The sequence below is a fragment of the Cervus canadensis genome, chromosome 11 (assembly GCF_019320065.1).
Source record: "Cervus canadensis isolate Bull #8, Minnesota chromosome 11, ASM1932006v1, whole genome shotgun sequence".
NCBI classification, from domain to species: domain Eukaryota; kingdom Metazoa; phylum Chordata; class Mammalia; order Artiodactyla; family Cervidae; genus Cervus; species Cervus canadensis.
In genome coordinates, this window is record NC_057396.1 from 45,299,394 (window position 1) to 45,371,482 (window position 72,089).

At 37.4% G+C, this 72,089-nt stretch overlaps 4 protein-coding genes and 3 pseudogenes across 4 annotated transcripts; 1 reads left to right on the forward strand and 6 right to left on the reverse strand.

The window, feature by feature from the left end:
• Window positions 1-2,339: 2,339 nt before the first annotated feature.
• Window positions 2,340-3,284, reverse strand: LOC122449685 (olfactory receptor 52E1-like). The gene has a single exon (XM_043481587.1). The coding sequence runs from the start codon at window positions 3,282-3,284 to the stop codon at window positions 2,340-2,342; it is 945 nt and encodes a 314-aa protein (XP_043337522.1).
• Window positions 3,285-18,978: 15,694 nt separating this feature from the next.
• On the forward strand, window positions 18,979-19,935 carry LOC122449684 (olfactory receptor 52E2-like). Its single transcript, XM_043481586.1, has one exon. It carries the CDS (start codon window positions 18,979-18,981, stop codon window positions 19,933-19,935), a length of 957 nt encoding a protein of 318 aa, XP_043337521.1.
• Window positions 19,936-26,040: 6,105 nt separating this feature from the next.
• On the reverse strand, window positions 26,041-27,205 carry LOC122449686 (annotated as a pseudogene).
• A 7,991-nt stretch (window positions 27,206-35,196) lies between these two features.
• LOC122449303 lies at window positions 35,197-39,676 on the reverse strand (annotated as a pseudogene).
• Window positions 39,677-45,630: 5,954 nt separating this feature from the next.
• LOC122450066 (olfactory receptor 52J3) lies at window positions 45,631-46,566 on the reverse strand. The gene has a single exon (XM_043482211.1). The coding sequence runs from the start codon at window positions 46,564-46,566 to the stop codon at window positions 45,631-45,633; it is 936 nt and encodes a 311-aa protein (XP_043338146.1).
• Window positions 46,567-47,454: 888 nt separating this feature from the next.
• LOC122449304 lies at window positions 47,455-56,340 on the reverse strand (annotated as a pseudogene).
• Window positions 56,341-60,541: 4,201 nt separating this feature from the next.
• Window positions 60,542-61,471, reverse strand: LOC122449305 (olfactory receptor 52J3-like). The gene has a single exon (XM_043480832.1). It carries the CDS (start codon window positions 61,469-61,471, stop codon window positions 60,542-60,544), a length of 930 nt encoding a protein of 309 aa, XP_043336767.1.
• Between the last annotated feature and the right edge of the window lie 10,618 nt (window positions 61,472-72,089).

A 72,089-nucleotide genomic window follows, 5' to 3' on the forward strand; every position in this document is an offset into this window, starting at 1 on the left:
TTACTCCTTGGAAGGAAAGTGATGACCAACCTAGATAGCATATTACAAAGTGGAGACATTACTTTGCCAACAAAGGTCCATCTAGTCAAGGCTATGGTTTTTCCAGTGGTCATGTATGGATGTGAGAGTTGGACTGTGAAGAAAGCTGAGTGCCAAAAAATTGATGCTTTTGAACTGTGTTGTTGGAGAAGACTCTTGAGAGTCCCTTGGACTGCAAGGAGATCCAACCAGTCCATCCTAAGGGAGATCAGTCCTGGGTGTTCATTGGAAGGCCTGATGCTGAAGCTGAAACTCCAATACTTTGGCCACCTCATGAGAAGAGTTGACTCATTGTAAAAGACTCTGATGGTGGGAGGGATTGGAGGCAGGAGGAGAAAGGGACGACAGAGGATGAGATGGCTGGATGGCATCACTGACTCTATGGACGTGAGTTTGGTAAACTCCGGGAGTTGGTGATGGACAGGGAGGCCTGGCATGCTGGGATTCATGGGGTCGCAAAGAGTCAGACATGACTGAGCACCTGAACTGAACTGAACTGATGGAGTTTAGAAAGTCAGAAAAGTATTCCAGAAGGATAGAACATCAGAAACATTAGGTAGATAATTAAAGTTCAGTGTGGTTTAGGTCAAGTCAGTTGTGTGTGTGTGTTTATGTGTGTGCACACACATGCACTTGTGCATTGGATAAAGGGAAGTGTCCAGTTTTGAGTTAGCCAATTCTACATTCAAGCATCTCACTTCCTAAAGATTATCTGATTTTTCCCCCCTCTGGCAATGAACCATTTTTATTAATAATCAAATTTCAACTTTCCAGAATAATAGTTCTCAAGATTAAGAAGGCTTGAAGTGTCTTAAGAATACAGATTGCTCACACCTACTCTAAAGCTATTAAGATTCAGAACTTCTGTTGCATGTCTCATAAATAAAATCCTATTTTCTTTTGATAGATTGTACTGAGTACTTACGATTCAATGGTCCAAGCTTTGAGAAATACTGTTAGAGGAGACTGTGGACACATAAAGGTCCTTCCACTTAGATGATATAACATGATTTAAAATTCCTACCAGGAGTTATAGCTTTTCATTAGAATATAGAAACTTAGAAGATGTGTCTCTAAAAACTTAAAAAAATTGCTTAATAACAAAATCCATACTTTTCTTGAAAATGTCAGATGACTGAAATTAGAGAGCAACTAACCAACACAAAACCTCAGAGAAGATAGGCAGAGCCAATGATATGTGGAACACAGTTCCATGCTTACCAGGCAAGATGCCATATGCCATACAAGTCTCTAAAAAAGAATTGGTTAAAATTTTCAAGCAAATTCCTCACAACAAAGTGTAGACCTACTGAGAATATAGAATGGCTGAGGGCCGTCTGTGTATGACAGAAATGAGAATTCATACCCACTCAGGTTTTTCTCCCTAGACCTCAGCCTGGTACTCTTGGAAAGCCTACTCTTGGAAAGTAGGACTAGAGGCCTTAGAAGACTTTCATCATGGAACAGACTTGGTAGATGGGAATGGCATCCACTGTAGGATGGGGACTATATCTCACCCAATTCCTATCCCCTAAGTGTCAAATGAAGATCATTGCCCGTGAGGTCAAGGAGTAGAAACAGACTCTATAATCCCAGGCTGAAGCAGGTTCATCAGAAGTCTCCTGCAGTACTAGGGGAGGGTCAGAATCACAGAGAAATCTGCACTTTCAATATCCAGGAACACTGCACCTGCCTAAGACAGGCTGAAACAGAACAATCAGAAGACAACACCATCCTCCAGCTACATGTTTACAAAGATTGCCAACTTTCCTCAGTTTTGCTCATGGAAAATTCTCATCTTCACACATAGCATATACACAGTGTCAATTTCATATCTTCTAACATTAACATGGCAAAGTCAAGAGCAGCATTCTTTTTAACAGGGATTCCAGGCATATGGGAAGTGCTCCAGCATCTATTATTTTAGAGCTAGTGATTATCATCGTAACTCATTTATTTTTGCTTAAATCAGGATATAAAGACCTTTTCTGTTTGCTTGTGTGTTTTTTTTTTTTGCCATGGGGGCAGCATGGTTTAGTCTCAAACTGATGGTGACTATGGAATGTGATGTGTTTTGTTCAGTCATAGTAGAAGCAAAACAAAATGTTGGTTTTCTTCCATGTGAAGAGGCTGAATTATTTTCAAACAATGGAAATTATAAAACACCTTTATTAATGCATTTGACATGATTCTAACTTTCTAATTTTGGGTTTGTGAAGGAAGCTGACAGGCCTCCTCTAAGTTAGGCCTCTATTGCTTCCAAATATTTCCTTTTCATTAGATTTGATTCTTTACCGGAGTTATGTTTTTTTCCTGGAAAATACTTTCAGCACATGCTCTCTAATCTGTTTAGTCCTGACACCATAGATTACAGGGTTGAGAGCAGGTGGAATGACTACATAGAAATTGGCCAGAAGTATGTGGGTGTAGCGTGGTATATTCCGGCCAAACCTGTGGATCATGAATGAAAAAAATGCAGGGGTGTAGAAAGCCAACATGACACACACATGGGAACCACAGGTGCTGAGAGCTTTGAGCCGGGCATCATGGGAAGAAAGTCGAAATACAGCACGGAGGATCTGTACATAGGAGACGACAATGGCTACAATGTCAATCACCAAGATAGAGATAGCACATAAGCCATAGATGATATTGACCCTGATGCTGGCACAGGATAGGCGGGCAATACCCATGTGCTCACAGTAAGTGTGAGGTATGATTTGGTGCCCACAAAATGGTAACCTTAGAATGAGCAGAACAAAGGGGATGACAAAAGTCAGAGGCCTCAGGAGGATTACCAACGCGATGATGGTTACCGCCTTGTTTGTCAGCACCAGTGTGTAGTGAAGAGGGTTACAGATGGCCACATAGCGATCATAGGCCATGGCCACGAGCACAGCCGACTCCATGCCAGTGCATAGGTGGATGAAGAACATCTGGACAAGGCAGCCCTCAAAGGAGATTTCTCTTAGCTTGAACCAGAAGATGCCAAGCATCTTGGGGATGGTGGATGTGGACAGGCCCAGGTCAACAGATGACAGAATGGCTAGGAAGAAGAACATGGGCTGATGGAGACTACTTTCAGTCTGAATCACAGAAAGGATGCTAGTGTTCCCAAGTACAGCTGTCAGATACACAACAAAGAAAGGAAAACCAATCCATATATGCATATGTTCCAGTCCAGGTATCCCCAGAAGAAGGAAGGAGGAAGGATGAAACAGTGTGGCATTGAGTGAGGCCATCATTTGGGGATCTTTTTGTAGTGAAATATATCAGAGATCAAGATCTTCTCAGTCAGAGAACATGTCTCATCCTACAGAGAAAATGAAGAAATCAGTGAAACTTCTACTATAACTGCTGGTTTTGTTGCATCATAGAGGCCTGAAAGTCTATGGAATTTAATGGTAAAACGTGGCCACAAGATTTTAATGTACTTCATCAAATCCATTCAGTTGAATTTTATATTTTAGTTCAATAAACATTGACTGTGTATCTACCATATATGCACTGAGTTCTATGCTAAGACTGAATGCAAAAGATGAGTTAAACAAGGTATCTTTCCTGGTGGAACTTAAATTGTTAATGGTTGAAAGAGTCATAAAATAGGCCATTCAAATTAATAAAATAATTTTAAGATAGAGTTGTTCCTTTGCTACTTGGGTACACAAAATATTTCCTGAAAGCTTTTTGTTATTATTTTATAGGAAAACTGGTTGATTAATGACTATATATTTTATATACAAAGTAGGAATACATCTTAACTATAATGAAAAATGTATGGTATGTGAATATATCTCAAAAAAAGCTATCTTTTAAAAAATGATGACGACCATTATTATTCTGAATATACCACATTTCTGACTTGAACATACACAATACCTTATTAAAAGGAACTATAAATGTAACAAGAACTTCATAAGGCAGTTTTGGATCTGTGCTGGCCTTTCACTATTTAAGCGACCCAAAACCATTCCTTATGTCGTGGTCATCTTCTGGTCTCTCCTTTCTTGTTAGTTCTAACATCAAAGAATAACCTTTCATTGAAGTTTTATCAGTGAAGTCACAGAAAACTTCATCTCTGGATGATCTTCTTAAACTGGGTCTGCTTAGTATGGAATGTATATTTCTCTCTTCATTTCTCTTCTGACTGTAGGCAAATGGAGCCTGCTATTTGTGTCTTTGTGTCAAGACAGAAACACTGATATATATACATACACACAAATGTTAATGTTCAGGTTTATAAAAGATCAAAAAATGGTCAAGTAAAATGAGTTAATTTATACACATCACTCTATGAAACCAAATCTACCATTAATTTTACTATACAAAGTTGTCACTATGATATATCACCTTAATAAGTCTGAGCACACTGTATTTGAGTTGTTTCTTTTTCACACTCACATACTCTATCTCTCAATAGAGAGAGAGAGATGGATAGACATATACATAAAAAAGGGCCATATGCCTATGTAAAACAAGGAGACACTGCATTAGACAGGTAAACTGTATAGAACAATGTTTCTAGGCATGAAAGTGTGTATGTGTGTGTGTTGAAAGGGCACATTGCTGCTTCAGCCTTGGACACATTGCATGAGAAATTCTACAAAGGAGACTTTGATCCCAGATACAGGAAGGAGATAAAACTGTGAATTAACATAATTAGTCAAAAGCAAGCAAATTATAAGATTGAGAAAAAAGAAAAGGAATATGAAGAAAGAAATAAGAACTATGTAGGAAAAATACATAATTTCCAGAAGGATGATGTTATAAGGAGTCATATTCATTTATTTATTGAATTTTAAAAATTTTATCTTATATTGGAGTATAGCTGATTAACAATGTTGTATTAAGGAATGGTATTTAAATTGAGGGGATTTGGGAAAGAAATAAGGTAGAATCCTATCTTCAAATATCCGTTTCTGTGACTTGAGTTCAGCTAACTTAGAGCTTAGTGTTTGGGAAACAGCATATTATTTAGGCATAGATATTAGGAATTGAAGCCAAATGCTATTGCTCATTGCCATGTAAATTTAATTAAGTAATTACTCTTCTTTTAGTCTGAAATTCCTTCCCTATGAAATGAGGTTAAAATGTTGACATCACTGGTTGTTGCAAGGTTTACATGGGTCATAATGTGATCTTCAAAAAAGTAGCTACAGTTACTGATTAACCTATTGATGAGAACGTGATAAATAGAGAGCTATACTGAACTTGGTTCTGTATATCTCTACTTGTCAGGTAATTCTTACATCAGGGCAGACTTTAAATCCTGATACTCAGTTCACTTGCATATAAATTTTTTGATAGAGTTCATTTTATTTATAATGAAGTACATCGGATTACCCTTATCATTAGACATTTTCACAGATATTTGCATTACATACTTGGAGATTGTCCCATCTGAAATGATTAGGACTGTGTTCTAGTTGGAGGAAACTAGACAGCTGTTTGGTTGTGTTTTACTAGGATGTAACTGGTGAGGAATCATTTCTGAATAGTTTAAGTTAAGTTCAATTATAGTTCTCCCTCTGTGTTGAATATAATCTCAGGATGGGGGCATTTCGCCAACATTTATATTGGTTTGGAAAGGGTTGATGGTGAGAAAGAAAACACAAAGAGAATTTTGATAGATAAGTAAATAGACTAAGAGTCAGGTTAGCAAAGAGCTCTAGTGCACAGAAAAAAATGTCACAAGTATCAAAAAATACATGAGCTGCACACAGAGAATGTTTAATATTGTATTAGAGAAATGAGGGCAGTAGCTGCTCAAGTGTACATAAAGGATTATACCAACACATTCTTATAGTCAGTTCCCTTATCCCCTCTCCTCAGTCAGAAAGCTTTGTTTGCTTCCCCCTATCCTACCACCTACCATTCTTTTTCTTGTGCTCAGCTGACCACAGAAAAAGATCTTTGCTTCTAAAAACTAACTTACCTGAAGAGATTTCTAGAGAAGTTTGCATCTTTTTGAACTCCCTTTGCTTAGGTGAGAGGTTTTATGGTTTGCTGGTCACAGCCTCGAGAGTGACAATTTGGTTGTATTGGGAACACTCTAAGGTTGGGAGAGAGAAAAACAATGAAATTCTGAGATCTGAAATAACTCCTTTTTCAGTGAAATAGAACATCACCAGACATAAGTAGCCCACATCCTGATCCTGGACCCAGACTTTCAAATTTAGTATTGTTTATTTTCAAAGGAAAATTATTATTATTATTATTATTTATCTTCTAAAATTATTTAAAAACTTTTCACAACAGGGTTCTTAGGATTGGTTCTAAGCTCTTAATCCTAACTCCTTGAGATGGCTGGGACTGATCCAGGCCACATGATGTATAAAGCAATAGCTGCATTAAATTTGGATCTCTCTTCTTAGTATTGTATAGCTACCATTTTGGTTCAATATTGGCCAATGCAAGAAACACAGAAGATGGGGCTTCAGTCCCTGGGTCAGGAAGGTCCCCTGGAGGAGGAATGGCAACCTTCTCCAGTATTCGTGCCTAAAAAATCTCATGGACAGAGGAGCCTGGCAGGCTACAGTTTTCAGTTCAGTTCAGTCATGTCCGACTCTTTGCAACCCCATGGACTGCAGCACGCCAGTCTTCCCTGTCCATCACCAACTTCCAGAGCTTGCTCAAACTCACGTCCATTGAGTCAATGATGCCATCCAACCATCTCATCCTCTGTCGTCCCCTTCTCCTCCTGTCTTCAATCTTTCCCAGCATCAGGGTCTTTTGCAATGAGTCAGTTCTTTGCATCAGGTGGCCGAAGTATTGGAATTTCAGCTTTAATATCAGTCCTTCCAATGACTATTCAGGACTGATTTCCTTTAGGATGGACTGGTTTGATCTCCTTGGAGTCCAAGGGACTCTCAAGAGTCTTCTCCAAAACCACAGTTCAAAAGCATCAATTCTATGGCGCTAAGTTTTCTTTATGGTCCAGCTCTCACATCCATACATGACTACTGGAAAAACCATAGCTTTGACTAGACAGACCTTTGTTGATAAAGTAATGTCTCTGCTTTTTAATATGCTGTCTAGGTTGATCATAGCTTTTCTTCTTTTTGAATTTCATGGCTGCAGTCACCATCTGCAGTGATTTTGGAACCCAAGAAAATTAAGTCTGTCATGGGCTACAGTCTATGAGTTTGCAAAGAGTCAGACACGACTGAGTGACTGAGCACACATGCATGCACCTGGAGATAGCATCAGATCACACAGGTCAGAATCCATTTCTACAGGATTTTCCCCTGCCCTACTTCCAATACCAGTCACAAGCCCAGTTATCATCCATGCTTCTGATGGACCAGCATACAGACCAGACTGTAGGTTGATTGTAAGCTCTAAACTCACGCTTTTGACCTCAGTGGCAAGTTGCAAGTTAAAGTTGTTACTTGTAAGTTTGACTGACTGGTTGTAAATCAGAGATCGCCATGCCCTCCTCCTTGTGTGCTTGTGTGCTTGTGTGCTGAGTCACTCCAGTTGTGTGCAGCTCTTTGCAACCTCACAAGCTGTAGCCCGCCAAGCTCCTCTGTCCATGGAATTTTTCAAGCAAGAATACCGGGATGGATTGCCATGACCTCCTCCTTGGGTTCAATTAATTTGCTAGAGCAGCTTACAGAATTCAGAGAAAAATTTTACTTAAGAGAACACTGCTTTAGTTCCTATTTCTAGCACAGAGTTCCTAAAACCCTTGGAATTTAATGCCCTCTTTAGGCATACTACTCTCATCAAATTTCCACATTTTCACAAATCCAGAAGTTCTCCAAATCCCATCATTTGTGTTTTTATGGGAGCTTTATTACACAGATAATGTTTGATTAAATCATTGACCATTGGGGATTGAACTCAATCTCTAGCTCCCAGAGTCTCCCCTCCCAGAGGGTGAAGGTGGAAATTTACAATCCTCTTAATTTCAGGATTGTCTCTGCTAACAAACATCTCCCCCACCCAAACCCCCATTTTAGGTGAGGGCCTAAAAGTCACTCCATTAACATAAAAAAGACACTTTTGTGGCTCTTATCATTTAGGAAATTCCGAGTTTTAAGTGCTTTGTGCCAGAAACAAGGACTAAAGCTGAATACTTCTTATTATAAATTGTGATATCACAATCCATGCACAAATTGCCTTATCCACACAATCTCAATTAATTTCTATTGAGATATAATTGACCTAAAACATTGTGTTGGTTTAAGGTGTAGAACTTTATTCAATACACTTACATGCTGTAATATGATTATTACACTAGTATTGGTAATACTCTGTCACATCATACAGTTATCTCTTTTTTGTGGTGAGAACATTTAAAAACTAATCTGTTAGAGATTTTAAAGTATGTATGCATGCATTCTAAGTTGCTTTAGTAGTGTGCAAACCTATGAACTGTAGCCTTCCTGGCTTCTCTGTCCCTGGGGATTCTCCAGGCAAGAACCTGTGGGGTGGGTTGCCATGCCCTCCTCCAGGGGATCCTCCCAACCCAGAGACTGAACCCACTTCTCTTATGTCTCCCGTATTGGCAGGTGGGTTCTTTACCACTAACACCACCTGAGAAGCCCATTTTAAAGTACATAATACAGTATTTTTATAATACAGTAGTCACTGTACAGTGCATTAGGTCCCCAGAATTTATTCATCTAAATACAGGTTTGTAACTTTGACCAACATCTCCTCAGTTCTCCCATCCTTAGTCCCTGATAACCACTGTTCTACTTTCTGTTTCTATGAATCCAGCTCTTTTAGATTCCCCCATATAAGTGATATCATATTGTATTTGTCTTTCTCTGTCTGACTTATCTCTCACGTAATGTCCTGACGGTACATCCACGTTGTCAAAATTTATAGGATTTTCTCCTTTATTTTGGCTGAATAATATTTCATTGTGTATATACACTACATCTTCTTTATCCATCCTCAGTTGGCAAACAGGGTTTTGTGTGTTTTTTTTTTATTTTCTTCATATCTCAACTCTTGTGAATATTGCTGCAAGAAACATGGGGAAGCAGCTATCTTTTTCGGTATCATGTTTTAATTTATTTTGGATATATACACCAACAAGATTCAAATGAAAGAATGGTCAACAGTTTCATATGTTGATGAGAGTTGTGTTATGATGAGGGCAGAGGCATTTGCTTCGGTTTGGTGACGAGGTCATTTATCAACTTGACTAAGGCTGTTTCAGCTTTAGCAGGATGTTAGGTAGGATAACAGATTACAGAGAATAGGGACGAGCTGAGAAAAATCAGATTATAAACTTTATTGTGCTGGTATAATCTTTTTCACATGTATTTAGATAATTCCAGATGATCTACAATCCTCAAAGGGTGATATTATTCATTCACTTGTTTTCCAGTTCTATAACCAGACATTTGTACACTTTCCCACTTGTAAGTTCTAAGATTTCAACTCTCACTTAGGAATTTCCACCTGTTTCACAGTGTTATAAGGTTCTGAACTAAGTATCTAGTATGGGAACTTTCTGCTCTTCTCTTTGACTTCGTTGTGGCTCAATTCCTTTTAGCAGTAATACCTCATTCTGCCAACACAATTGGATAGCTACCATAAAGTTAGAACTCTGTCCCTCTGAGTTGAAGTATCAAAATACAGCTAGATCTCTGTCTTCCTTCTTAATGCTTTCTGGGTTCCAACAACTGACTTAGGTAGTGCTCTGGCTGCAAATATTCTCACAGCTCTCCTCATTACTTCCCTTTATGCTTAGCAAAAGATTTTTCTTCCAAATAATTACCTCGTCTTCCCCTCTTTCTTCTAGGTTTTTGTTAGTGTGTTTATTTTGTGAAATACAAAAGTGGGGAGACAGTATGCATTCATGTGTATTCAGGTAAAACTCAGAGGAGTTTAAAGGAGAGAACAAGTGTATTCCTCAGAAGAATCTGGAAAATGTTGTTTAGAAAAAATAGTTTAAGAGGAAAAAGGGGACCATTTATAAATTATGTTCATCACTCTAATTCCTAGTTGTGATGGAAAGTCATCATAGCAAATAGTTGAGGCTAGACTCTGCACATAGAATTAAAATGCTTCAGTGGAAGATGTAGAAGCCATATAAACAAAGGCTCGGATTCTAATCATAACTGTTCTACAGTTTGCTCAATTGCATTTTTAAACCAGATAAGGGCAAAATCAAGGGCCAAGCTGATTCAGCTTTCTGTGAGAGGTCTCTTCCTGGCTTACAGATATCTGCCTCCTTGCTGTCCACATATGGCTATTCCTCTTCTTGAAAGTGAAAGTCCCTCAGCCATTTCTGACTCTTTGTGACCCCATGGACAATGCAGTCCATGGAATTGTCCAGACCAGAATACCAGAGTAGGTAGCCATTCCCTTCTTCAGGGGATCTTCCCAACCTGGGAATCAAACCTAGCTCTCCCGCATTGCAGGCAGATTCTTTACCAGCTGAACCACCAGGGAAGCCCAAGAATACTGGAGTGGGTAGCCTATCCCTTCTCCAGAAGATCTTTCCAACCCAGGGATTGAACCTGGGTCTCCTGCACTGCATGCAAATTCTTTACTATCTGAGCTACCAGGGAAGCTCTTCTTATGAGGCAAATAATCCCATCATGAGAGCCCCACCCTCATGACCTGCTCCAGCCCTAATTACCTTCCAAAATCCCCATCTGAAAATACTATCACATTGGGGGTTAGAGTTTCAACACATCAAGTGTCTATAAACTTTCAGTCCATAACAGTGCCCTGAACTTGCAGGATATTATATGTGATCCTCAGTCTTAACCACTGCTGGCTGCAGAATTTGAGAAGCCCAGTGAAAAGTGAAGTTCCTGGGGTTGTTACGAAGTTAGAATAGGGAAGAGGAGTCCAGAATGGAGGTGGCTAAAAGACAAAGAAGGGAAAAGCCCACGAAAATAGAAAGGGAGGTCCAAGGACCTAAGTGAGGCCCTCAAGTAAAACAAACAGCCCTCCTGGCTAGCCCAATTTACATAGGGCAGGCCCATGGGGAGGAGGAAAAGACATCTAATAAGAGGAATCAAAATTGAGGAGGAGGGGCTTCTCTTCTCTTCTCTTCTCTTTTGGATCAACCTGCCCTCACACCTCGAAAATGTGTTTTCCTTTGCTTTCTAAATAAAACTGAGCTGTAACACTGCTCCATCTATCGCTTCAAATTTTTGCTGCCATGAGACAAAACTGAGGAAATTACACACTCCTCTGACAGGGTCCTTGTTGAAAATGCAGGAGGGAAATAAAGAGCTTTGTTTTTCTTTGATAGTGTCGACTAAAAGAAAAAAAAAAAGACATGTGACCTAAAAGTAGAGAGTTCTTTTATTTGGTGGGAATGTTTAGGACTCTGAGCCTAGGAGTCAGCATCCTAGTAACTCAGAAAACTGCTTCAAGGAGGCAGGAGGGGAAGTCAGGCTCTATGCTACTTTGCAACAGAAGGAGCAGGCAGTCTGAACATCAGATTGGTATTTAGCATTCTTTGTATGGGAAGATGCAAGCCTCTGGGCTCACTGAATTTATTCCTTTCATATGCACCTCAGCTATCTGGAGCCAGTCCTGTTTCCCTGTTCACCTTTTGAAGTGGCAGATGGCTTTCTCTTGCATTCCCCCAGCTCCTTCACAGTCATCTTGGGGTGGTGGCGGCAGAATCTGCTGGATCACAGTTTGGGGATCCCTCATTCACATTTGGAGGCCAGAAATTGCTGATGGTGGTGACGTTTCGTACTTATTGGTAATGGCAGGAGATATTTTCATTTCATAACAATCTCTCTCTTTCAAGCATTTATGGTGTTTTTTATCTTCTGTTGTTCTTTCTTTGGGGTGTGAGGATAACTGTCAGATAAGAGAAAACTTGCACAGGAACACAGGGCCCCTGTCTTATGAAGTGGAGTACTGGTTACCAGTGTGGATAACTTCAGAATTTGAAGCAGGCCAAGGGCAAGAGAGAGCAGCAGCAGTCTCTGGGCCAGGGTAGGGTAACAAGTGGCAAAATATCATTCTTGGAAGATAGGAGGAGTACAGCAGGTATGAATGTATGTGAGTCTGATACAATGGGTATAGCAGGTATGAAGGTATATGTCTGATTTCAAACCCTATCATCTGCCTCATTTTCACATAAGATTTCAATTACAGAATATAAATTCAAAGATTGCTGTTGTTCAGTCCCTCAGTCAGTGTCCAACTTTTTGGGATCCCATGGCCCATGATCTGTAGCACTCCAGGCCTCCCTGTCCTTCACTATGTTCTAAGGGAGCTTGCTCAAACTCATGTCCATTGAGTCAGTGATGCCATCCAACCATCTCATCCTCCATCACCCCCTTTACCTCCTGATCTCAATCTTTCCCAGCATCAGAGTCTTTTCCAGTGAGTCGACTCTTTGCATCCAGTGGCCAAAGTATGGGAGATTTAGCTTCAGCATCGGTCCTTCCAATGAATTTTCAGGATTGATTTCCTTTAGGATTGACTGGTTTGAACTCTACTGTCCAAGGGACTCTCCAGAGTCTTCTCCAGCACCAGAGTTCTAAGGCATCAATTTTTCGGCTCTCAGTGTTCTTTATGGTTCAACTCTCACATCTGTACATCACTACTGGAAAAACCACAGCTTTGACTAGATGGATCTTTATTGGCAAAGTGATGTCTCTGCTTTTTAATATGCTGTCTAGGTTTGTCATAGCTTTTCTTCCAAGGAGTTTATTGTGGCAGTCACTGTCTACAATGGAGCCCTAGAAAATAAAGTCTGTCACTATTTCCAAATTCAAAAATAAAAGTGTTTAAAAAACCCAAGCACAGCAAATTATTAACCCCCACACATTGGACCCTCTTTTAAAACAAGATGTTGAGTACTGTGGGTATTGGTCAAATACCCACAAAAAGTTTATTGGCATTACCTAGCCTCTGCAAGTCCAATGATTGTGATATATTGGTTAGTTGCTATTTCTGGGAAAAAATAAGGCAAGAGGACTTGTGTAAGTCAATAAATGCACTAATAAAGTTTTTATTTTTTATATAATAATTAGACTTAGTTGAAACATCTAAAACACATTATGAACATCTGCTTAAAATTATTGATACATTTGAAAAATTCATTAAAATTTTATTAATTCTGCCTATTGAATATAACTCAAAATTTGATTGCAGTGTTAAAGTCAATAAGACCAAGAGTCTCACTCAGGTGGTGCTAGTTATAAAGAACCTGCCTGCCAAGGCAGGAGATGCAAGAGATGCAGGTTCAGTCCCTGGGTCAGGAAGATCCCCTGTAGAAGGAAATGGCAACCCACTCCAGTATTCTTGCCTGGAGAATTCCATGGACAGAGGAGCCTGGAGGGATTCAGTCCAAGGAGTCGCAAAGTCGGACATGACTAGCAAGCAAGCAAGCAAAGTCAATAAAAAGAATTTGAGTAAATTATTAGGTTTGAGATTAATTATGAATGAAAAGTGAGTTGCTATAGTAAAACATAAAGAACAATCGAAAAAGAAGTAAAATAAAATGAGGAGGTTAAACAGTAGATCCAATATCACTTTTGATTGGTAAACATATAAATAGATAAATAGTAGAACAGAAGTGTTTTGATGTGAGTCGTTGTTTTTGAACACAAAATCATACTGTCTCCTTAAATGAAGATCTGAGATGGTAAGAGAATGAGCTGCATTTATTATTGTATGATGTAAGATGGAGCAGGATAATGAAAGGTTAATGGAGATTCACAAGGTAATCAAGAAACCTCACTTTTTTCTGTCTTCTTTTTCTTAGTAATCATGGCTTTCTAATCATGACTCAGGGCCAGATTAGAAACTAGAATCCTCAGAGACCTTATGTCCTTTACAAAACTGGCTCTGGGAGATTTTCTCATGAAAATCTCCTCATAAAGACTGAGCAGACTGAGCAGACTGAGACAAAACAGACAGGATTTGATCCTGGTGTTCAGTCTGGTAGGTTTGTTTGTTTTAACTTTTTGTTTTATATTGAAGTATAGCTGATTAACAATGTTGTGATAGTTTTAGTTAGTGAGTCTTCTCTGTCCCCCAACTCAGACTGCATCTATAGGACACAGTGATGGGTGAAAGGAAAGAAGAATGGAAAAGAAAGAAAAAGAGATATGGGATAAGTTTTGAGGAAAGGAGACAAAATGATGGAGTTTAGGGAAAGAATATTATCACATTTAGGAAGGACCATATAATCCTAGGCATCTATTTGGATTTCAGCCTAAATCTATTCAGCATACATTTCAGAAAAAAAAAAAAAAATGTCTGCCTGATATCTAAAGACAGGTGGGTAGCAAGTATCTTTGGAATACAGTTCAAAGTGTTTTGAAAGAATTACATGTTCTAAATAGAGATTAATTTTAAGGGTTTATTTACACTTCTTATTTCTATTTTCTACATGAAGAAATTGAGGTACAGAGATGTTAAAGTTCTTGTGCAGACCCACACAACTAATAAGAAATAATTTTTACTTTCTCTCAACTCTAGAGTGAATACATCACGAAGCTGGCTTTTAACACAATTAGTCTGAATGTAGAGCTCATGCTCTTATGCACGGAAAGGACTGTGCTATAAAAATTATTGATGGTTTAAACCATCCCAGTTAAGATGGAGACAAGGGTATTATATTTAATGACATTTTTAGAAATAGAATCAAGTGTTGATCTTTTTTCCATAGGTGAAGAAGGGAAAAGAGCGATGCTCATATTTCTGGATTGGCCAAATCACTGAATAGTAATACCATTTATTGAGACTGATAACAGCACAATTAAGATGAAGTTAGAGTTGGAGTTCTGTAGAAGTGGGATTGGGGATTCAATTTTAGAAATATTTTATTTGTAATATTTTTGCATATGAAAATGTGAAGGTAGTTACTCAGGAATTTGGTTATATGAATCTGAATTTGTCACAGCCCTGAGGACTAGTGACATTTATTTAGTAATCTTTATTATAAAGAAAGTTTTTAAAGCAATAGATGTGGATAAGACTATTTAGAAATATTAAATGAGAAAGAGCAGGAGTGAAAGCTGATGGTTAAGAATCACCAGTATTTACTAATCAGAAGAACAGATGTCTTTAAAGGAAAATATGAAATTGAAAATAGAAATAAAATATGAAATGTTCAATATCACAGGACTTATCTTTCTAGAGCTTACAAAAATACATTTATAGAATTGCCTCACACAATGATGACAATTACAGGGAAGCATTTGATCTTGCTACTGAGAGGTGCTATGTATGTATGATTAGGGATGTCTTATAATTTTGAGAAACTCTATTCCATTTTATTTTAATACCCTATGATCTGTCCTTGGAATTCACCATGCAAGAATACTGTACTGGTTGCCATTCCCTTCTCCAGAGATCTTCCTGGTCCAGGGGTCAAACCTGGGTCTCCTGAATTGCAGGCAGATTCTTTACCATCTGAGTTACCAGGGAAGCCCTTTAAGAGTAGATTACATGATTGAATTCACATATTGATGTAGAACTTGTTCCCCTATTTGTGGAATAGCTTTATTAATTTTTAGAAATTTATTTCCTTTGAATATCCTTGTTTTTCAGTACTGCATCAGATTATATACAGTTGATCTTTGAATTTTGTGAGTCTAATTGTAAGTTTTTTTTTTCAATGATAAATACTATAGTACTACATAATCCAAGGTTAGTTAAATCAGAGAACGTGAAATTGCAGAAATGGAAAGGTAACAATAAAGTTACATGTTATTTTTTATTGCAAGGATAGTTGGTGCCACAGCCCTCAAATTGTTCAAGGATCAACTGCATAACATTTTATTCATGATTGCACAAACCTCAAATTTGAAATGTTTCAGAAAAGTTTCCAACACAGAACGCATCCAATAATGTGTATTTAATGAATAATACATACATGCATGAAACTATTAACATGATTAGAGAGCAAATTATATCTAGCCTAGGATATCTTTATGACCATTAATCATTTTAATATTGATTTCTTACTATGCAATAGGCTGTACTAAGTGATGTCAGGGATACGAAAATAAATGACATATATTCTTTCAGCATTAAAGAATTCATATTTTGAAAGTATTTTATTGAACTTTCATATCCATAAACAAGGAACACATCATAAAAGCATGGCTCAATTTTTTACAAAGTGATTACATTTGTATAACCAGTATATAAGTAAATAAACAGACATTATCAACACCCTGGGAGTCCCACTCATGCTGACTACCAGTATTCCACAAAGTAACAATTATCCTGACTTCTTAGACTCTAGAATAGTTTTTACTATTTTAAACTTTTATATAAATAGCCAATTTCTTTCTCTCATCATCATTTGGTAATATACATACATGTTAGGACATGAAGTTGTGTATTATTCATATGTACAATATTTCACTATATATACTATTAGCCTGTACTGTTTAAGAACACAGAACAAAAGGATATTTAGTCTGTATGAGGTCATTCACCATTACCCTAAGTATATATCTCAATTATGTCTTGAAGGGTGTTTTTTAAAATTTGATTGATGGAACCTTCCATTATTGTTTATGTGCTTTTGTCCATTAGAGACTTGGACATAACACTGATATTTTTACCAATTTAAATACAAGGGAGTCAAGGAGAAAATATCAGGGTGTTCTCATGGTAACATCAAATGGATAGAATACCTCTGGGCAGGAATGAAAGTTTAAGATGGTTTAAACACAAGATTGTAGATGTCCTCAATTTCAGTGACAAGAACCAAGATCACTAACAACCCTTCCTTCAACACATCCAGGTCACTGTAAACTGTTGTCCCATCTAAACTGTTGTAATTCCTGAAGGCTTGTCAACAGGTAAAGGCTACCTTTACTATCCCCTCCCACTTTCACATGCCCATAGATGTTACACGTTGTTCTTGGGGTTTTACAAAATTTGCTCTTTAACAATCAGCTCAGCAAAACTTTTGAATGTCCACAAGAGCATTAAAGTTTATGTATCTGAGGAACTGACTCATTTGAAAAGACCCTGATTCTGAGAAAGATTGAAGGCGGGAGGAGAAGGGGACAACAGAGGATGAGATGGTTGGATGGCATCACCGACTCAATGGACGTGAGTTTGAGTAAACTCTGGGAGTTGGTGAAGGACAGGGAGGCCTGGCGCGCTGCAGTCCATGGGGTTGCAAAGAGTTGGACATGATTGAGCAACTGAACTGACTGACTGAAGCAACACTATTTAATGTCCACAAGAACATTAAAGTTTATATAGCTGAGAAGTCAGATCTTACTCCTTTCTGTATATTCCTTGTTTCTACTCTAATATGTTTGTGTGTGTGTGTGTGTGTGTGTTCCTTATTTATATTTGTCTTCCACTTGGTTTAATCATACCACTTTCTGGCTACTTCCCTGATATTTACCTTCTGCACCACCATAGGTTATGATCATATATGTCCAGGGAGATATAATTTTCACTTAAATTATTATCAATCAAATAATATAGTATTATTCCTTCCTTCTTAGAAAAGCCAGAGAAGTAGCTTATTTTTACCCTTTAGCAATCAAATCTACCCTTTAGTACTCAAAGTAAACTTTCATTAGCTTTTAAACTGTTGCATATTTGTATACTGGAAAAGAAAGGAAAATGTTTTTTATTTTTTGCTTGTATTCACCCATGGGATTCACAGAACAACTTGCCTCCATAAATGAGTTCTGCTTTCACTCCTCCTGTCATTCATTGCCATATCCTTTGAAAGTATTTATAGTTCTGTTGCAATGACATAACCCTAGGGAAATAGACTTTATTTCTGTCACAACTGCCACAGAGTGCCTCCTTCTCCTAACTTTGCTTCTCTTCAGGTTTACCATTCATACTCAACTGCTTCCTCCACATCATGTTTATTACACTCTTTTTTTCCCTTTTTATATCAGGACCTAGATGATATCCTGACTTACTTACTGAAAATGTGGTCGTGATTAGTATTGCTGCCATGGAATCTTCAAATAATCAGAAGAGAGACTTTTCAATACAAAATAATTAAACACATGAATGCATAGATGCTTTGGAAATCTCCTATCAAATGTTATAAGCAAACTACATGAAAATGTAAAGAAAGATATAGGGAACCTTGAAAATGATTGAATTGTCATGTGCCTGATTTAACAATGTTCCTAATTTTTTAGGAACTTCTAATGTTCCTAATTTTCTCTCATTTTTGATTGCCATTTTGACATCTAGTTTAAACTCCTAAAATTGTAACTCACTCAGCTGTAAATGAGAAATACTAACATATTTTATTCAGGTAGATGTTGTGAGTTTTAAAAATGTTTGTGTATTTGTATAATATGTGTGGAGTATTATGTGTTTGTGTACAGTAGAACAAAGATAAGGCATAGCTTTTATTTCTATTTTTCTTCCATTTTCATTCACTACTTTTCTCTCTAGCTTAATCTCCCAGATATTCCTTTGGAAACATTTTAAACTTCTGATAAATCTTTTAAACACATTGATTTTTAGACAATTTATATGTAAAATGTACTCTTCTTAAAAGGTGTTTTTTTAAATATTAGGAGTAATTTTTGCAAAAAGTCTTACAAATAGTAGGAGCACCTCAATAATTGGTAGTTGATGTTGCTGTTTTCACTATTATCCCTACCTTATTTTATAATATTCATGACTAAATACTAATGAATGAATCCATTTTAATTTTTAAAGTAATTTTTAACATTTTGTTATAAATTTTGATTAATCTCCATGCTTTTTGAAATGTTATTATCCATCATGTGTGTTAAGCCTTGCGTTGCCATTCCATCAAGTGGAATTCATGTCCATAACTGTATTTAGAGATTGCAGAATTTTAAAATGGTCAAAATGAGGGTTGTCTGTTGGTGATGACTGTGATCATGAGAGAAGGAAGCTAATGAAGTATTCTTATACTATCTTTAGGTCTTCAGAGCTACAGAAAACTATCTGGTGTCCTATAGACTGTGTGAGTCTACAGTTCTGAAGACATATGCATTGCCCAGCAGGATGTCCCTTCCCAATGATACCCAGTTTCACCCCTCCTTCTTCTTGTTGCTGGGAATCCCAGGACTGGAAACTCTCCATATCTGGATTGGCTTCCCCTTCTGTGCTGTGTACCTCACTGCACTCATAGGGAACTTCACTATCCTGTTTGTGATCCAGGCTGAGAGCAGTCTGCACCAGCCTATGTTCTACTTCCTGGCCATGCTGGCTACCATTGACTTGGGTCTCTCCACAGCTACCATCCCTAAGATGCTTGGGATCTTCTGGTTTGGTCTCAAGGAGATCCTCTTTGAAGCATGCCTCTCCCAGATGTTTTTCATTCATAGCTTCACACTTATGGAGTCAGCAGTCCTCTTGGCAATGGCTTATGACCGCTATGTAGCCATCTGCAACCCCCTCCAATATAGCACCATCCTCACCGACAGGGTTGTTTCTGAGATTGGTCTTGCTGTGTTAGGGAGGGCATTTATTTTTGTGATTCCATTTGTATTTCTCATTTTACGATTGCCATTCTGTGGGAGTTATGTCATCCCTCATACATATTGTGAACACATGGGTCTTGCTCGCCTATCTTGTGCTAGTATCAAGATCAATATTATTTATGGCTTATGTGCAATTTGTAATCTAGTGTTTGATATCATAGTCATTGCCCTTTCTTACGTTCAGATACTCTGTGCCGTTTTTCGTCTTCCTTCCCATGAAGCCAGACTCAAGTCCCTTAGCACCTGTGGTTCTCACGTTTTTGTGATTCTTGCTTTCTATACACCAGCCCTCTTTTCCTTCATGACACATCGCTTTGGACAAAATGTTCCCCGCTATATCCATATACTCCTGGCCAATCTTTATGTCATAGTACCGCCAGTGCTCAACCCTGTCATATATGGAGTCAGAACTAAGCAGATCTATGACCATGTAAAGAAAATGTTAAAACTGAAACAAAGAAAAGAGAATGAAATCTAACTCATATGAGGCTAAATATGCAATTTCCAGAAATGTAGAAAAATATTTTTTTCATAAAATTTATGCTAAATATGCATCTATATTGGGTCTCTTTTGTAAATATTTAACTGCCATCAAATTAAAAGATGCTTGCTCCTTGGAAGAAAAGCTTTGACCAACCTAGACAGCATACTAAAAAGCAGACACATTACTTTGTCGATAAAGGTCCGTCTAGTCAAAGCTATGGTTTTTCCAATAGTCATGTACAGATGTGAGAGTTGGACCATAAAGAAAGCTGAGCACAGAAGAACTGATGCTTTTGAACTGTGTTGTTGGAGAAGACTCTTGAGAGTCCCTTATACAGGGAGGAGAGCCAACCAGTCCATCCTAAAGGAAATCAGTCCTGAATATTCATTGGAAGGACTGATGTTGAAGCTGAAACTCCAGTACTTTGGCCACCTGATGTGAAGAACTGACTCTTTGGAAAAGACCCTGATGCTAAAAAAGATTGAAGGTGGGAGGAGAAGGGGACGATAGAGGATGAGATGGCTGGATGACATCACTGACTCGATGAACATGCGTTTGAGTAAGCTCCAGGAGTTGGTGATGGACAGGGAAGCCTGGCGTGTCGCAGTCCATGGGGTCGCAAAGAGTTGGACATGACTGAATGACTGAACTAAACTGAACTGAACTGCATTTAATTTCCATCAGCTCTTCAGACCACTTCTCAGCATTCAGTGCTGCATGTTCTTTTTCCCTTGTAGTTGCGTCAAGTAGATTATATCATTTTTCTTTATTTTTCTCAATATCTGGTTGATATGTTTATGTCAGAAGTTTTTAATGTATCCACTGTTGGTGGGTCATTTGGTGTTTTACCGAGCTTCTTTCTTCTCTCAATACAATTATAATCACTTTGCATGTCTATTTTCATAACTACCAGGAATAAAATGGTGACTATGTCACTTTTTATGACAGTGGAACTTGCAGAGTTTAAATTTAGTCATAAAAACTCATTTATTCATCCTTTTTCTTTCAACCTTTTAATATCCTGATAATTGTTTCATTTTTCAAGTATGAAACAATTTATATTTAAACCCATCTGACCATTTTAGTATCTTAAGTATGCTACTATTTCAAGCACCTTTGACATAATTACAGCTATTTGTTTTGTTAAATTATTATCTTATGTTTGCCATTATTACTTCAACCTGAACTATAGATCTTTTACAACAAAGCTTTTGCTCTCTGAATTGTGTTTATTACTATTGTAAGTCTCATTTGCATTTATTTTATAAATAACTTTACAATTACTTTAGCCATTACCCTAAAAATGCCCAAACAACTTATCAAATCTTAATATAAATGAACTGTCTTATCACTTTCTGTTTAGTAAATGATCTTAGAAAAAATTTAGTCCATGTATCTGCTTTCTGACATATACTATTGTTGGTTTAAGTTACTTCTTATAAAATTTAAAATTCATAGACATATAAGTATGTAGGACAGTAAATATCCATTTAAATGTTCCCAATATCTACTATTTCTATTGGTATGTGTTTCTTCTTACATAAACTTAAGTCTTATTTCCTTGATGCAGTTCTGTTGGTGGTGAGTTTTTGTTTTTCTTTGCTAAAAAATAATTTTACTCCACTTTATTTTTAAGGTTATCTGGAGGATATAGAATTCTAAATTAACTCAGGCTATCCAGCTTTATGAAAGTATGCTTGACAAATAAAAATTGTCTATATTTAGCTCATACAATGTTATTTTTAAATGTATGCATGTGATGATATTATATATGTACACATTGTGAATGATTACCAAAGTCAAGTTAATTAGCACATTCATCAATTTACATTGTTGTTGTTCAGTCACTCAGTCATGTCCGTCTCTTTGTGACCCCATGGACTGCAGCACAACAGGTTTCCCTGCCCTTCACTGTCTCCTGGAGTTTGCTCAAACTCATGTCCATTAAGTCTCTAATGCCATCCAACCACTTCATCCTCTGTTGCCCCTTCTCCTCCTTCCCTCAATATTTCCCAGCATCAGGGTCTTTTCTAATGAGTCAACTCTTCGCATCAGGTAGCCAAAGCATTGGAGCTTCAGTTTCAACATCGGTCCTTCCAATGTATATTCAGGGATTATGTCCTTTAAGATTGACTGGTTTGATATTCTTGAAATCCAAGGGACTCTCAGGAGTCTTCACTAGCACCACAGTCTGAAACATCAATTCTTTGGCGCTCAGCCTTCTTATTTATGTCCAGCTCTCACATCTGTACATCATTGTTGGAACAACCATAGCTTTGATTATACGGACCTCTGTCAGCAAAGTAATGTCTCTGCTTTTTAATACGCTATCTAGATTTATCAGAGCTTTTCTTCCAAGGAGCAAGCGTCTTTTAATTGCATGGTTGCAGTCACTATCCACAATGATTTTGGAGCCCAAGAAAATAAAGTCTCTCGCTGTTTCCATTGTTTCCCCTTCTATTTGCCAAGAAGTAATGGGACTGGGTGCCATGATCTTCATTTTTCTGAATGTTGAGTTTTAAGCCAACTTTAAGCCTCTTTCACCTTCATCAAGAGGCTCTGCTCTTACTCTTTCACTTTCTGCCATTAGGGTGGCGTTGATATCTGAGGTTGTTGATACTTCTCCCAGCAATCTTGATTCCAGCTTGAGCTTCATCCAGCCTGGCATTTCACATGATGTACTCTGCATGTAAGTTAAATAAGCAGGATGACAATAGACAGCTTTGATGTACTCCTTCACCAATTTTAAACTAGTTCATTGTTTCTAACTTTTATTTCTTGACCTGCACACAGGTTTCTCTGGAGGCAGGTAAGGTGGTCTGGTATTCCCATCTCTTTAAGAATTTGCCAGTTTGTTGTGATCCATGTAATCAAAGACTTTAGTGTAGTCAATGAAACAGAAGTAGATGTTTTTCTGGAATTCATTTGCTTTTTCTGTGATCCAGCAAATGTTGGCAATTTGATCTCTGATTCTTCTGCCTTTTTAAAATCAAGTTTCAACATCTGCAAGTTCTCAGTTCAGGTACTGTTGAAGCCCGACTTGGAGAATTTTGAGCATTACTTTGCTAGAATGTGAAATGAGATAAACTGTATAAGAAATATTTTAATGAGATGGCTATGTATTTAATTTTAAACACACAGAATTTTTAGTATTTATAGGAGTGAATTTTTCATTTACTTGAATGTTTTCCTTTACTTATACTTCCTGTGTCTAATTACTCTACTAACCCAATTAGTCAACTACTCAATACAACCAATAAGAAAAAAGTTGTTTGTACTTTGAGTGTAAATGAAAGGGAGAATTAAATTAGGTTAGGAAGAGGTGGGTAAGGCAGGGAGAGAGAGCTATAGTAAGACATATTGAAACAGGCTGACAGAAATTTTCATACTGTTCATGGCGTTCTCAAGGCATGAAGTGGTTTGCCATTGCCTCAACATTCAAAAAACTAAAATTATGGCATCTGGTCCCATCACTTCATGGCAAATAGATAGGGAAACATCAGAAACAGTGACAAACTTTATTTTTGGGGGCTCTAAAATCACTGCAGATGGTGACTGCAGTCATGAAATTAAGACACTTGCTCCTTGGAAGAAAAGCTATGACCAACCTAGACAGCATATTAAAAAGCAGAGGCATTACTTTGCCAACAAAAGTCCATCTAGTAAAAGCTGTTGTTTTTCCAGTAGTCATTTATGGATGTGAGAGTTGGACCATAAAGAAGACTGAGTGCCGAAGAATTGATTCTTTTGAACTGTAGTGTTGGAGAAGACTCTTGAGAGTCCCTTGTACAGGGAGGAGATCAAGCCAGTCAACCTAAAGGAAAACATTCCTGAATATTCATTGGAAGGACTCATGCTAAAGCTGAAACTGCAAATACTTTGGCCACATGATGTGAAGAACTGACTCATTGAAAAGACCCTGATGCTGGGAAAGATCGAAGGCAAGAGCGAAGGGAACGACAGAGGATGAGATGGTTGGACGGCATCACCGACTCAATGGACATGAGTTTGAGCAAGCTCCAGGAGTTGGTGATGGACAGGGAAGCCTGGCGTGCTGCAGTCCATGGGGTTGCAAAGAGTCAGACAGGACTGAGTGACTAAACTGAACTGATAGAAATTTGGAGGATAGAGGAAAAGAATAAAGATGAGCATCAGAAGAAAGAAGAGGAGAAAGAAAAGAAGAAAGAGAATAAAGAGAGAGCTAGACTGAGGTAAAGCAAAAATTTTTTTTTTCAAATTCTGACACTGGGGACAATGAAATTGTTTATAACTTCCACAATTAATTCAAAACACCTCTTAAAATTTCATCCTTGTATCTAGAAAAATTTTTGCTCTTCCAGTTGGGAATTTTAGTTTCATAAAAAGAACCAGGAAGTGAAAATGATGTATAAAGGTTTTTTTTCAAACGTCTCAACCAGAGTTTATGTCCCAATCATCATGATGCTGAAAGACTTCAGAAATATAAGTGACTCTGTGTTTAAACCAAGTACCTGACTTCAGAAAGACGAGTGATCAAATCTACTTACCATATGATTATTAGGGCAACTAGTTTAAAAAGAAATTGCAAGCTCAGTTGACCCAAGGATGAGCAGTATTGTTGCTCAGTCGCTTCAGTCATGTCTAACTCTTTCTGAGCTATGGACTGTAGCTCACCAGGCTCCTCTGTCCATGGGATTCTCCAGGCAAGATTATTGGAATGGGTTGCTATGCCCTCCTTCAGGGGATCTTTCCAACTCGGGAATTGAACCTATGTCTCTGGTGTCTCCTGCATCGTAGGCAGTTTCTTTATGCACTTAGCCACCTGGGAATCCCATTAGCACACTAAGACCCCGAAACCTTGTTCTCGTTAGCTCATGGTATCAGAATGTGGAGAAGCAAGCCTACCGATCTGTCTCCTGACTACCTTCATAAGGCATGTAAACTGGTCTGTTATCAACTGCACATGCTTCCTGAATGCATGGTTTCTCCGGCTCTGCGGAGCCCCTTAAACTGCTGCTGTAAGGGACATATGCAGTAAGCAAGGGCACCATATAAAGACAAACACTAATTGAATAGTGTCAGAGCAGCATGTCACATACTCCCACCAAGTACAGGATATGAAGTGAAGAACAGCACCAGGAGAAATCATGTCCTATAGCAGGGCTGGAAGCTCTGCGAGTGGGTTGTGTGTTAGTGTCCTATGCACTAGCAGAAAGCCAAGAGATGCACTCCATACCATGTTTCTACCAAGAAATGGAAAGAACAGGGTCTGACAGGAAAATATTCTATCCCTAAATAAAAGCAGAGCATGGTTCATGGACTCTGAATGCACATTTATGGCATAAAAGAATTTTAATTATCTTTTCATAAAGCAAAAATCTCAAGTCTTCATGATTGAGTTTCACATTAACTGGCAGTATTATTACTGAGCTTCAAATCCCAACTAATAAGCATAACCTCGTAAAGAGAAATTAGTGTTTGGGAAATGGCATGCTCTTGCAGAATGTCAAAGCTTTGGGGATATAAATAGTTGTGCGTGTACTAGCTTTCATCTTTGATTCCTTAACCCTTTGTTCTTGGAGTCTTTGTATTCAGGGCTGGGTTAAGAATTTTAGAAGATCCAAATACTAAAGTGATTGTGATGACAACCCCATAAGTAATTTAAAAGAAAATTTATTTTTTCAAGAGTTCATAAAACTCACTTGAATACTGAAATTAAAATGACTTTTTCTAGGGAAAAAAAAAAAAGAGAGAGATGGAGAGAAAAAAGAAGAGGAGAGGAAGAGGAATACCTGGTTCCCATAGTGAAAATAGAAAAATATCTTCTGTTACTTGACCTAGTCACAAAAGACATGACATGTATCTTGGAAATCATGAACATATCTCTTGTCCACCTCCCAAATAATCATATAGAATGTTCACTCACTCACACTATTTAGAATTCAAATGTTATTCTCTCACTCCCTAAATAAATGAGATCCACATTTAAAAGACATCCTTTCCAGTAAGTAATCATGGCTGCACCTTATTTGCCATTTTCAAGGCCTCTCTTCATTTTTCAGATGTATACATGTTAACATTTAATCTTTTGGACCAACACTGGAGGTATCCATTTGCTATTTATTTTGGGATGAATATTCTGAACACTCTTTCATGAATCTGCTTGGTCCTAACTCCATAGATGACAGGGTTAAGCGTTGGTAGAATAACCACATAGAGATTGGCCAGAAGAATATGGATGTAGCAGGGAATATTTCAGCCAAACCAATGTGTTATAAAAGAGAAGAGGGCTGGGGTATAAAAGGTTAGAATTACGCATACATGGGAACCACAGGTGCTGAGAGACTTGAGCCTGACCTCACAGGAGGGGAGATGGAAAACAGCATGAAGAATTTGAACGTAGGAGAGAGCAATGGCCATTATGTCAAATCCCAGGAGAGCAATGGTCCCCAGACCATATATGATGTTGACCCTGATCCTTGTACAGGCCAGACAAGCAAGACCCATGTGCTCACAGTACATGTGGGGGGTGACTTGGTGTCCACAAAAGGGCAGTTGCAAGATGAGGAATACAAAAGGAAATACACAGAAGACTGATCTCCCTATCACCCCCAAACCAATAAGAGATACTATCTTGTTAGTAAGGATTGTGCTCTAATGAACAAGTGAAGTTGCTCAGTCGTGTCTGACCCTTTGTGACCCCACGGACCAGAGTCTACCAGTCTCCTCCATCCATGGAATTTTCCAGGCAAGAGTACTGGAGTGGGTTGCCATTTCCTTCTCCAGGGGATCTTCCTAACCCAGGAATTGAACCCAGGTCTCCCGCATTACAGACAGACGCTTTACTGACTGCGCCACCAGGGAAGCCCAGTCATAAGTGCTGTAATGAAGAAGGTTACAAATAGCTACATGACGGTCATAAGTCATGGCAGGAAGGACTACTGACTCCATGCCAGTAAAGATGTGAATGAAAAACATTTGAGTGAGGCAGACTATCAAAAATTATCTCCCTGCAACTGAACCAGAATATGCCCAGCATCTTAGGGATGGTGGCTGTGGACAGCCCCAAGTCAATGGTAGCCAACATAGCCAGGAAGCAGAACATAGGCTGGTGAATGTTGTGCTCAGTCTGGATGACAAACAAGATGGTGAAGTTGCCTATGCGTGCGATCAGATACACAACACAAAAAGGAAAGTCAATCCAGATGTGAATGTTTTTCAGTCCTGGGATTCCCAGCGACAGGCAGGAGGAGGGGTAAAACTGGGTGCCATTGGAAAGAGGCATCTTGCTTGTGATTTTATATAATGTGTTCATTGCAAATGTGTGCTGATCCATGTTGGGAGGTCCCAGTCTGTTACCATGATGTTTACCAGTTCTGGAAAGAAGCAATTATCTGTTTATCCCAATATCAAAAAAACCTCATCAGTAACCTTTTGTTGTTGTTCTTATTGTTTTACCAGATTGATTGAAATCTACCTTAAGAAAACTTAAAATTGTAATTTAAAGAAAACTGAATTCATTTTATTACTCTAAATCTTTGTTTCATAGAAACAAAGAGAAGGGAGGGAAGGAAGACGAGACTGAAAAGTAAGATATTAAATAATCTTGAGAATAATTTTACTAGAATTTCTTCTTTGTGACACATAATTGATTATGCCCCAAAGCTTTAAAATGTGTGCTTTCTGCCAAGAGCATGGAGGGCTAAGAAAGGAGGCTGGAGGACTAAAAACCCAATCATTGTTGGGCAGAAAAAGTTACAGGAGTGGCAAGCAAACATTATTTCTTATCAAATAATCCCTTGTTTAATCTCAAATATCTTTATAACTGAACAGATGTTTATGCAGAAGTTATATGATGGTGTAAACAGTGAGATCTTCCAATTTTCTCTCTCAATATGTGTGTATATATGTAAATAGAAGCAACTTATGTGTTTAAAACTATCCTGTACCCACACAACCATTCTGTTTTTCACTTTCAGTATAGTATTCAATAAATTACATAAGATGTTCAATTTGTTGTTACAAAAAACACTTTGTCTTAGATGATTTTGTCCAACTGTAGGCTAATGTAACTGTGTGCTGAGTAGGTTTAAGGTAGGCTAGGCCCAACTATGATGTTTGGTAGGTTAAATGTATTAAATGCATTTTTGACTTATGATGGGTTTATCGAGAGGTATGACTAGCTGAAGATTTGTGTGTGTGTATACACACACACACACACACACACACACACATATACATATAAAATACATAACTGTATAACTATATATATATACACACACACATATATAATTATATAACTCTCTTTCTTTCTCTATGTAGATAGATATGTAGTATACACAGCTACCTATATTTGACCCTTGAATGATGCATATATTAGGGGCACTGACTCTCATGCAGTCAGAATTCCACATATAACTCTGTAGTCAACCATATATACCATTGGTTCTGCACCTGTGAATTCAATTAACCATAGGTGGTGTAGGTCTATAGCACATATGTATTGAAAACTCTCCAGAAATAAGTGACAGTGTTGCAACCCATGTTGTTCAAGGGTCAACTATATGCACTCACAGACAAACACATATATGCTGTGGTAAAAGTTTACTTACTTTTGCAAATGGTAAAATAAATGCAAGTAGTTTTTGCACAAATTATTGTTAAGGAATTTTTTTTTTTTTGGTGTTTAAGGAGAATCTGTATTAGTCTAAATTCTGGGGAATAATAAATGACAGCAAAAATGAATCTCCCGTCTCTCACAGATATGTTCTAGAGTGGTTTATAATAATTTTTTTAAAAAGAAAGGTAATTCAGAAAGTCAAAAGTAGCTTTAGGTAAATAGAAAAAAAAAGAGTATATGTCTTGGAGAGACAGGAAGAGATCTAGTACTGAGCCTGGCATATCAGTTAAGTGAATTTTAAATACATATTTTAAGGAATTTTTTTGAGTGGTGAGCTTAATGTGCAATTCAGAAATTATTTTAATTGAGATTTTTGTATTCTGTTGTTTAACTAAGTAAGAAACAAAATATAAGTACTCTGTAAGATTTTTTTGATAAAAAGAAAGATAAACCTTAAATATTTAGTTTCCTGAAAGAGTCTTAAGTCTCAAGTGATGGCAATAATTATGAAGTAGACCCAAGGTTTACTGCCTGTCTCGAGAATTTTAACTCATGTGGGGAATTCTTTATGATTTCAGGAAATCATTAGTTTTCTGATATACAATACATGCCCTTCCAAGGAACTAGAAACTGAAAACTCTGGACCCAAGTAGTGTCAAAAGCCAAAAGTGTACAGGGAAATACATTAGCAAAACCTTATGACTTTTGGAGACACAATTTTTGTTTGTTGTTTTTCCCCCTCTAGTATCCATACATGCTGGAAACTGTTTATACAGCACAATACTCTTTGAATATGGGGTTGATCCTTCATTTGCCTGGTACATAGCAATGATCAGAAAGAAATGCACCAGACTATTTCTCTATTTCTACTGTTTCTTTTATACATATATACATATATATATATATATATATAAATACACATGAGTGAGTGAGTGAGTTGGTGAAAGTCACTCAGTCGTGTCTGACTCTTTGTGACCCCATGGACTACACAGTCCACAGAATTCTCAAGGCCAGAATACTGAAGTGGGTAGCCTTTTCCTTCTCCAGGGGATCTTCCCAACCCAAGGATCGAATCCAGGTCTCCTGCATTAAAGGTGGATTCTTTATCAGTTGAGCCACAAGGGCTCAGTTATAACCACTTTAGCACTGGGATATAAGACACATCTAGGATTTCTTTCTCTTTTTGTACTTCATTCTGATATGAATCAGATTGAGACACCTGACCTTAGAATGATTGAAAAGATGAAAATACAAACAGGGGTTAGTTATAAAGTGATATTTTTTCTATTATATGTAAATATTGAACATCATCTCATGAACTCAGTCTCAGCCCCACTGCTCTCCCCCTTTTGTGGCCCTTCTGTCTTTTCTCCTTTCTTCCCCTGTCTGTCATTCTGTCTGTGGGTTGGGGAAAGGTGTGATAGACTGACCAAACTGTGCACATTAAGTGCTCTGAGTCTATCTTCATCTCTACATTTTCATGTATGCTCAAATAGAGAATGAAATTTTTATCCTTAATACAATGCTCCCCAAAGGAAAGCCTCTAAATGAAACTCTCTAGAGCAACATTCATTAAAGACTGAAGGGTCCAGAAGTCCCTGTTTTAAGCCAGGTCCTATGCTAAGTAGAAAAATCCACTAGAGATTTCTGCCCTTTTCTGGGGATAAGGATACCAGTTATTCAAAATCAGTGATATGCACCTGAGCCTAAGTGAACCAACTATACTTCTCTCCTGGAATCATGAGAACTCTTAACCTCCTCAGAGACAGTATAGTAATGTGATTGAACCCAAGCACCATGGATTCTACCCAAAATCAGTCTGTCTTTCATATAGTTGAGAGACAAGTTCAATGGAGATGTAGCAGGAGTAAACATTTTAATTTCTTAATGGTAGAACTAATTTCTGCAATTTATCTATGAATGTAGAGACATCCCTTGTGGCTCAAGACAGTAAAGAAGCCACCTGCAATGCAGGAGACCTTGTTTGATCCCTAGGTTGAGAAGATCTCCTAAAGAAGGAAATGGCAACCAACTCCAGTATTCTTGCTTGGGCAATCCCATGGACAGAGGAGCTTGGTGGGCTGAAGTCCATGGGGTTGCAAAGAGTCAGACATTACTAAGTGACTAACACGCAGCATCTGTGGATGTTCTATTGTTTTCTATGATAGGTTCCAAGACCACGTGGTTCACTATGAGATGGACACCAGTCAAAACTCCATTGATTCCCTGACCTTCATATGCCCCTACTCTGAATAGTGAACCACAGTGGCATGTTGCTTCTCCAGATATTAGTATCAGTTCAGGACCAGTGTCCCGTCCACTCCTCCCCTGGCCTCACCAAGACTCTAGCTGGCCCCCTTTCCAATCCACAGTCTTGATGATAAATGACCCCATGTCCCTTTCAAGAAGACCAGTATGTATTTAGTAATTTAACAGAATTTTTCCTCAAAGAGATACAGCTTCTAGTTCAATGGACTTTGTGTTTTAGAATTGTCTCAAGATTGAATTCAGAAAGTAGTTTGGCAGCAAAAATTTATGATATCTTTCCTGGTTACAGAAATTAGTCAAAATGGATATTTTTCTGGTTTCCTGGGTTCTCCTCATGAATATCATATATCACAGCCATAGTGAAAAGAAGGTTTCCTAGGCCCTCTGAGAATAGAGATGGGGGCTGGTTGAGCAGAAATTACATGATAAATCCACTTGAAATTTCCATGCTCCCTGAAGTCTTTGGAATCTCTTTTTGCAGCTTCTCCAAGGAAATGCTGGCATTTCAGTTACATTTGCTGCAGGACACCATTGAGTCCAGGTTTTAGTCAACCAACCAAATGAAGTCTTAGAGCCACTCCTGGAAACACTGAATCTAGAATCTCATTTTAACATCCTTATTTTAAAATTCAGTCTCTTGAAATGTCACTCTCCTTCTACTCAGATCAAATAATCTTAGAATTCATTCTAAATTCTAAGGCATATGTTCCTCAGGTTTCTACCTGTACAAAGTGACAAAATGTTGCAATTCCTTTGGTTAGTATATTTTATTCCCTAAAGTCTGCTGTCATTGAGTCCAGTTATAGGCCTAGAATTATGTTAGACACCAGCCATACATGACTAATGAACATCTGAAATCTGACAAATGCAACAGAACTTAATTTTAATATTTATTCATTTTAATTTAAAGTCTGAGGCAGTACAAAAAATTTTCAGTTCAACACGATATTTCTTTGTTTTTCTAAGACTGCATTTTATTTTAGTCACTGAAAATTTAGTGAATGAAGCAATCTGGGTTTTAAGTGTAAAGTACTGAATTAAGAAGATTTGCTTGGAATATTTAAAGGATGTAAAGTATTTAACTGATATTTTATGTTGAATTTATATTTAAATAATGTTCCATATGATGTTTTATTAAATAGTCTACCAAATTAATTTCATTTTGCTTTAGCTTTTGTGAAGTGATGATTAGAAAACTTGAAGTATATAGGTGGCCCACAGTTTATTTGTATTAGAGAGCATCATTCTAGAAACAATAAAGAATGATGGGAATAGGTTATGGGATAGATAAGCAATATACTTTAATTCAGCTATGTCAGGGGAAAGTATCACATTTTCTTTGGACAAGGGGAGACAATAAACCGCAAACAAGAGAAGAAGAGCTGCTTCAAATCGTAAAAGAGGCTTGGCAGAACTCAGGATTTGCTTTACTGCGGTATACTCATATAATGTCATTTCAATTCTTAGAGCTCTACTTCTTCCCAATAAATGGACTAGTGAGAGATGTTTATTATTTTAGGATAGTCAAAAATGACTTCCATTTTCTTACCTGGACCTTGGGCTGGATATTTAAAACCCTGAGCTCATTGTTTCCTTTATTCAGGTTCTCCAGCTTATTTTTCACAAAAGCCAAATCTATACTGTCTTTACTCTTATCAAAATCTTCTTTAGCAGAAATTCTTGGACATTGAGAGCCTTGCCTTTTTTAAGCAGTTGGTTAAGGAAGCCTAGAGGGATAATATACACAACAATTTTGTCACTGCATCCCCTACAGCACTAGTGTCCTCATTACCAACAGGGATTTAATGACTTTAATTGAATAAGGAACTAATACTAAATTTTCATTCTTAGAACTTTTTACCCAGGAACTACTCTTGATACACACACACACACACACACACACACATGCATATATACTTATGTCAGTTAGGATTCAGAACTACTATGAGTATAAGAAGTAAAGAATTTGTCACAGGAATTGATACAAGTGTAGAAGGAGCTAGAAACGTTTTGAAAACAAATTTGCTAAACATATTAGGTATACACGAATGAGTTGCTTTTTGCAGAAAGCTAGGTACATTCAGCTTCTGGGATGGAATCGTAAAGGAAGAAGATAGAGAAATTTATAGAAGATGGTTTATAACCTGTGGCTACTGCAGCTGTGTACTTGCAGTAAAGTATCTAGTGGTGAACTTGAAATAACTTTGTCAGCAGTGTTGGTAGAATGGAGAGCTGGACATGGAGCTGGGGGAAGTGAGGAGAAATTAGAACCCTCTAGTATCACTGTTTACCTGTCATTGCCCGTAAAGTGTAGAACTATAGAACAAAAAAATGACTACCATTTCACATTTGTGCCCACAGCTTCTGCATTTCTTATGTAGCCAACTCAAAACTGAAAAGTAGTAGGGGAGAGGATTCTGGGAAACAGAATGTTAGCTTAGCTAAGTAGCCACAGTACAAAATTACCACGGATCATCGTATCATCTGTGCTTACCTAAGTGTGGAGAATATTTAATTAGTTGATATTTTAAGAAATGAATATATTGTGTAAGTGAGCCCAAGAATAAGTTAACTCAAAATTCCATGAGGATATTGTTAACTATGGCAAAGTGACAACACTTTTTGTAAAAATTATAATAAAGAACAAAAGGAGGGCAAGATAGAAGGATAATCAGCTCTGAAAGTTATTCAAATATATTACAAATCTCTAGTGATTAAAACATATGATACTGAGTAAAGACAGGCAGACAAGCCTACTCTATTAAAGAAATCATGTTCTTGTATAAATTGAAATTCAATGTGAAGAAAGATTAAGTACAATTCAATTGTGTAATTTTAATAATGCAATCGTGCTATAAAACAAGTTAGGAATAGAAAAAGAGAGTATTTAATTTTCTTGCCTTCATTTTACAATTACAAAACAAATTGCAGTTAGACTAGAAGAAAATGTAAAAATTAATATATACACATAAACACACATGGACAAATCCAAATAATAAAATAGATGTTGGGATGATGGTATATAATAAAGCTATGCAGAGCCCTAGATTTGAAAGTGACTGAAGGTTGTGCCGTAGGTAATATAATCGGTAATGACTACATTTGGAGAGGGCAGTGGCACCCCACTGCAGTACTCTTGCCTGGAAAATCCCATGGATGGAGGAGCCTGGTGGGCTGCAGTCCATGGGGTCGCTAAGAGTCGGACACGACTGAGCAACTTTCCTTGCACTTTTCACTTTCATACATTGGAGATGGAAATGGAAACCCACTCCAATATTCTTGCCTGGAGAATCCCAGGGACAGGGGAACCTGGTGGGCTTCCGTCTATGGGGTCGCACAGAGTCGGACACGACTGAAGCAACTTCGCAGCAGCAGCAATGACTACATTTAATGTAAAAATAAAGTAGTAAATACAAAGGGTTTATAGGAAAGTGTTAATATCAAGTGCACTCAACTCATGCAATGAGACTTTTAAGAAGCTAGGCAGAAAAATTGGTGAGGTGGGAAGGAAATTACAATAAATAAGAAATATAATCCAAGAAAGCAAAACTTTTTTAATATGTAGCCTACTCTCTAACAATTCCAAATATAGAAACTTTAGAAAATTTTCAAATATGTACGAAAATAATTCATAAAGATGTCACATTGATTCTAAATTAAAACTAAAGTACTATTCATGTCATCAAAAGATGAGGAAAAATAAAATGCAAATGAAAGATTCTAGTAAGTTTTAAAGGAAATAACTATGTCTTATTTGTATTATCATAGATATATCTTTAAGTTTAATATTAAGTGAAAAACCTGTCTGTGAGGTCATACACAGTGCTACTATTTACATGAATTAAAAATCACAATTCCATTCCCCAGAAATTATTGAATTTAAAGTGATAAATTTGGACTCTAAGAAACACAAAAAAGCCTCTGGTAGTCATGTTGTCTCTGAGTAGGTTATTTCAACTTAAATACCTCATATGTTTGAATAAAATTAACATTTAAGATAAATAGTATCAATAATATATTTAAAACTGTGTTATGGGAACAAAGTTTCTTGTTATATGTTTCCTTGTCTTTCTTTCTGTTAAGCTGAGAGGGAAAACTGGGGGGGAAACAGTATTAAGAAACATTATGCTAGGAGAGGTCAGTTGCACATATTATCCACACTCAAAGTGAAGTCATGCAAACAGTTCTTACTTCCACAATAGGAATAAGTACTTGAACTTCAAATATTTTAAGGATCATTCAAAGTATGGAATCACTAATGAGCCAAAATCAAATCCCCAGCATGGAATTTGATAGCACTAAATGTAGACACACCATCTTTCTGGAGAGATCACACACAGGTTTTTTCTCTGGGTCAAAATGCTTCTTAATGAACATAGTAATAGTCCTTATATTTTAATAAAGGAATGGAGCACTCATTCTCATACCTGTTTGGTCCTCACACGTAAATATAGGGGTCAAGTGAGGGTGGGATAACCAAATAGAGGTTGGCAACAAGAATGTGAATATAGCAGGGTATGTTTTGCCCAAATTGGTGGGTGAGGAAGGAGAAGACTGAAGGAAGATAGAAAACACAGAGGACAGCAACATGGGAGCCACCTGTGCTTAGGGCTTTTAGCCACACGTCTTGGGATGGCAGATGGAAAACAGTATGGAGCATGTAAATATAGGATATGCCAACAAGGACTAGGTGCAGGAGAAGAAGAGAGATCACAAAGAGCCCGTAATTACCATTGACATAAATGTTTCCACAGGACAGTTTTGCAATTCCCATGTGCTCATAGTAGGAATGAAATATTATTACATGAGCCTGGCAAAAGGGTAGGCGGTAGATGAGATAGATCATGGGAAGTGTAAGCAGAACTAGACGAATTAAAGTGTACAAACTTATGCCCAGCAACACACAGGATGTCAAGATGGTCATGTAGTGGAATGGAGCAGAGATTGCCACATAACGGTCAAAGGCCATGGCCATCAGGAGTTCAGCCTTCATGCCAGTGAAAGCATGGATCAAAACATCTGGGCCACACAATCTGCAAAATTAATCTCATGAAGTTGATAATCTCAGAAGATACCCAGCATACAGGGTACTGAGGTTTCTCGAAAGGGCTAGAAGTAGAACATGGGCTCCCAGAGAGTCTGGTCCATATTGATGATCAGCAGAATTGTGACATTGCCCAGTAAAGCCTCAAGGTAAACAGAGCAGAAAAGCAGGAAGATCCAGCCGTGGACCTCTTCCAGACCTGGGGTTCTGATGAGGAAAATGTGATTGGGTGAAAAATGCTCCTATTTGTGACAAAACATCCTTCTAAATCACAGAGTAGGAAAAGTTGTCACTACTAGAAGGAGGAAGAAAAAGAGAAATTTTAATAAGAATTGGTTATTAAAAAATGATTAACAGCACTTCAATATAATTTGAAATGAAAAATTTTGCTTTGGAAGGATTTATTATTGTTTTTTTTCAAATTCTAAATCAAGCCATAGTTTTTTAAATGGCCCAGTGTAAAGAGCGTAATACTTATACAGATTTAGTCCTATTTTTTTTTTTTAACATGTTAGGTTTATCATCCCTGGAGGAGGAAATGGCTACCTACTCCAGTATACTTGCCAGGAAATTTTACATAGCCAGAGAAGCCTGGGAGACTAAAGTCACAAAAAATCAGACATGACTGAGCACACATGAAGGTTTATTATCAAGTCCATGACAAACCTATAAAACATAGAACATAGCATGAAGTATGGAATAATTTAGCAGTCCCCATTCAGATCAGTTCAGTTAAGTTCAGTCGCTCAGTCGTGTCCGACTCTTTGTGACCCCATGAATCGCAGCACGCCAGGCCTCCCTGTCCATCACAAATTCCCAGAGTTTACTCAAACTCATGTCCATAGAGTCAGTGATGCCATCCAGCCATCTCATCCTCTGTCGTCCCCTTCTGCTCCTGCCCCCAATCCCTCCCAGCATCACGGTCTTTTCCAGTGAGTCAACTCTTCGCATGAGGTGGCCAAAGTATTGGAGTTTCAGCTTCAGCATCAGGCCTTCCAATGAACACCCAGGACTGATCTCCTTTAAGATGGACTCGTTGATCTCCTTGCAGTCCAAGGGACTCTCAAGAGTCTTCTCCAACACCACAGTTCAAAAGCATCAATTTTTCGGTGCTCAGCTTTCTTCACAGTCCAACTCTCACATCCATACATGACCACTGGAAAAACCATAGCCTTGACCAGACGGACCTTTGTTGGCAAAGTAATGTCTCTGCTATTTAATATGCTATCTAGGTTGGTCATAACTTTCCTTCCAAGGAGTAAGCGTCTTTTAATTTCATGGCTTCAATCACCATCTGCAGTGATTTTGGAGCCCAAAAATATAAAGTCTGACACTGTTTCCACTGTTTCCCCATCTATTTCCCATGAAGTAATGGGATCAGGTGCCATGATCTTAGTTTTCTGAATGTTGAACTTTAAGCCAACTTTTTCACTCTCCTCTTTCACTTTCATCAAGAGGCTTTTTAGTTCCTTTTCACTTTCTGCCATAAGGGTGGTGTCATCTGCATATCTGAGGTTATTGATATTTCTCCCAGCAATCTTGATTCCAGCTTGTGATTCTTCCAGCCCAGTGTTTCTCATGATGTACTCTGCATATAAGTTAAATAAACAAGGTGACAGTATACAGCCTTAACGTACTCCTTTTCCTATTTGGAACCAGTCTGTTGTTCCATGTCCAGTTCTAACTGTTGCTTCCTGATCTGCATATAGTTTTCTCAAGAGGCTGGTCAGGTGGTCTGGTATTCCCTTCTCTTTCAGTCCCCATACTTTTTATGAAATCCCTATCTGAAGAGGGACACATGAAAAATCAAGGATACACATGTGAGAATGCAGATACAACCCAAAATGAAATAGGCAAGTGAGAAAGTAAAACCACAGGCATGAATGCACAAACACTTCCATAATTAGAAAATGCAGAAATTCTCTAATGATTCATTCATCATTTATTGACATAGAGAAAATTCCAAAATCAAACCTAGTATCCTGTCAAAAAGAAACAAAATATCAGAGATACATATTATCACAAGAAAAAAGCACAAAACATTCAGAAATGCCTGCCCAAGAGCAGAGACCAGTGGACACATACCTCTGTAGTTGAAAGAGCCCAGAGCCCAGAAAGAAAGATAATAATAAAAGGATAATAATACAATTCTGTAGATTTCCATTGATGTCTCTACTTTCGCAAAGTCATTCCATTTCTTAGTGGCTCCTTTTAGATTGTTGTGTTTGAGGTTGTTTCTAGTGGTATGTGACAACTTCTTTATTCACTCTTCACTCTACATCAGTTCCTCTGAAAAAACCTGATAATTTGATCACTGTTTCAGAACTAGCAACTAAGTTCACTCCTTCTGCCTGATTAAGACAACAGAAATGTGGGTAGAAGATAAATTAGAAGGCTTAAGGCCATGATGGATCTGGGGAAGGCATATTAAAACTGTCCGGTATAACAAGGTATTATAGGAATGATAATTGTTTTCTGTAATTGTCTAATGGAAATAGAGAAGAGTACTTTTGCAATGCCTTTAAAATGATGGAGAAGCTATCAGGAGAAGCCTCATAAACTTAAATAATGAAACAAGAGAACTCTCTCTGGGACCTCAACTTAAGGCAGAGTGGTTCAAGACCAGGATAAAGTAGCACAGACTTCTGTTTTCACCCATAGTATAATTCCGTATTTCCGTGGCAAATATATCATGTTGAGAAAATAAAATAAGTGTTGTAAACATAATGAATTTAGAGAGGGAGATGGTATATTGTGACAGAGAGACAGAGAAAGACGGAAAAACTGCATTTTGCAATGCTCCTGTATGTGTGTTTATTGAACAGTGAAATTCCTACGTAATTGCCATTGGCCACTGTCAGGGTGCTGGTCAAGAACAAGCCCTCTAGACATTGTGATGCCTATTTTGGGTTCATCTCTGGAAATAAACTCTCAATAACGAGCCACTACTTACCTCAGACTTTCATTGGGCTTCATATATGTGTTTCATTCAATCCCTATAACCTCTTGCAGAAGCAGAAATTCTATTCTATCAACCAGGTATATTACTGTTCTTGTAAGTAGATTTTAAAAGTCTTGGATCTTCTAATATTATTAAAGATACCCAATCTCCATTTAGAAGTTACAAGATCCTCATCCCCACCCCCACCCCATCAAGCATATCTTATCAAGATTGCAGTTCTCAGCCACCTCGATCATACTTCCTTCATTTGACTTCAGTACACACCCACATCAAGAGATAATTCATCCCTGATGCTTCATTCTTCCACAGGAGTAGAGACACACAATAGATATCAAGCAATAAAACTCTATGTCCATTTTTTATATAGTACAAAGAGAGAAGTTTTATGTTAAGGTTATAGCTGCTTATACCTTTGGGGAAGATGAGATAATTCAGCTTACTGTTATAATCAGGCCCTGGGATTAAATTCTCTGAGATTACTGACAAAACCATCAGACTATGATTTAGAAAACAAGAAGTCTGAGAGAATGTAAAATGGATAGGAATTTATATCAAGAAAATTATAATTATGGGGCAAAAACATAATATTATTATTTGTATGTGGCATAGAGATCAATGTTCATGTCCCTCATTTTGCAGTCAAATTCTATGGATTTCTCTTTTCTAGATAAAATGGTACTTTATCTATATTCTAAATTCAAGCATAATAACCCAGCATAGAAGATCCCATTTTCAACCTTAACTCTCCCTGTCCTCCTTCACTGACCAGGTATTTTAGGTTCATTGAATGCTTAGCTTCAGGAATTCCGATCTGTGAGTCATTGGTCCCACTATCTTCTGTCCATGATTGCTTCCTTTTCATGATGATCCATATGTATATCAAAAAGAAGTGGTAAAAACAGTCAGTCCTGGAACTGACCTGACTCACTTCAAATACTGGACTTCCCATGTACCAGCTGTATCACCGTGAGTGATTTACTATTTATATCTTAGTTTTCTCAACTGTATAATTAGGGATGATAATAATATTGCCTAGAGATATTTTGAAGAATAAATTAAGTAGTAGATATCAGATATCAGGCATTTAGTATAATATATGGCTTGTTTTTTTTATTAATTTATTTATTTTTGGCTGCACTGGATCTTCCTTGCTGCACTGACTTTCTTTAGTTGCAGCGAGCAGAGGCTGCTTTCTGATTGAAGCACATGAGCTCAGTACTTGTGGGATCCAGGCTTTGTTGCCTTGCAGCATGTGGAATCCTCCTACACCAGCTATTGAATCCAAGTCTCCTACTTTGGCAGGAAGATTTCCAACCAATGAGCCACCTGGGAAGTCTGATACCTGGCATATTTTAAGTGATTAATTAAAATAAGAGCTAGCTCAAAAAAAATAAAAAAACAGTTAAAAAAAAAGAGCTAGCTCACAACACCACCTTCATAGACTTGGACCTATATAAACTATACTGAGAAATCACTCATGCCACGGAGTCTGTAATATTTGATCTGACAGTTCATATTTATTTTAAACATTTTTTCATTAGTTTTGAATTGAATGTACACAGTTATTATTCTCACTGGAATAAATTTATTTTGAGTGCAAAAATTATATCTCTTTACATTTAAGCAGACATTTTTGATAATATTTAAGAAAAAATAACATCAGGCTTAAGATGTAAAGCAGATATAAAGCATGGAATTAAATATTTCTTTTGATTCTTGTTTTTCCAATTATATCACACAAACCTTCAAGTTGACTGTTACGAAATTTAAAATTTCACATATAATATGAAGTGTAAATATACTCACTCAGTTGTGTCCAACTCTTTGCAACCCCATGAACTGTAGCCCGTCAAGCTCCTCTCTCCAAGGAATTCTCCAGGCAAGAATACTGGAGTGGGTTGTCATTTTCTTCTCCAGGGCATCTTCTTGACCCAGGGATCAAAACCAGGTTTCCTTCATTGCAGGCAGATTCTTTACCATCTGAGCCACCAGGGAAGTCTATGTATGCATATATATATATACATACATATATATATATATATATATGTATATGTATATGTGTATGTATGTATGTATCTCTATAAATATATGTTCTAAAATAGTTTAATATGTGTATAACATAGCATTTTCTTTGAGATCATGGGCATGTAACTGATAAGTTCAGTCAGAATTACTTTTTGAACATAAGCTGAGAAATATTATGGAAGTTCATACCCCTTTTTCTGCTAGTTGGGAATGAAGAAACATCTATTTTGAGGAGTTGCTGGTTAGATGTTTTAGAATCATGACAAGAGTAGTCTTAAACACAAGTGAGTCACAAAATGTCAGCTCTGAAATACTTTAAAAAACATATTGCCGGTTATCAAAAAATCTCAGAACAATTTCTTCTTGGTGACAAGGAGCTCAGACCAGTATTTTTATTTGCACTTTGTTTTAAGGTGAGAGAAAATCTCCCTTAATGTTTAAGTAAGTTAAGTAAGATTAATGGGGGTTTTTGTTTGTTTGACTTTTTTTTTTTACTTATAATTCAAAATGACTTAAAGATACATACTTAAGTATTTTTTTTTCCCCATGAGACCTTCCTATTTGAAGCTTTTCTCACATTGTTATAGTTAGGACTGATATTACTTAATGTGATATGAGGTAAGAGGTATTTTCAAAGTGTATTTTACTTTCTTAATGTCTTTAGTCTTTGAAACAGCCCTACAACATAGACTCTATGATTATTTCCATTATACATATGGAAAACTTGAGCTATAGAAAATTTTAGCAACAACAAAGAATTTGAACCCAAATGTCTGATTCCAGAATCTATATTATTATTCAATATATTATAATGCCTTCTTTCTCTGTATTTAGATCTTGAGCTTATTTCATGTTTCAACAAGCATGTTAAAGTTTACTGAAGTATATTATAAGGCCTTCACTTATACCTTTGCATGTAACTACATATATACCTGAAAATACATATATGAGGGGTAGGAAGTGCTTCTTCAGAATGCCTACTAAGAACACACCTCATGCCTACCTTTCATTTCAGTGTGTGGGTCTCTCTAACCATGAGAATAGTCTTGGTTTCTAGCTTTCAGATATAGCTGCCAGGCTGAGGAGTTGATATCCACAATATCAATTTGTTTGCATGGTTATGCTTTAGCAATCTGACTCATGATGTGTGGTAGTGTCTCTTTTTCGTGTTCTCACTTATTGGGTGCAGGAGACAATTCCAGGCTTATTCTGATACTACCTGAGGTCAAGCCACCTTGTTCTGTACTGCCACCACTTCTTCTTATTTAGAATAGGAACTCTGGAACTTGTGGCAAAGTATTATGGAAAAAATGAATGAGAATTACTTATATAGTGATAACTAAAATATCTCACTTGAAGAAATTGATGGAATGTCCATGTTAAGTGAAGTATTATTTTTTCAACCAGCCAAGCCTTCTGATTCTCACTTTGGCTTTACTGCTGAGATCAAATGCTAGACTGAAGACAGTGCTGCTTTAAGGTCAGGAAAGGAGTTCCAAGGGAGGCCAATGCACTATGCTAACCTGCTGGAATGACAATTCCTAAAGTCAAACCATGGGAAAAATCAAAGAAGCCTAAAATTTTTGTTTTGTTTAGAGTAGGGTAACTACAAACCAGTGTACTTAGAAAATGAACACTTAATTAATGCTCTAACTACCGCACAATTGTACTCATCTCACACGCTAGTAAAATAATGCTCAAAATTCTCCAAGCCAGACTTCAACAATATGTGAACCATGAACTTCCAGATGTTCAAGCTGGTTTTGTAAAAGGCAGAAGAACCAGAGATCAAATTGCCAGCATCTGCTGGATCATCGAAAAAGCAAGAGAGTTCCAGAAAAACATCTATTTCTGCTTCATTGACTATGCCAAAGCCTTTGACTGTGTGGATCACAAAAAACTGTGGAAAATTCTGAAAGAGTTGGGAATACCAGATCACCTGACCTGCCTCTTGAGAAACCTATATGCAGGTCAGGAAGCAACAGTTAGAACTGGACATGGAACAGCAGACTGGTTCCAAGTAGGAAAAGGAGTATGTCAAGGCTCTATATTGTCACTCTACTTATTTAACTTATATGCAGAGTACATCATGAGAAACGCTGGTCTGGAAGAAGCACAAGCTGGAATCAAGATTGCCGGGAGAAATATCAGTAACCTCAGATATACAGATGACACCACCCTTATGGCAGAAAGTGAAAAGGAACTAAAAAGCCTCTTGATGAAAATGAAAGAGGAGAGTGAAAAAGTTGGCTTAAAGTTCAGCATTCAGAAAACTAAGATCATGGCTCCTGGTCCCATTATTTCATGGGAAATAGATGGGGAAACAGTGGAAACAGTGTCAGACTTTATTTTTGAGGGGCTCCAAAATCACTGCAGATGGTGATGGCATCCATGAAATTAAAAGACGCTGACTCCTTGGAAGGAAAGTTATGACCAACCTAGATAGCATATTAAAAAGCAGAGACATTACTTTGCCAACAAAGGTCCGTCTGGTCAAGGCTATGGTTTTTCCAGTGGTCATGTATGGATGTGAGAATTGGACTGTGAAGAAAGCTGAGCACCGAAAAATTGATGCTTTTGAACTGTGTTGTTGGAGAAGACTCTTGAGAGTCCCTTGGACTGCAAGGAGATCAACGAGTCCATCTTAAAGGAGATCAGTCCTGGGTGTTCATTGGAAGGCCTGATGCTGAAGCTGAAACTCCAATACTTTGGCCACCTCATGAGAAGAGTTGACTCATTGTAAAAGACTCTGATGGTGGGAGGGATTGGAGGCAGGAGGAGAAAGGGACGACAGAGGATGAGATGGCTGGATGGCATCACTGACTCTATGGACATGAGTTTGAGTAAACTCCGGGAGTTGGTGATGGACAGGGAGGCCTGGCATGCTGTGATTCATGGGGTCGCAAGGAGTCAGACATGACTGACCTACTGAACTGACTGACTGAGGAAAGTTAAATCAGAAAGCATAAAAATGTAAAAAAAGGAATGTATTGAAAATGTGAAATTTTTAAAAAGTGATCAAAAGCAAAGATTGGGAAAGCAGAATTATGTTGTAATTGATTACAATCCTTCTACCCAGTAATTTTATATTAAATTATACAACCTGGATAAATGATCTAAAAATGTACCAAGAAGAAAGTGAAAGCATAGGCAGTATATTTCTAGTTAAAAAATAATATCAGTGTCTATTCATAGAGGAATATGTAAATAAAATCAATGCTATTAAACAAAATACATAATGAGGTTTCTAACTAAATTAACATGATCTAACTAAAATAGCATGATTGGTTGTAAAGCAAAAAATTCATGTACTGTAATGTCAAAAACACATGATAAAATTTGTCTCTGGGAAATAGGAGAGAAGGTCTATTGGAACAGTGTTAAAGATGATTTCAACTTTAACAAGCATTACCTTTGAGATTACTGCAGAGCTAAAACTCATTAATTCATGAGTTGTAGGAAGAAATATGTTTATTACATTTTTACTTTAGTTTTTTTAAAGTCTGAAAAAGAAAATAATTTGTTAACAATAGAAAATAATGTGACAAGTTGGATGCTGCAAAACCCCATTGTTTGGTCTAAGGAAATCTTATTGTAGAATCAGTTGAAAGTCCTTGGTCATGAAGAAATTGACTAATCATCGATTGATTGGATAACTTGAATGTTAATCAGGAAGACACTAGAAATAGATCATGGGTTTAAGATGAGAAGTCTTGGACTTGAGGATGGATTATTCTATGATGTAGACTGAGAGAACAGGCAATGAAGTGATAAAGACCAGCATGTATCACATAGATAGAAATGCTATATGTAATTTAACTACAATACCACCCTTATATTATGGGTCTGAGTATAGAGAGAAACTCACTGAAATGGCACTGATGGTATTAATGAGAAAGAGTATTAAAATTTTATGTTTGTTTTGGCTACCAATTCTCTGAATTTTACATATTTGGCAGACCTTTGCACTTCAGCTACAAATTTAGTAATGATTTTATTTTTAACTGGACAAAGCATAGGTGATCAGCAGTCCTGGCCACATGCAATATGAGTCAGTCATCCCCTGGTGATCACCTGTCTCCTTCCTTAGTTCATAGGTTGCCAAAGCCCATGAACTTGGCTTTTTTTAAGGGCACAAGAGAATGCAAGCTCCATAAGAACAGACATTCATTTTATTTTGGTTCATTTATCATCCTTAATGATAAGAATCACAGATTCAGTGGACATCAACTTGGGCAAACTCTGGGAGATGGTGAGGAACAAGGAGGACTGGCATGCTGCAGTCTATAGCGTCACAAAGAGTAGGACACAACTTGCTGGCTGAACAACAACAATGAAAAGAATGATTCAATACATACAATAAACACAAAATGAATATAAATTAGGAGAATAAAAAAAATGAATGCATGAATGAGTGAGTGAGTGAATGGACACAGGCTACAGGGTCAAAGTGCCAGTACCACATTTCTCTAATTAAAGAGTTAAAAACACACCACATAATACATTCTTTGCCTAGAGGAGAAGTAGTTTCATGCTATCAAGAACAAAGTATGATGACATACAAATAGAGACCACAACAGCTTCCTTTCAAGACAGCCTATTAACCTTTGAACTGAAGTTCCAATAAAGTTTCCACAAGTCCTAGAACCCATTAGTCAGCAGTTAGGAATAAATCAACTTGTGTTGCAATCTGGCAGCAATAGGTCAGGGCCAGGAGATATTTGTTAAAGCAAGAATACACATATCTTCCTTGAGAGATCAAATCCTTAATAAAATAATGTGGTAAGTGTCTTATTTTTTAATAAAGGCACGGAGCACAGGCTCCCATATCTGTTTGGTCTTTACACCATAAATGATGGGGTTGAGTGAGGGTGGGACAACCAAATAGAGGTTGGCAACAAGAATATGAATATAGCGAGGTATTTTGTGTCCAAATAGGTGGGTCAGGAAAGAGAAGACTGAGGGGATATAGAAAACACAGATGACCCCAATATGGGACCCACATGTGCTTAGGGCTTTTAGTCGTGCATGTTGGGATGGGAGACAGAAGACAGCCCAGAGAATATAAATATAGGAGATGCCAATAAGGACTAGGTTTAGGACAAAGAAGGAAACAACAAAAAGTCCATAGATACCATTAATTCGGATATTTCCACAGGACAGTTTTGCAATCCCCATGTGTTCACAGTAGGAATGAGGTATTATATAAGCCTGGCAAAATGGTAGGCGATAGATGAGATAGATCATGGGAAGTGTAAGCAGAACTGGACGAATTACAATGCACATGCTGATGCCCATGAGCACCCGGGATGTCAAAATGGTCGTGTAGTGGAGTGGAGCACAGATTGCCACATAACGGTCAAAGGCCATGGCCAGCAAGACTTCAGCTTCCATGCCAGTAAAAGTATGGATCAGGAACATCTGGGCCACACAAGCTCCAAAATTAATCTCATGAGCATCAAACCAGAAGATACCCAGCATACGGGGCACTGAGGTTGTTGAAAGGGCCAAATCAATCGTTGAAAGGATGGCCAGGAAGTAGAACATGGGCTCCCGGAGGGTCTTCTCTGTCTTGATGACCAGCAGAATTGTGACATTGCCCAGTAAAGCCACAAAGTAAACAGAGCAGAAAGGCAGGGAGATCCAGCCGTGGACCTCTTCCAGACCTGGGATTCCAATGAGGAAAAATGTGGTTGGGTGAAAAATGCTCCTATTGCGATAAAACATCCTTCCAAGTCACAGAGTAGAAGTTGTCACTCCTAGAAGGAGGAAGAAAAAAAGAAATTCCAGTAAGAACTGGTTATGAAAATGATTAGCTTAGTGTTTCAATATAATGCAAAATGAAAAATTTTGCTTTGGAAGATCTATTAATTCTTTTTCATTTTCTAAATCAAGCCATACTCATTTAAATGGTCCAGTCTCAAAATATGTAATCCTTATAAACATTTAATCCTATTTTTTTAATCATCTAAAGTTTATCATCAAGCCCTGGGCAGAATAGAAAACATAAACCATAGCATGAAGTATGGAATAATTTAACATTCTCTATATATTTTTTGAAATCCCATTCTGAAGAGGGACACATGGAAAACCAAGGATACACATATGAGAATGCAGACATAACCCAAAAAGAGATAGACAGGTGAGCAAGTAGTCATAGGCATGAATGAATACAACACTTCCACAATTAGAAAAGGCAGAATTTCTCTAAAGATTTATTTGTCATTTTGACATACAGAAAATTCCAAGAGCAAACATAGTTTTCTGTAAAATGACAGAAGCAAGATATCAGAGATACATATTATCATAAGAAAAAAAAATACAGATATTCTGAGATACCTGCCCAAGAGCAGACTTAAGTGGACACATACCTCTGTACTTGAAAGATCCCTGAAAGAAAGATAATAATAAAAAGATAATAAACTTCTGTAAATTTTCATTGATGTCTCTATTTTCTCAGTCATTTCATTTAATAGTGGTTCGTTTTCGATTGTTATGAATATATTGGTTTCTAGTGGTATGTGACAAATTCTGCATTCACTGTTCACTCTACAGCAGCTCCTCTGAGAAAACCTGATAATTTTATCACTGCTTCAGAACTGGCATGTACTCGATTCACTCCTTCTGCCTGGCTAAGACATTGGAAGTGTGGGTAGAGGACAGCCTGAAAGGCTTCAGGTCGTTATGGATCTGCGGAAGGTATTTTTGAGCATCACAAAAAATGTGGAACAAAAAAATCTAATAGAAGAGAGAATTTCTTTTCATCATTGTCTAAAGGAAATAGGAGCACTTTTGCAATGCCTTCAAAATGATTAAGAAGCAATCAGGAGAAACACCATAAACTCAAATAATGAAGCTAAGAAACTTTCTCTGGGTTCCCAACTTGAGGCAGAGTGCTTCAAGGTCAGGATAAAGTAGCATAGACTCCCGTTTTTAACCTTAGTATAACTCCATATTTCCATGGGAAATATATCAGGTTGAATGAATAAAATAAATGTATACATTTTGAAGTTTGTGAGAGAAAGAAAAAAAGAGAGATGGAGAGATAGAGAACAGGTGTATTTTGCAATGCTCCTTTATGTGTATGTATGCTTTTGTTTTTTTTTTTAACTGAAACTTCTAGGTAATTGCCAGTGGCCCCTGTCAGGGTGCAGGTGAAGAGCAAACCTTATAGACATTGTGATGCCTACTTTGGGTTCACCTCTGTAAATAAATGCTCAGTAACATGCCACTGTTCACCTCAGACTTTCTTCCTGCTTCATAAATGCATTTCATTCAATCCCTATTAACCTCTTCCAGAAGCAGAAATTTTACTTTTTCAACCAACTAAATAACTATTCTTGTAAGTAGATTTTAAATGCCTTTGATCTTTTAGATATTTTTAAAGATACCCAATCTCTATTTAAAAGTTGCCAGATTTCCCACCTGAAATGGATTACTGCATCAAGCATATCGTATCAAAGTAGTAGTTCTCAGCCACGCTGGATGGATCATGCCTCTTAATTTGAGTTCAGTACACACCTAAATAAAAAGAAAATTCATGTGTGATGCTTCATTTTTCCATAGAAAGAGAGACACATGATAAATATCAAACAGTAAAACTCTGTGTCTGTTTTTTTTATACAGTCTAGAGAGAGAAGTTTTATATTAAGGTTGTAGCTGCTTATAGGTTTGGAAAAAATAAGTTAGTTCAGTTTTCTCTTATAAATCACGCTCTGAGATTAACTCCTCTGAGATTGCTGACAAAACCCTCAGACTAGGATTTAGAAAAAGAGAAACCCAAGAGAAATTAACATGGTTAGGGATTTATAGAAAGTTATGAATGTGGGGCAAAAACACAGATATTATTATTTGTATATGCCATAGAGAGAAGTATTCATGTTCCTCTAGGGAAGGTTCTATAGTCAAATTCTATGGGTTGCTGTTTTCTAGACAAAATGGCATTTAATTCATATTCTAAGTTCAAACATAATAAGCTAGCATTGGAGACTCCACTTTCAGCCTTAGCTGTCCCTGTCTCCCTTCACTGACCAGGTATCTCAGTTCACTGAATGCTTAGCTTTAGGGGTCTTTGGACCCACTATCCTCTGTCCATGATTGTTCTCCTTTTACAGTCATTCATATATATGTCACAGAGGCCATAGAGACGAGTGGTCAAAATACCCAACCCTGGGATTGATCTGACTCAGTTCAAATACTGGACTCCCCATGTATGGCTATATCACCATGAGTGATTTACTAATTATCTCTATGTCTCAGTTTCCTCAGCTGGAAAATTAAGGATGATAACTGGACCAAGAACATAAGGCATTTTGAAGATAAATTAAGTAGTAGATATCAGGCACTCAGTATGATTCCTGGCATATTTTATGTGGTTAATTAAAATAAAATTTAGCTCACAGCACCACCTTTGTAAACACTGGACCTATGTAAACTATACTGAGAAATCTCTTATGCCACCAGTCTGTAACATTTGGTGAAAGTTCTCATTTATTGTAACATTTTTCCATTAGTGCTGAGTCAGATGTACACATAGTTCTTATTCTGACTGGAATGTATTTGAGTGCAAAAGTTGTATCTCTTTATATTTAAGCAGATATCTTAGATAATACTTAAGAAAGAGCATGATCAGGTTTAAGATATAAAGCATAGGCTACAAAGAATGAAGTTAAATGTTTCTTTTGATTCTTGTCTTTCAGTTATATCATACAAATCTTAAAGTTAAGTCTCTGGAAATATAAAACTTCATATATTATCTGAAGTGCAAACAAATATGTGTATATGCATGTGCATACTTAAGTGTATATATATATATGCCTACAAATGTATATATATATATATATATTCTAAAACACTTTCATATACATGTATTCAAATATGGCAATTTCTTGGAAATCATGGGCATGTAACCGATAAGTTTAGTAAGAGTTAATTTCAGAACAAAACCCGAGAAACATTAGGTAAGGTCATATACATTTTCTCTGAGGTCTTTATCCCATTGTTCCAGTTAGGGCTACTTTTACTTAATGTGTTACTAAGAGATAGTAAGTAAAGATTTACTGAGCATGGCCCTGCCTATCAGAACAAGACCCAGTTTCCTCTACAGTCAGTCTCTCCCATCAGGAAGCTTCCATAAGCCTCTTATCCTTATCCTTCAGAGGGCAGATGGAATGAGAAACACAATCACAGAAAATGAATCAAACTGATCACATGGACCATAGCCTTATCTAACTCAGTGAAACTATGATCCAAGCGCATAGGGCCACCTAAGACGGACAGGCCACAGTGTAGACTTCTGACAAAATGTGATCCACTGGAGAAGGGAGTGGCAAACCACTTCAGTATTCTTGCCTTCTGAACCCCATGAACTGTATGGAAAGGCAAAAAGATATGACACTGAAAGATCAACTCCCCAGGTTGGTGGTGCCTGATATCCTACTGGAGAATAGTGGAGACATAACTCCAGAAAGAATGAGGAGATGGAGCCAAAGTGAAAACAATACCCAGGTGTAAATGTGACTGATGGTGGGAGTAAAGTCGAATGCTATAAATAACAATATTGCATAGGAACCTGGAATATTAGGTCCATGAATCATGGTAATTTGAAAGTGGTCAAGCAGGAGATGGCAAGAGTGAACATTGACATTTTAGGAATCAGTGAACTAAAATGGATTGGAAGGGGCAAACTTAATTCAGATGACCATTATATCTACTACTATGGGCAAGAATCCCTTAGAAGAAATGGAGTAGCCCTCATAATCAACAAAAGAGTTCAAAATTCAGTACTTGGGTGCAGTCTTGAAAAGGACAGAATGATCTGTTTGTTTCCAAGGCAAATCATTAAATTTCGCAGTAATCCTAGTCTGTGTCCCAACCACTAATGCTGAAGAAACTGAAAGTTGAACAGTTCTACGAAGACCTACAAGACCTTCTTGAACTAACACACAAAAAATGATGTCATTGTCATCATAGGTGACTGGAATGCAAAAGTAGAGAGTCAAGAGATACCTGGATTAACAGCCAAGTTTGGCCTTGGAGTACAAAATGAAGCAGGGCAAAGGCTAACAAAGTTTTGCCAAGAGAACACACTGGTCATAGCAAACAACCTCTTCCAACAACAAAAGAGAAAATACATATAGACATCACCAGAAGGTCAATACCAAAATCAAATTGATTATATTCTTTGCAGCAGAAGATGGAGAAGCTCTATACAGTCAGCAAAAACAAGACTGGGAGCTGACTGTGGCTCAGATCATGAATGCCTTATTGCCTAATTCAGACTTAAAGAAAATAGGGAAAACCGCTAGACCATTCAGGTAGGACCTAAATAAAATCCCTTACAATTATAGAGTGGAAGTGACAAATAGATTCAAGGGATTAGATCTGATAGACAGAGTGCCTGAAGAACTATGGACAAATGTTCGTGACATTGTAGAGTCGGCAGTGATCAAGACATCCACAAGAAAAAGAAATGCAAAAAGGCAAAATGGTTGTCTGAGGAGGCCTTACAAATAAAAAAGAATGCAGGGATTCAAAGAATAGGAAGGAGAGATAAGAAAGCCTTCCTTAGTGATCAGTGCAAAGAAATAGAGGAGAACAATAGAATGGGAATAACTAGAGATCTCTTCAAGAAAATTAGAGATACCAAGGGGACATTTCATGCAAAGATGGGCTCAATAAAGAACAGAAATGGTATGGACCTAACAGAAGCAGAAGATATTAAGAAGAGATGACAAGAATACAAAGAACTATACAAAAAAGACCTTCACGACCTAGATAATCACCATGGTGTGCTCACTCACCTAGAGCCATGCTGGAATGTGAAGTCAAGTGGGCCTTAGAAAGCATCACTATGAACAAAGCTAGTGGAGGTGATGGAATTCCAGTTGAGCTATTACAAATCATAAAAGATGATGCTGTGAAAGTGCTGCACTCAACATGCCAGCAAATTTGGAAAACTCAGCAGTGGCCACAGAACTGGGAAAGATCAGTTTTCATTCCAATCCCAAAGAAAGGCAATGCCATAGAATGTTCAACCACCACACAATTGCTCTCATCTCACACACACTAGCAAAGTAATGCTCAAAATTCTCCAAGTTAGGCTTCAACATTATGTGAACCAAGAACTTTAAGGCACTCAAGCCGGATTTAGAAAAGGCAGAGAAACCAGGGATCAAATTGCAAACATCTGTTGGAACATAGAAAAGCCAAGAGAATTCCAGAAAAAATATCTACTTCTGCTTTATTAACTATGCCAAAGCCCACTGTGTGGATCACAACAATCTGTGGAAAATTCAAGAGATGGGAATACCAGACCACCTGACCTGCCTCCTGAGAAATCTGTATGCAGGTCAAGAAGCAACAGTTAGAGCTGGACATGGAACAACAGACTGGTTCCAAATCAGAAAAGGAGTGTGTCAAGGCTGTAATTTGTCACCCTGTTTATTTAATTTATATGCAGGGTGCATCATAAGAAGTACTGGGCTGGATGAAGCACAAGCTGGAATCAAGATTGCCAGGAGAAATATCAATAACTTCAGATATGCAGATGACACCACCCTTACGGCAGAAAGCAAAGAAGAACTAAAGAGCCTCTTGATGAAGGTGAAAGAGGAAAGTGAAAAAGTTGGTTTAAAACTCAGCATTCAGAAAACTAAGATCATGACATCCAGTTCCATCACTTCATGGCAAATAGATGGGGAAACAGTGGAAACAGTGAGAGAGTTTATTTTTGGGGGCTCCAAAATCACCACAGATGGTGACAGCCGCCACGAAATTAAAGGACACTTGCTCCTTAAAAGAAAAATTATGACCAACCTAGACAGCTTATTAAAAAGCAGAGACATTACTTTGTCAGCAAAGGTCTGTCTAGTCAAAACTATGGTTTTTCCAGTATGGTTCTTCCAGTCATGTATGGATATGAGAGTTGAACTATAAAGAAAGTTGAGCGCCAAAGAATTGATGTTTCTGAACTGTGGTGTTGGAGAGGACTCTTGAGAGTCCCTTGGACAGCAAGGAGATCGAACCAGTCCATTGTAAAGGAGATCAATCATGAGTATTCATTGCAAGGACTGATGCTGAAGCTGAAACTCCAATACTTTGGACACCTTATGTGAAGAACTGACTCATTTGAAAAGACCCTGATACTGGGAAAGATTGAAGGCAGGAGAAGACGGTGATGACAGAGGATAAGATGGTTGGATGGTATTACTGACTCAATGGACATGAGTTTGTATAGGCTCCAGGAGCTGGTGATGAACAGGGAAGTCCAACATGCTGCAGTCCATGGGGTTGCAAAGAGTTGGGCTTGACAGCGACTGAACTGAACTGAACTGGAAATCGCCACAGGAGAGTTTTGCAGTGCCCATGTGTTCACAGTAGGTTTGAGGTACTATTATATGAAACTGGCAAAAGCATAAGCAATAGAGTTTTGCAGTGCCCATGTGTTCACAGTAGGTTTGAGGTACTATTATATGAAACTGGCAAAAGCATAAGCAATAGATGACATAGATCACGGGAAGTGTAAGCAGATTTGGACACATTATAATGTGCAAAGTGATGCCCACACGCACCTGGGATGTCAAGATGGTCATGTGGTGGAGTGGAGTGCAAATTGTCACATAGCAGTCAAAGGCCATCACCACCAGGATTTGAGCCTCTATGCCAGCGAAAGCATGGATAGAGAACATCTAAGCCACACAAGCTCCAAAACTGATCTCATGAGCATTAAGCCATAAGATACCCAGCATATGGGGCCCTGAGGTTGTCAAAAAGGCCAAATCAATTGTTGAAAGGATGACCAGAAAGTAGAACATGGGCCTCCAGATTGTCTGGTTCATCTTGATGACCAGCAGAATTGTGACATTGCTCAGTAAAGCCACAAGGTATAAAGAGCAGAAAGGCAGGGAGATCCAGCCATGGACCTCTTCTAGACCTGGGATTTCAATGAGGAAAAATGTGGTTGGGTGAAAAATGCTCCTATTGTGATAAAAACATCCTTCCAAATCACAGAGTAGGAGAAGTTGCCACTCGTAGAAGCAGGGGAAAAAAAGAGATTTAATAAGAACTGGTTATAAAAATGATTAGGTAAGTGCTTCAATACACAGTGAAAATGGAAAGGTTTCCTATGTGGAAGGACTTATCTGTTTGTTTGTTTCTCTTAAATTGTAAATCAAGTCAATCTCATTTGAATGGATCAGTTTTAAAGAATGTACATAATCTTTATACAGTTTTAATCCTATTTTTTAACACAGAAGTTTTAGCATCAAATCCATGGCAGAACTATAAAACATAGCATGAAGTATGGAATAATTTAGTATTTCCCATACCCTTTATGAAGTCCTTGTCTGAAGAGGGACACATGAATAATCAAAGATACACATGTGAAAATGCAGGCACAACCCAAAAGGAGATAGGCAGGTGAGAAAATAAAGTCAAAGGCATGAATGGTCACAAAACTTCCATAATTAGAAAATGTGAAAATTCTCTAAAGATTCATTCATCATTACTGACACAGAGAAGATTCCAACATCATACCCACTGTCCTGTCCCAAAGACAGAAACAAATTTGAGAAAAATATATTATCACAAACAAAGACAGAGGCATTCGCGGCTGCCTGCCCAAGAGCAGACATTGTCTGGTCACATACCTCTGTACTCGAAGGAGCCCAAAAAGAAAGATAACATTAAACCTGCATAGATTTTCATTGATATTGCTATTTTCCCAAGGCCATTCCATTTCTTAGTGGCTCATTCTAGATTGTTATGATTGAGATTGTTTATAGTGGTATGTTTCAATCCTTCATTAACTTCTCATTCTACATCTGTTCCACAGAAGCAACCTGCTAATTTTATCACTGCTTCAGAAATAACATGCACTAGGTTAACTCCTCCTGATTAAGACACTGAAAATGTGGCTTGAAAACAACCTAGAAAGTCAGGTTGTTAAGGATATACTGAAGGCATTTTTGTGCATCACAATACTGTCTGGAATAACAAATTTAATAAGAAAAAAAAGTTACTTTCTGTCATTGTCTATAGGAAATAGAGAAGGGTATTGTTGCAATGCCTTGAAAATGATGAAGAAGCAATCAGGAGAAGCCCCATAAAATCAAATTATAAAACAGATTGAATTTTTTGAGTCCTCAACTTGAGGCAGTATTGTTCAAGATTGGGATAAAATAGTACCTACCTCTGTTTTTATCTTTAGTATAACTTTATACTTCCCTATCTCGCAATATTTCCAATATCAGGTTGAAAAAATAAACTGAATGTTATATACATTCCCAAGTTGGAGTGTGTGTGTGTGTGTGTGTGTGTGTGTGTGTGTGTGTGTGTATAGAGAGAAGGAGAAAAGAGAGCTGTATATCGCACTGCTACTTTATCTGTTTTTTGAAAACTGAAACTTCCAGGTAATTGCCAGTGGCCACTGTCAGGGTGCTGACCAAGAGCAAGGCTTCTGGACCTTGTGATGCCTACTTGGGTTCATCTCTGGAAATAAATGCTCAATATTAAGTCAGTGCTTACCTCAGACTTTTATCAAGCTTCCTTAATGCATTTCATTCAATCCTTGTAACCCTTTCCAGAAGCAGAAATTTTACTTTATCAACCAAATACATAACCATTCTTGTAAATAGATTTTAAATGCTTTTGATCTAGATATTTTTGAAGATACATAATCTCCATTTAAAATTTGCAAGATTCCCCACCTGAAATGGATTACTGCATCAAGCATATCATATCAAGGTATTAGCTCTCAGCCACCTTGGATAGATCATGCCTCTTACATTTGAATTCAGTAGGTTTGGAAAAAATGAGTTAATTCCACTTTCTTTTATTAATAGTGTCCTGGGATTAAATCCTCTGAAATTGTTGACAAAACCCTCATGCCATGATTTAGAAAAAGAGAAACCCGAGAGAAAATAACATGGATAGGAATTTATAGAGAGAAGGTTATGAATGTGGGACTAAAACAAAGATATTATCATTTGTATATGCCATAAAGAGAAATATTCATGTCCTCTAAGGAAGATTTTGCATTCAGTTCTGTGGGTTGCTGTTTTCTAGATAAAATCCATATTCTAAGTTCCAATATAATAACCTAGCATTGGAGACTCCATTTTCAGCCTTAGCTCTCCCTGTCTCCCTTCATTGACCAGGTATCTCAGTTCATTGAATGCTTAGCTTTAGGAATTCCAATCTATCAGTCTTTGGACCCTCTATCCTCTGTCCATGGTTATTCCCCTTTTATAGTTATTCATATGTATATGTCAGAGGTCATACAGATGAGTGGTAACATAGCCAACCCTGGAAATTATCTGACTCAATTCAAATACTAGATTCCCCATGTATGACTATAAAACTATGAGTGATTTAATAATTATCTCTATATGTCTGTTTCCTCAACTGGAAAATTAGGAATAACAATAGTACCAACAGCATAGGGTATTTTGTAGACAAGTTAAGTAGTGGATATCAGGCACTCAGTATAATACCTGTCATGTTTTAAGCAGTTAATTAAAGTAGAATTTAGCTCATAACACCACTTTTGTAAACCTTGGACCTATATAAGCTATACTGATAAATCTATCAAGCCATTTAATCTGTAACATTTGGTCTGAAAGTCTCAATTATTATAACATTTTTTTCATTAGTTTTTAGTCTAATATTTACATAGTTCTTATTCTCACTGAAATAAATTAATTTTGAGTGTGAAAATTATATTTCATTACATTTAAGCTGACATCTTAGATACTACTTAAGCAAAAATCTAACAAGGCTTAAGATACAAAGCATAGACTACAAAGTGTGAAGTTAAATGTTTCTTTTAGCTCTTCTTTCCAGTTGTATCACACAAACCTTAAAGTTAAATCCCTGTTAATATAAAATTTAATACATCATATGAAGTGGAAATATATATGTATATATACATATAAATGCATTTGTATGTATATATGTATAATACATACACACACACACACACACAGATATTTTCTAAAATAATTGAAGATCTATACATTTGAGCATGGCATTTTCTTGGAGATCCTGTGCATGTAACTAATAAGTTCAGTTAGAGCGAATTTTAGAACATAAACTGAGAAAAATTAGGCAAGGTCATAACACTTTTTCTGCTGTTTGGAAATGAAGAAGCATCTATTCCTGAGGAATTGCTTGTTAGATGTCTTAGGACCAAGCCAGGAGCAAGCCTTAGAACAAAGATGAGCCACAGAATGTCAGCCCTGAAATATTGTAAGAAACTTATTCCCTGGTATCAAAAAATATCAGACCAACGTCTTGGTGACAGGGTACTCAAACCAACATTTGCACTTTAGTGCAAATTAGTTTTAGTGCAGATTAGTTTTTGTTCGTTTTATTTTTATTTTTAACCTAAAATGTCTTAAAGATACACAACCACATTTTCACTTTTTTTTTTTTTTTTCCCATGAGACCTTCTTATCGGCGCCTTTATCCTATTGTCCCAGCTAGGTTTGCTTTTACTTAATGTGTTATTAAGTAAGTGAAAGTGAAAGCCACTCAGTCGTGTCCAACTCTTTGAGACCCCATGGACTTAGTCCATGGAATTCTTCAGGCCAGAATACTGGAGAGGGTAGCCTTTCCCTTCTCCAGGGGATCTTCCCAACCCAGGGATCGAACCCAGGTCTCCCACATTGCAGGCGGATTCTTTATTGGCTAAGCCTCAAGGGAAGCCCAAGAATTCTGGAATGGGTAGCCTATGCCTTCTCCAGTGGATCTTCCCGAACCAGGAATCGAACTGGGGTCTCTTGCATTGCAGGCAGATTCTTTACCAACTGAACTGTGAGGGAAGCCTAAGAGGTATCTTCAAAGTGCATTTTATTTTGTTCATCTTTTTAGTCTTTGCAATAGCCCTATGATATAGATACTATGCTCATTTGTTTATGCAGATGGAAAAATTGAACTATGGAATATTTTAGGAACAACAAAGGTAAAATTTGAACCCAAATGTCTGATTCCAAAATCTGTGCTATTATTCAGTATATTATAGTGGTGGTGGTGTTCAGTCATTAACTCCTGTCTGATACTTGGTGACCCCATGGACTGTAGCCAGGCTCCTCTGTCCATGGGATTTCCCAGGCAATAATACTGGAATGGGTTATCTCCTCCAGGGGATCTTTCTGACCCAGGGATCAAATTTGCCTTTCTTGCTTGGTAGGTAGATTCTTTACCACTGAGCCACCAGGGAAGTCCCTTGATACTGCCTACATTTTCAGTTTTGAGATATTGAGCCTGTATCATGTTTCAACAAGCCTGTTAAAGTTTCCAGAAGCATACTGTACAGTCTTCACTTACACATGAGCTTATAACTTCATACACACTTAAAAATACATGTATTGTGGTAGGCACTGATTGTTCTGAATGCCTTCCAAGGCACCTCAAGCCTACCTTCCATTTCAGTGAGTGGGTCTCTCTAACCATAAAAAAATGTCTTTGGTTTCTAATCTTCAGAAATAGCTGGGAGGTTGAGGAGTTGGTATCCTCAGAATCAATTAATCTTCATGGTTTTGCTTGAAGCTGCAATCTGACGCATGATGTGTGATAGTATCTCTTTTGCATGTTCTCATTTGTTTGGTGCAGCAGACAATCACAGGCTTATTGTGATGCTGTGTGAATTCAAGCCACTTTGTTCTGCACTGCCACCACTTCTTCCTACTTGGAACAGGAACAACAGAACCCATGGCAAAGTGTTATGGAAAAATGAATGGAGATTACTTCTATAGAGAGAATTAAAAATCTCCCATTTGAAGAAATTGATGAATATCCATGTTAAGTGAAGTATTATTTTATCAACCAGCCAAGCCTTCTGATTCTCACTCTGGCTTTACTCCTGAGATCAAATGCTAGACTGGAGACAGCACTGCCAGGAGGTCAGAAAAGGAGTTCCAAGGAGTTAGATGCACTTTGCTAATTCACTGAAATTGCAATTCCTAAAAGTCGCATGACAGAAAAAAGCAAATAAGCCTGAATTTTTTGTTTTGTTCAGAGTAGTAAATTAGTAAAGCTAGAATTTAGTGTGATTAGAAAGCAAACACTTCAGCAGTTAATGTTAGGAAACAAAGTTAAATTAGGGAAGCATGAAAGTTAGAAAAAAGAAATGTTTGAAAATGTGAAACTTAAAAAAGTGATCAAAAACAAAGGAAAGCAGAATTATGTTCTAATTACTAACAGTCCTGCTGACCAACAATTATATATTAAATTATAGACCCTGGATAAATGATCTAAAAATTGTTCATAGAAATAAGCAAAAGAATATGCAGCATATTTCTAGTTGGAAATTAATGTGAATACCTATTAATCAATGGATAGGTAAATAAAATCAATGTTATAAAACAAAATATTTTAATCTAAATGAACTAATAATTAAAATAGTGTGATTGGTTGTAGAGCTAAAAATTTATGTACTGTGATGTCAGAAAAACACATGATAAATTTTGCCTCTGGAAAAATAACAGAGAAGCTGTATTGAAACAGTGTTAAAGATGATTTCAACTTTAATTCTCTATACATACTTATTAAGCTTTATCTCTGAGATGAGTGCAGTGTTAAAAGTAATTAATGTGTGCGTTGTAGAAACAAAGATATTTATTATATTTTTACTTTAGTTTTATTTGTTAAGAGACTGAAAAAGAAAATGATTCTTTGAAAATAGTAATGTAACAAGTTTGAAGCAAAAGCTTATTGTTTGGTCTTGGAAAATCTTATTATTGAATCAATCAATAATTGGTCACATAAAAATTTGACTATTCTTAGATGTATATGATAATTTGTACGTTAAAGTCAGTGAAGGCATTAGGGATAGATCATGGGCTTAGGAAGAGAGGTCTTGGATTTGAGGATGGACTATTTCAGGGTCAAGTGTAGACTGAGAAAACAGGCAATAAAGTGATAGGAAGAAGTCCAGAATGCATCACATAGACAACAATGCTATACATAATAAACCTCAAGACCACATTTACGTTATGAGCTTGAGTGCAAAGAGAAAATCACCTGAATGGCACTGATGACATTAGTGAGAAATTGTATTTAAATTTTATGTTTGTTTTGGCTTATCATTACACTGAGTTTTACATGTTTGGCAGACCTTTCCACTTCAGGATACAGAGTTGGTAATAATTTTTATTGAAACTATGAGCCTGGCTTTTTTTAAGGGTACAACAGGACGCAAGCTCCATAAGAGTAGATGTTCCTGTTAGTTGGGTTCATTGATTTATCCTCAGTGATAAGAATCATTGAAGAAATACAATAAACACAAATGAGTACAAATTGAGTAAAACATGAATGAATGAATGAGTGAATGAGTGGACACAGGAAACAGGGTCAAAGTTCTAGCACCACATTTCTCTAATTACAGAGCAATAAACACACAGTATAGTAAATCATCTCCAGAAAAGAAGCAATTTCATGTTATCAAGGACAATGCATGATAACATACAAATAGGGGTCACACAACTCCTTTTCAGGACAGCCCATTAACCTTTGAACTAAAGTTCCAGTGAGTTTCCACAAGTTCTAAATTCATTAGTCAGCAGTCAGGAGCAAACCAAATTGTGTTGCAATCTGGCAGCAATAGGTCAGGACCAAGGGATACTTCTTAAGACAAGAACACACCAATTTTCCTAGAGAGATCAAAATCCTTAGTAAAACAATATGGTAGGTGTTTTATTTTTTAATACTCATGGAGCACTCGCTCCCGTATTTGTTTGGTCCTCACACCACAAATGATGGGATTGAGCGATGGTGGGATAAACAAATAGAGGCTGGCAACAAGAATGTGAATAGTGTGGGGTATGTTGTGTCCAAATCGGTGGCTGAGGAAAGAGAAGAGTGAGGGGATATAGAAAACACAGAGGACAGCAATATGGGAGCCACATGTGCTTAGGGCTCTTAGCCGTGCATCTTGGGACGGCAGACGGAAAACAGCCCGGAGTATATACACATAGGAGATGCCAATAGAGACTGGATTCAGGAGAAAAACAGAGACCACAATGAGCCCATAAATACCATTGACACGGATGTTTCCACAGGACAGTTTTGCAATTCCCATGTGCTCACAGTAGGAATGAGGTATTATTACATGAGTCTGGCAAAAAGGTAGGCGGTAGATGAGATATATCATGGGAAGTATAAGCAAGACTGTTAAAATTACAATGTACAAAGTGATGCTCATGAGTACCCGGGATGTCAGGATGGCTGTGTAGTGGAGTGGAGCACAGATCGCCACATAACGGTCAAATGCCATTGCCACCAGGACCCCAGCCTCTATGCCAGTGAAAGCATGGATCAGGAACATCTGGGCCACACAAGCTCCAAAGTTGATCCCATGAGCATTAAACCAGAAGATACCCAGCATACGGGGTACTGAGGTTGTTGAAAGAGCCAAATCAATTGTTGAAAGGATGGCCAGGAAGTAGAACATGGGCTCCCTGAGGGTTTGGTCCATCTTGATGACCAGCAGAATTGTGACATTGCCCAGTAAAGCCACTATATAAATAAAGCAGAAAGGCAGGGAGATCCAGCCGTGGACCTCTTCCAGACCTGGGATTCCAATGAGGAAAAATGTGATTGGGTGAAAAGTGCTTCCATTGTGATAGGTCATCCTGTTACTTCTCAAAGAAAGTGAATCTGGTTCTCTTGCTCCTGTCAACAGGAAAAGTGAAAAAGGGAGGGGGAGAGAGAGAGATCAGAGGGAGAATGATCTGTTTCATCAGTTCCTAGCTCTCATCAGCACAGAGTTGATGTCATGTTTACTAGGTAAGTAGGCCTGTTATTCAATCACATGTATGGAGTAGTTCCCCCTAGCATTTAATATACCAGGTCAGAGTCATAGTCAGTTTTTATTCTGCCTGTTGATTGAGTTCTAATTCCAAAAGTGAAGGCTTACAGAAAGCTCAGTGCAGAGTGCCAATAATTAGACCTTGCCATTCACTTTGAAAGAGAATTGGATGTGATTCTATTTGGGGAAATCCACTCTTGTAAGTGACTCTAGAAACATGAAGACTACACATGAGAACAAGTTAATACATTACAGAGGCATTCAAAAAGGCCTTCAAGGGGTCCATAATGAAAATAAATTATAGATATAGGTATATAGGAGCTTGTACAATTCAAGCCTGAATTCTTCTGATTCCCCATTATTCACATAGAGACGTACATGCCAAAATCCTGACCCAAGCCCAGTAGCCTCTCACAGACACCAAATCAGATCATAAGAGACACAGCTACATGTTCTCAGACAAATTACTGACCCTTTGAGATGTCTGGCCAGGAGCAGAGACAGCCATTGTTCATGAGTTACAGACTGCACAGATATCAGTTGGAGAAGGAGAGTGTTTTCTAGTGTCATTTACACTTCTCTTCTCTGGCCATAGCTTATCAGGTACTCTCAGAACAGCTGTTAATTTTACTTGAGTTAATTTTACCATTGCTGTTGAGTCAACACTTGCTTGGTTACTCCTCCTAGCAGCTCAGTACACTGGAATTAGGTAGAAAAATCTGAAAGCCTAAGACCATTTTGGTACTAGAGGACATATTTTTGGTAACTCTCTGGGATATCAGTGTCTCAATAGAGAAGAATCTACCTCTGCAGTGAACTAAAGGTGTGGAGAAAGATATTTGAGAAATGCTTTCAAAATACAGCAGAATGTTGAGCATCTTGTCATGTGTTTGTTAGCCATCTGTATGTCTGCCTTAGAGAAATGTCTGTTTAGGACTTCTGCCCAATTTTTATTTGGATTTTTTGTTTTGATATTGAGCTACAAGAATTGTTTACATATTTTGGAGATTAATCCTATGTCAGTTGCTTCATTTACAAATATTTTCTCCCGTTCTTCAGGCTGTCTTTTTGCCTTGTTTATGGTTTCCTTTGCTGTGCAAAAGCTTTTCAGTTTAATTAGGTACCATTTGTTTATTTTTGTTTTTATTGTCATAACTCTAAGATATAGGTCAAAAAAGATCTTGCTGTGATTTATCACAAAGAGTGTTCTGACTGTTTTACTCTAAGAGATTCTTAGTGCCCAGCCTTACATTTAAGTATTGAATCCATTTTGACTTTATTTTTGTATATGGTGTTAGGGAGTCTCTAATTTCATTCTTTTTACATGTAGTTGCCCAGTTTTCCCAACATCACTTATTGAAGAGACTATCTTTTCTCCACTGTATATTCTTGCCTTCTTTGTCATAGGTTAGGTGACCATAGTTGTGTGGGTTTATCTCTGGGCTTTCTAGCCTGTTCCATTGATCTATATTTCTGTTTTTGTGCCAGTACCATACTGTCCTGATTGAGAAATGCAAATCAAAACTACAATAAGAAATCCCCTCGCACTGGGGCCACAATCAAAAAATGGCCACCATCAAAAAATCTACAAACAATAAATGCTTAACAGGGTGTGGAAAAAAGAAACTTCTTAAACTGTTAAAGTGGGAAGAATGGCCACCATCAAAAAATCTACAAACAATAAATGCTTAACAGGGTGTGGAAAAAAGAAACTTCTTAAACTGTTAAAGTGGGAAGGAAATCCAAAAAAGAGGGGATATATGTATACATATGGCTCATTCACTTTGCTGTACAACAGGAACTGACACAGTAGTGTAAAACAACTACACTTTAAAAAAATAAAGCTACAGAATGAATCAAACCACTCAAAATACTCAAAATGAGGTAAAGAAACTTGCCCCGGGGTTGTGTTACAGCGCTTGTAATTCAAAATAAGACATAGAGATCCTTCCTTTCTGTCCTTGTCATAGTTTCACTTTTTTATTCTTCACTCTTATTTATTATTCACTCTTATTCACACTTTTATTCTTATTCACATTTTTTATTCTTTCTCTTTTGATATAGAAAACATACCAAGGTGAAAAAAACAAACTTTCCTTTTTTTGTGAATTCAGTCTAACAGAGAGAGAACCAGTGCTGCCAAGTGCACTGACTCTTGTTTGTGATCTATAAATACATATATAATACATATAAATGCATAGCAAACTGGGCAATTAAAATGCCACTGTCCAATAGAAAAATTATGGCCATGGCCAAGGCTAAGGCTATAGAGTCCTTCCTGTTTATTTTGAAGCAGTTCTAGGACCCCACACTCAACAGTGGGTGCCATTGTCCAGTAGAAAAATGATGGCCATGGCCAAGGCCAAGGCTATGGAGTGCCTGTTGCTTATTTTGTAGCAACTCTAGGAGTCCACCTTCAACAGTGGATCACCACTAGCTTCAATCCTTCCTACTGCCAGAGAAATATATCTTATGTAGTGTGATTGACAAGATGACATTTCATGCCTTGGGTCTTTCTGAGCATTTTAAAGAATAAGCTTATCACCATTTCAAACATATTATTTTTTCCTACCTAGTGCAGTCTGGCAACATGATCCACTCTCAGCTTGTTCTGCCCATGTGTCTCTCCATTTACTAGAGAGATCTCTTCACCAGAAATCAGCAGCTGATTCACCTTTCTCATGTGTGCAAGGGTCTTATGCACAGCATCAAGCGGCACAATACTTACTCTCATTCTAAACAGGGCATGGAGGTCACATTTATATTAGAGGTTGAGTATTCAAGAGATATTTCTAAGAAAGCACCACAACTTTGCACAGAGCTCTGGGACTGAGTCCTCAGGGAGTGCTCACAAACTTCAAGATTCTACTCTAGAGGCCGAAAACTCCAAAGGATATAGAAGCAAACTGAAGTGTATATAAATAAAAGTTAAAAAGTGGAGATAAAACAGTTACTTCATCTATACTTGACATATGTGAAAAGATATATATTATTGTACTTTCATGTGAATGTGAATACTGTTAGAAAAATGCCGCTGGAGGAAAAAAGCCGCCTCTAAGGACCGGTGGTAGAGGCCTTTTATTGAGCGTTCGCTCTCGGGCAGAACTCCCGGGGGCGGATGAGTGAGGAGACAAAGGGAGTCTGCGAGGTATGAGGGAGTGGGGAGGGGTTTTATAGCCAGGGCCGGCGTCCAAGCCAGGTCTTTTCATATAAGGAAGAAAGCGGGCTACAGCGGCGGTCAGTGTCCAAGGGCTCTGTGTTGGTACATGATTGGACCAGGCTGCAGGGGGTCGGCCTCCGGAAGTTTAGCCAGCCTCTGGAATTTGCCTTGCGGCACTTTCCCGGGGCATGTCTCAACATACCCGACCATTCAAATACATGGCCCAATTCTACATGTTACTGACATTCTACACAGAGAATAAACTAGCTAATTTAATTTAAAATGTTTTTTAAAATATGAATTTTTTTTTTTTTTTTGCTTTTGCTTTAGATTTTACTCTTTCTCTTCACTGATAGTTTTTTTTTTCCAACCTCATAACTGAGAGAGTCAATTCCTAGGTAGGTTGATAAGTCTGGGATCCCCAAGGAGGAGATAGATAGAGGTCTGGAGTTCTCAAGGAGAAAAGATAAACTTCTTTTCTTTTCTCTCTCTCTCTAAGTCCAGAGCTAATGATTATACAACAAAACAACTCATCTTGCTCAAAGATATGTTTTTCCTTTAAACACTGTACCAATGATCATATAGCAGCTATGTATCCTGCTTGAGGACATGTTTCTCCTTCTTAAGAACCTTCTGAATAATCCTGTCATCTTAAAGTGTGTGTTGTGTGAATGGGTCTGGTAAGACTTTTACAATCTTGAGACCTTTTGATTTACTGTAATCACCAACTGAAAAAGTATATAGCTCCCTTGCTAAGACTAGCAAGGGAGGCACTCTCTGTTCCCCTTCTGATGTCTATGTCAGAAGCCTTCTCTGTCCTCTTTTACTTTAATAAAACTTTGCTACTCAAAAGCTCTTGAGTGATCAAGTCTGGTTCCTGGTCCCAAAGCTAAATCTTCTTCTTCAGAGATCACAAATCTGACATCATATACCATAAGCTATAGTAACTACCTTGAGTTTCCCTGATTAGTCTTAAGGACACAGATTCATCATTAGTTTTTCACACTGCTTTCTGTACACACTTTCCCTACCACTACCCTCACAATTTCTCATGTACAGAATTCTGAAATCCTACTGATTATAAATGCCTAAATTTTAATCTTGGATTTAGAGTGCTATTGTCTAAATCATGGCCCTGTCACATACTAGCCATGTCACTTTGAGTGACTTACATATTTCTATGCCTCACTTTCCCTAGTAATAAAAAGGGACTCAAAATACTGCCTTCCTTCTTAAGCAAATTTGGGAATAAATTAAAATTTTCTTGTGCATTCAGAACAGTATCCTGTACATTGTAAGTGGTCAGTTAGAGTTCATCTTATTATTATTATTATCATCATTATTATTTTATTTTTAGCAACAAATTTGTTTAACTAAAATATAACTTATTTATAATATTAGTTTCTGGTATACAACATAATGATTCCATATTGCAAAATGGTCACCACGATAAGTCTAATTATCATTTTTCTCTATACAAAGTTATTAAAATAATATTGATTATATTACCTTTCCAAGTGGTGTAATAGTAAAGAATCTTCCTGCCAATGCAGGAGACACAGGTTTGATCTCTGGATTGGGAAGATACACTGGGGAAGGAAATGGCAACCTACTCCATTATTCTTGCCTGGAGAATTCCATGGCCAGAGGAGTCTGGTGGGCTTTGGTCCATGGGGTCGCAAAGAGTTGGACAAAACTGAGTGACTAACACTTTCACTTTCACCAATGTTGTAAATTATATTTCTGTAACTTATTTATTTTATAACTGGAAGTTTCTGCCTCACCATCTCCCTCATCTATTTTATTCATCCCTTTATGCCACTTCCCTGTGGCAACCACTTGTTTTTTCTCTGTATCTATGAATCTGTTTCTGTTTTGTTTGTCCAATTATTTCATTTTTAAAAAATTCTACACGTAAATGAAATCATCTGTTGCTTGTCTTTCTGTGCTGACTTGTTCAACTTAGCATGGTACCCTCTAGGTCTATCTCTGTTGTCAAAAATGGCAAGAGTCCAGTCTTTTTTATGACTGAGTAATTTTTCATTATAGGAACCAACAACAAACCAACCTGAGGGAGCAGTGCTGCAGAAGAATAAGGAAAAATAAGGCTCAGAAATAAAGTGGGGATCAGGGGGCTGATGCCATTCGCAGGCAAAAACCCAGATCCTAAACCTTGCATGCCTTTTATTAACATCTACTTCCTTGTACATGCTTCTTTACAATCTCAAATCAGGGATAAAGATATACAATGCACAGTCCTCAATGTCAAACCTTCAGGCCTTTCATGACTCTGTTTAGCCTTTCCTCAGCAACTCCCTAAAGGCTCTGGTTACAGTCACTGATGGTTTTCTATCAGTCACATCAGTACTTCAGCATCTTGTTTTCAAGATGTTTTTCCATAATGTACTTTTTACTGCTCCCAGCCCTTTGCCTGGGTGTGATGAGAAAGTCATTCTTATTTTTCAAAGAAGCACTGTTAATTATAGCAGAGGCCTGTGCATAGCATATTCCCTACAGATCTTTGTCAGCAAACTGCTGTCTCTGCTTTTTAATATGCTGTCTAGGTCGGTCATAGCTTTTCTTCCCAGAAACAAGTGTCTTTTAATCTTGTGGCTGCACTCACAGATAGCTTATGATGAATGATGTTGGATTTGTGGTCTCTGAAGATTTAGCTTTGGGACCAGGGACCAGGCTTGATCACTCAAGAGCTTTTGAGTAGCAGAGTTTTATTAGAGTAAAAGAAGAGAAAGAAACCTTCTGACATAGACATCAGAAGGGGGACAGAGAGTGCCCCCCTTGCTAGTCTTAGCAAGGGAGCTATATACTTTTTCAATTGGTTATTACATTAAATGAAAAGAATGTCTCAAGGTTGTAAAGGTCTTACCAGACCCACTAACACAATATACATTTTAAGATAATGGGATTAGAACTAGCAATAAAAAGATCTTACCAGACCTGCTCCCACAACTTACACTTTAAGATGACAGGATTATTCAGAAGGTTCTTAAAAAGGAGAAACATGTCCTCAAGCAGGATACATTGTTGTTATATAATCATTCAGTTCAGTTCAGTCTCTCAGTCTTATCCAACCCAATGGACCACAGCGTGCCAGGCTTCTCTGTCCCATCACCAACTCTCAGAGCTTGCACAAACTTATGTCCGTTGAATCGGTGATGCCATTCAACCATCTCATCTTCTGTTGTCACCTTCTCCTCCTGCCTTCAATCTTTCCCAGCATCAGGGTCTTTTCCAGTGAGTCAGTTCTTTGCATCAGGTGGCCAAAGTATTTGAGTTTCAGCTTCAGCATCAGTCCTTCCAAAGAACACCCAGGACTGATGTCCTTTGGGATGGACTGGTTGGATCTCCTTGCAGTCCAAGGGACTCTCAAGAGTTCTCCAACACCACAGTTCAAAAGCATCATGTAATCACTGGTACAGAGTTTAAGGGAGAAACATATCCTTGAGCAGGATGAATTGTTTTGTTGTGTAATCATTAGTTCTGGGCTTAGACAAAAAAAAAAAAAAAAGTTTGTTCTTCTCTCCCCCTTGAAAGCTCCAGACTCCTACCTTCTCCTCAGGGACCCTGGACTTCTTATCAACCTGCCTAGGAATTGACTCTCTCATCACCATCTGAAAGTGATCTTGGAGCCCAAGAAAATAAAATCTATCACTATTTCCACCTTTTCCCCATTTGCAATGAAGTGATGTGACTGAATGCCATCATCTTAGTTTCTTAAATATTGAGTTTTACCTTATATCTTTTCTGGGAGACTGCTTTCCCAGTTGCCTTAGTTCTGTTGCTACATTCTGAACTGGTTCCTTTTCTTGAGCCTAGCTGGGAATACCCTTTACAGTTCTCTTGTTTTGAATCTGTTGTTCCTAATATCTCATATCTTCCCATTTCACAGATGTTGCCCTAGTTTTCCTGGAATACATCTTTAAGTAAATTCTAAAAGTAGGATGAATGAGAGATATAGTTTCAAAATGTTTGCATGACTGAAAATTACCTTCTCTTCAAGTATGATTGATGTTTTGGGCTTTGTATCCCTTCAGGTTACATAAGTTGAAGTCCTATCCTCAAGTACCTCAGAATGTAAGCTTATTTGGAAATAGGGACATTGAAAATGTAAGTTAAAATTAGGTCATACTGAAGTACAGTGGGCCCCTGACTCACCTGACTGGTGTCCTTGTTTAAAAAAATAATGTGTGAAGAAATAGGAAGCAACATCACTGACATTTAGATCTCAGACTTTTAGCCTCCTACAATGAAGAGCTGACTCATTTGAAAAGACCCTGATGTTGGGAAAGATTGAAGGCAGGAGGAGAAGGGGACGACAGAGGATGAGATGGTTAGATGGCATCACCAACTCAATGGACATGATTTGGGTAAACTCCGGGAGTTGGTGATGGACAGGGAGGCCTGGAGTACTGCGGTTCACGGGGTCGTAAGAGTCGGACACGACTGAGCAACTGAACTGAACTGAACTAAGAGACAATACATTTCTGTTGTTTAAGCCGATGTTTCATTACACCATCACTAGAAAACTAATATAGCTATATTAGTTGAAATGATTTTATAAGAATGACTACATTTATCTTGATCTACAAGGTAGTCAAGGATTCCACTGTGATTCCTATTTCTTATAGTTAAACTATAATGGTTTTCCTGTCTTCTTTAAAATGTATTAGTATCATCTCTTTATATTTAAATTTCTTAAAATTTATCCTCATCAATTAAGTGAATAGGCCTTTATAACATTTGGATCTATGACATGACAATTTTGGAAATTATTTTTAATTTAAAATCTCTCAGTTTTCCTCTTTCTCTGTCCATAACTCCTCCCTTACTTGACATATGGTTTTCTGGGTTGATCTTTTATGTATATTTTTCTTTATTTAATGTTTTTAATCATGGTTTCCTTTTTCCTGATATTCTGAAATATATATATATATATATTTTAATTTATCTGCCTATACTTATATTGACTTATATTGACTTATTTCTTATTTTTTAAGAACTGTTTGGTCATCTGAGAAAGACTTCAGAATTTTGAAAACCTTTTATTTTTTCTCAGTTTGTGAATAGTGACATTTAAAACATGTCAAACAAATGAAAACAAGAACTTTATTATTGATGAGCTGAGTATCTCTTATTATTGAGACTTTTGTTTAGATGTATTCTACAATGAAATTCCTAGTACTGATTGACCAAATTTGATAGGCCTACTAACCACATCATAGACTGTGTCATGACAGGCATTGTAAAATGGAACTCTATTCCTATAAAGCATGGAAAGAAGAATAGTTTATATTCCTTCTAAGCAGTTGATTTCTAAGAGGAAAAATACAAAAGAAACTGCATTCAGAAGAATAGACTATCTTATTAGTCTCAAAACCCAGATCAGTAAGTCAGTCTTCATGTGAAAAGAAAAGGGTTCAAGAGTGAAGAACCCAGAAGATTTAGGGGAAAATAAATATATAGCTAATGGGAAAATATATATAGCAATTGCTAAGAAAAGTTCTCTTAGAAATTAACATCATTTTATTTTTTTTTCATTTATTTTTATTAGTTGGAGGCTAATTACTTTACAATATTGTAGTGGTTTTTGCCATACATTGACATGAATCAGCCATGGATTTACATGTGTTCCCCATCCCGATCCCCTCTCCCGCCTCCCTCCCCATCCTATCCCTCTGGCTCTTCCCAGTGCACCAGCCCTGAGCACTTGTCATAAAAATTTTTTTCTACTAACATAATTTTCAAATATTTACTTTTCATGCTATCCTGTCCTTGTTTTTGAAAATGATAATTTCTTAAATCTTTAGTTTTTTTTTAAAGTAATATTGAGGTAACTTTTTTTTTCCCTAATTTCATTTACTTTGTACTGGGGTATAGTTGATTTATAATATATTATTTCAAGGGTACAACATTGTCAATATTTTTTATAGATTATACTCCATTTAAAATTATTATTAATATGATATATTGGCTATATTCCCTGTCCTATACAATATGGCCATGTAGTTTATTTATTTTATACATTGTAGTTTGTGCCCTTTAGTCTCCTAATAGAGAAATAAAACTGGAGGAGAAATTAAAATGGAGGAAGTCTTGTTCAGGCTTCAGAAGTAGGAAGCAGGCCTCTGACCTTGCTTCTGACCTGCCTATACACTGCTCAGTTTGTTTGCTTGTAAGCACAGCAAGTCAGGCAAGGGATAATAAAGGGGGTGGGTCTTGGAATTCTTGAGCCCTTGGATGTCTGGCTGACTGTGCACCTGGGGTTTATCTTATGCTATCTTTTAACATAAGATAAAACAAACACTATCAAAAGGTTAAAGTAAAACCAGGGCATTATTTTGTGCACAAACTGATGATGATATTAGTTTGTGGCCTGTGATGATAAGTGGGAACCCCTGAAACCAATTTGAAGTCTCATCTGTGGAGTGGATGCACTGCCTGGGACCTTTTCCCAGTTTGAGACTTCAGATTGCTGTTAATGAGGGACTTCTCAGCACAGGTTAACACGGATGTTGGTTGGCCCAATTTGGTGTGTGTGTGCTGTTAGTCTTTTCTGTTATTTCTATTATTTTCTTTTAATGACTGTATATTGAAATTAAGTCAAATAACCCTCCAAAAATATTGAAATTGTTTATTGTGTGTAACAAGTGGTTTATTTTGTTAATGATTCCTTTGAACTTGAAACAAAAGGAAAACTTGCAGCAAAAAATTCCTTACTCCTCCTACTTGCCTCCCCCATCTCTGCTCTCCCCGCTGGTAACCACTAACTTGATCTCTATATCTGTGAATATGCTTTTGTTTTATTATATTCATGCATTTTTTAAGATAATTTTCTTTTGGCCCTGTATAATTTTCTTGGAGGATGTAACTCAGGGGTAGAGCAGTTTTCCTGACTGCAGTTTTCCTTTGCTATCATATTTATGATGATTCTGAATTTACCTATTATTTAAAGGTAAACTGGTTGAAAATTTTGTATAGTGTGTGGATCTTTCATAATTAAGCATGGATAGTAATTGATTATGGCCTTTATTATGATTTTCCTTTCCTTTAGTTTACTGTGTGCAGGTCTGTAGTCTGAATCCATTTTCTTTCTCCAGGGGTAAAAAACATGCCCATTAGATTATGCCAGAGGATAAATATCCAACTACCTTTTGTTTCTTTCTTTTACTTACCTATTTGGTCTCCTCCCCTTTGGAATAAGAGGCAGATTAGGTTATGATTGTATGCAGACTTCCAGTGATGTTATTCCTCTGATTTCAACAC

What these genes read in the sequence shown, in the direction of transcription:
- LOC122449684 (XM_043481586.1), top strand. Translation starts at nt 18,979, where the DNA reads ATGTCCCTTCCCAATGATACCCAGTTTCACCCCTCCTTCTTCTTGTTG.
- LOC122450066 (XM_043482211.1), bottom strand. Translation starts at nt 46,566, where the DNA reads ATGTTTTATCGCAATAGGAGCATTTTTCACCCAACCACATTTTTCCTC.
- LOC122449305 (XM_043480832.1), bottom strand. Translation starts at nt 61,471, where the DNA reads ATGACCTATCACAATGGAAGCACTTTTCACCCAATCACATTTTTCCTC.
- LOC122449685 (XM_043481587.1), bottom strand. Translation starts at nt 3,284, where the DNA reads ATGATGGCCTCACTCAATGCCACACTGTTTCATCCTTCCTCCTTCCTT.